At 39.1% G+C, this 72,089-nt stretch overlaps 1 protein-coding gene across 7 annotated transcripts; it reads right to left on the reverse strand.

Moving 5' to 3' along the window:
- Positions 1–9,774: 9,774 nt before the first annotated feature.
- Positions 9,775–46,286, reverse strand: REV1 (DNA-directed DNA polymerase). 7 transcript variants are annotated; one of them, XM_087677620.1, is made up of 23 exons: positions 46,029–46,286; positions 45,063–45,122; positions 44,808–44,955; positions 44,497–44,612; positions 44,335–44,411; positions 43,660–44,180; positions 26,901–27,047; positions 26,651–26,783; positions 26,461–26,549; positions 25,976–26,026; positions 25,667–25,864; positions 25,409–25,528; positions 22,345–22,437; positions 22,029–22,088; positions 21,793–21,879; positions 21,502–21,585; positions 21,342–21,414; positions 12,798–12,863; positions 12,563–12,712; positions 11,395–11,843; positions 10,586–11,196; positions 10,455–10,507; positions 9,775–10,345 (listed from the first exon to the last, which is right to left on the reverse strand). In XM_087677620.1, the coding sequence occupies exons 1-22, from the start codon at positions 46,205–46,207 to the stop codon at positions 10,504–10,506; spliced, it is 3,516 nt and encodes a 1,171-aa protein (XP_087533746.1). In that variant the 5' UTR covers positions 46,208–46,286; the 3' UTR covers positions 9,775–10,345; positions 10,455–10,503. The 7 variants fall into 7 exon arrangements, with proteins under 7 accessions (XP_087533746.1, XP_087533744.1, XP_087533745.1 ...); XM_087677618.1 differs by having other exon boundaries at positions 10,455–10,515; positions 25,409–25,524; positions 25,663–25,864; XM_087677619.1 differs by having other exon boundaries at positions 10,455–10,515; positions 44,335–44,402; positions 46,029–46,285.
- Between the last annotated feature and the right edge of the window lie 25,803 nt (positions 46,287–72,089).

Raw genomic sequence — 72,089 nt, forward strand, 5'->3', positions numbered from 1 at the left:
GATGAGTAGCTGGTATAAACCAGTAAATGTGATCGATAATGTAGATGCACAAAATGGTAATGTTGCACAGAATTCACAGCAGCAGTCACAAGATATTAGTGGACCTGGAGTGTCCTCTAGCAATGGTTCACATTCTTCGCCATGGACATGCAGATTGAGATCAAGAGAACCTTCTCAAAGCAATGCAGATAGTGGTATGCAGGTATCACGAAAAGGAAAAGAGAAGGTAGATCAGCCCATGTTTGATGTGAATGCAGGTCACTCTTATGTGGATGGTGAATCCAGTGGCTCAAAACAGAGCATTAATGATGAGTTGGGTATTCATTCTATTGTTACACCTGGAGTAAGGAAGACCAGGGATGTTTTGAGAGCACTTGGGAGTGAACCTACTTTGCGCAGATCTACCAGAGCTAGGTATCCTGTGGATAGGCTGAAATATGATGGATTTACAGCCATTCACTATGCCTATATAGTCAAAGTGATACAGGAACGAGAACCCACTTCTTTTGAGCAAGCCATGGGAAAAGAAAAATGGAAAAAAGCCATGGATGAAGAAATGGATGCTTTGGAAGCAAATGCTACATGGGAATTGGTACCTTTACCTAAAGATAAGAATGCAACTGGTTGTAAGTGGGTTTATAAGGTGAAGCACAATGCAGATGGTTCTGTGAACAGATACAAGGCAAGATTAGTAGTCAAGGGGTATGCACAAACATATGGCATTGATTATGAAGAAACATTCAGTCCGGTTGCAAGGATAGCAACCGTAAGAGCAGTCATTGCTATGGCTGCATCAAAGGGATGGTCTTTACATCAGATGGATGTAAAGAATGCCTTCTTGCATGGTGATTTGCAAGAAGAGGTCTATATGGAGCAACCACCAGGTTATGTGCATGCTATTCATCCTGAGTTTGTTTGCAGGTTGAAGAAAGCCTTGTATGGCTTGAAGCAAGCACCTAGAGCATGGTCTGACAAGATAGGACAGTATCTTGTCACTATTGGCTTTCAAATTTCCAAGGCAGGAGAAAAACAGAGAAAGGTATTATGCTACTTGTCATTTATATTGATGATTTGATTATCACAAGTGATAGTGATGAAGATATCCTTCATGTGAAAATGCTATTGAAGTAGAAGTTTGAGATGAAGGATTTGGGAGAGCTGCGTTATTTCTTGGGCATTAAGGTGATTAGATCACCAAGTGGGATATGGCTCTTGCAGATGCAGTATGGATTGGACATGCTATCCAAATATGGGATGACAGGCTATAAGCCTATGTCAGTTCCTTTGGAGCAGAATGTGAAGTTGAGCGCAGATGCAGGTGAGCTTCTCGAAGACCCTACTATGTACACACGAATAGTAGGAAGTTTGATTTATATGACTATTACCAAGCCATATTTGAGCTATGTTATTGGATTGGTAAGTCAGTTTATGCAGGCTCCAAGGAAACCGCATTTGGATGCGGCTAGACACATACTCAGGTATGTGAAGTCCACATTGCAGTATGGACTATTTTATGAGACTGGGGTTCAGATATAGTTGCATGGATACACTGATGTTGATTGGGCTGGTAGTATTTCTGATAGGCGATCTACTAATGGATATGTGTTCTCTTTTGGGAGTGCTGCAGTCACTTGGAGCAACAAGAAACAACCTACAGTTGCCTTGTCGAGCAGCACAAAGGCTGAGTACAGGGGTACAGCAATGGCTGCATGTGAGGTAGCTTGGTTGCATAAGCTACTTTATGATATGCATCAGCCTACAGATGGGCCAGTTGTCATTTATTGTGACAACATGAGCAATATACACTTGGCAAATAACCCAGTCTATCATGCTAGAACAAAGCACATTGAGGTGCATTATCACTATGTGCGGGAGAGGGTTTTACTCGGTCTTATTGATCTAGTTTATGTCAGCACAGAGGATCAGGTAGCTGACATATTTACGAAGGCATTGGGCGCAAAGAAGCTGCGCAAGTTCAGGGACCTACTTGGTGTGCAGGAATCGGGATTGAGCTCGAGGGGGAGTGTTGAGATATCGAGCTCCACTCGTGATATGCCAGGGTGACCGTTATGCATTTATGTCACCGACTTGTTAGCTCCAGATGCGGTTGGTACACCGCCCATGAATAATAGCTAGATGACAGCTATCCTTATCTACTCTAGTTCGTGGTTCAGTTAGTATGCCACCTTAGTTATTTGAGTTTGGTTTGAGACCCATATATAGGGTTCTTCTATTTCTTTGTATGAGAGTTCTTTTGGCTTACACAACTAAGAAGAGGAAAACTGTTTTCAGCCTGCACCTGTGTGTGTATTCCCCCATTGTGCAAGCAAGAAAGCTACAAGTGAGACTCCTTCCTTCTCTCCCAGAATCTTGACACAATGTTTATACTTGGTTCAAGTAAAGTGAGGTTTTTTTTCCTTGACTAGAGAAACATAATCATAACTCTATTGAAAACAAACAAGAGGAAAGAGAGGTGAAGAGGTCAAGAGCACACATACAAAACCAATGGAGACTCGAGTACATAGAGAGATAGGGCTGAAATCTTCTTCTTCTTCTTACACCCAAAAAAACAAAGTCTATAACATCATAAAAGACTAATATGAAAGTACCACAATGTATATACATGCAATCACTAAGCGTGAAACTACTAAGAAAAGAAGAGATGGCATAATAAATGTGCCATAACCAAGGATGGAGGACTACGTGGGTGTAGTCCAATTGTAGAATCACTAGTGTATCCTCATGCTGGTTACCTAACATGCAAGTGAATAATATACTACCACATCACCAAGGCATGTAGTGGATTCCACCTCATCTAAAGCTTGATATCTTAACACTCCCCCTCGAGCTCAACATGAGCTCATGAACACTAAGCATATTCGTAAAGTGTTGAAGTTTCTTAGCTCCCAAGGTCATGGTGAAAATGTGAGCAACTTGATCCTCTATGCTTGGCATAAACCAAGTCAATGTCACCTATCAGAACCCACTCTCGAATAAAAAGGTAATTGAGCTCTATGTGTTTGATCCACACATGATACACTAGGTTCCTAACCAATTAAATGCTACTAAGGTTATCACAATAGATAGTAACCTTCTTGTCCACCTGCATCCCCAAATCACCAAGTAGCTTACATAACCAAGCTACCTCAAATGCTGCAATTGCAGCACTTTTGTATTTTGCCTCTGTATTAGACAAGGCAATTATCGACTATTTCTTGCTGCTCCAAGTAACAACATCACTTTCAAAGGAAAACATAAAACCACTAGTAAACCTCTTATCTAAAATACTACCAACCCAATCTACATCTATGTAACCATGCAAGTCCATTGATATGCATGTACCATAGAATAAGCCATAATCCAATGTGGACTTGACATAGCGCATTGTGTGCCACACTAAATTCAAATGTGGCTTTCGTGGAAGTTATATAAATTGACTCTCTAATAGGTCTGGCCTAATGATCATCAAATAGATAAGTCTATCCACAATCTTCCAATACATGATGACATCCTCAATCAAGTCACCCTGATGTGCACTAAGCTTAGCATTAACATCCAACAATATAGAAATAGGCTTGTAATCAACCATGCCGTACTTCTTCAACACATCCAACACATACTATCTCTGTGAGTCTTGATCATCTCTATGCCAAGAAAATAGTGTAACTCTTCCATATCCTTTACCTTAAATTCAGTCTTGAGAAGACCCTTCACATTGTCAATCTCTGTCTCACTATCACCCACAATAATCACATCATCCACATATATAGTAATGACCACAATATCTGCATAACTCACATATACTTAGAGGGAGTGCTCAACCTATGCTCTACGAAATCCAATGTTGACAAGGTATTCAATAGTCTTGTCATGCCATGCCATTGGTGTTTGCTTCAGACCATACAAGGCCTTATGAAGCCTACATACAAGGCCTTATGAAGCAATGCCATTGGTGTTGACTTCTATGGGCCTGATCACTACAAGGTGATTTAGCATCCTCTTGTGCCTTTCACACACCATGTATTTTAATAGTCCAAATCCCAACCTTCTCATCTAAGATATGTTCAGGGACATCTAAATCAATATCAATATAAAAGAAACTTAATGATACATCTCTCATAATAGGTAAGTTTCTAAATTTCTCTTTATCTTTTCTTAACATCTATGATCTACTTGGTGGAGTGAGCTATGACCTCAATCTACCACTCCAAGGCTTATCAATATAACCATGACTAGGAGACTCTTGTGATACACTCAATGTCTATGGCTACTAAACTATTTTCTGCATAGCCACACCCATGCTCATTAGTCCCAAGTGCATTCTACACATTCCTATACCAACTACTCATTTCATAAAAACATCCGTGCTAACTCTCAACTCACATATAAGGGGGTTATAACATCTATTTCCCTTTTGCTCAAGAGAATATCCCACAAATACGTATTTTTATGCTTTGAGATCCAATTTATTGTGCAACTCATCATGAATATGTGCATAAGTAATATATCCAAATACTTTCAGATGGGACAGATTTAGCTTTCAACCTATAAACTTCTCTTCGAGTGTCATACAATGTATAGCAGCAATGGGTGTCATGTTCATAATGTATACAATAGTAGTAATTGCTTCAGCCCAATGGTAATGAGGTAAGTTTCTTTCTGATATCAATACATAAGTCACTTCCGTAATTTACCTTTGTATATCATTTTTATATAAAAAATCCAAAAACTCTTTCCCTCCATCCGATCTTAAGCATTTAATATGCAACCATATCTCCTTCTCAACCAAAGCCTTAAAGCTTTTAAAGTGAGTGAATACCTCACTTTTCTCACACATAAGGTAAACCCACACTTTGCAAGTATGATCATCAATGAAGAAAACATAATACTTACAATCACTCAAAATTGCAATCTTTGTCAAAATGCATCAATTCAAGTAAATTCTTGTATATATGCTTTTCATGTGGAAATGCATACATTGCTTACTTTTCAAATTGACATACTTCACATACTTTATACATCCCATCAACCCTAAACTTGGGCAAGCCATCCACAGTTTGTTTTGACTACATATCTTCCGATCACGTCACATTCACATTACCAATTCTCTTATACCAAATTTCAATATCAACCATAATACCTAAACCTTGTGCAAACACGACAGCATCCATTTCATCAAGACTTACATCAAGAGTAAATAATCTACTAATATATTTTTCCTTTGCAATCAACCTATAATCATTTTTTAGATCTTCTACATAATAACTATCAGATATGAAATGAACCTACAATCCCTATTCTACTATCTGACCAACAAAAACTAAGTTTTTCGTAATATTTAGTACATGCAACACATCAACCAAGTACTTAGTTTACCATCCTATATACTCAAAGGAATATTTCCAACATGAGTAATGGGATGAGCTATATTTGTCTCCACATAGCCTAGAGACTCCGAACTACGGATCTCTCTAAACCACTCTCCATGAGAAGCTATATGATTAGAGATACATGAGTCTACATACCATACATCATTCTCTTTGATGAACCATTAGCAATCATAGTATTTATAAAGTGTTGCATAACAAACAATTATTTACTTATGTCATCATTATTTCTACTATTTGATGCATAATTATCTTGCTATTTTTTTTATTCTAATTTCAGCCTTGTTTTTAAAGTAGTTTTTAAATATATGGCCTTTCTAACCACAATGCTAGCACTCCCTTGCTATTACACAAATTTTATTGCCTATTAGAATCAATAACTTGGTCTCTTTGACTCCCCCTTCCTTAGAACTGTCCTTATCTATTTTCTTATGCATCATAACTTTAACCACTAGCACCACCTTAGCCTTTGCCATAACCTCTATCTTTGCTAGTAGAGTAAAACACCTATTCAGATTTATTCTTGCTTTGAAAAGAATAGGAATCTAAACCAAGATTCTTCTTCTCAAGTATTTTCATAGAAATCAAATCTACAAAATCAAGGATAATATCCCTCGTATTCATAGATGACCTAAAGCTCTTGTATTCATCTCCAAGTTCATCTAAGCATGCACGCACAACATTATCATCATCAACAACTACCACACTGATAGATCAAAGAGCTTCCATAATACTCTTAATTTTCAAAGCATAATCATTAATGGACATGTTTTCTCTTTTCACTTGATTCAACTCTACTAACTTTAACTGTAGCTTTCTAACATTTATGTTTACTTCAAACAACCTTGTCAAATTCTTCCACGCAATAGCAAGGATATCAAATTCCTACAAATAGTTCATCATACTATCTACGACACTAAAAGACAGCCAATACATGCTATCTACAAATAGTTCATCATGCTATCTACGACACTGAAAGACAGCCAATACATGACTTTACTCTATGTTTACTCCTAATCTTTCGTAGCCTTTATCTGTTCTACAGTAGTATTTTGCATAAGAACTTCAGGTGCTACTATCATATCTCCTTCAATGTATTTCCAAACACCTTTGCCATTCAACTAAATTTGCATCTTGAACTTCCATACAATATAATTGTTCTTATCAAGCTTCTCATTAATAATCTAGTTAAAGTTGTCAAATATTTCAACAAAATAGACATCCTTGTAAAAAATTTGCAATCTATAAGGAAGTTGATACCAAGTACCTCACAACTAAATGTGTAGTCTTTTTCACTAATTGCAAAATAATAGCTGCAATCTACAATCTGTATGCAAATGCCTTCTGTGTTTACAACCCAATAAACACTTAAAACCTTACATATTCAAAATCTATAATCTCTACACCCATAAACAACCGACACTGTTGAATCTACAATATACTCAAAAAAAATTGTTGAGACCACTCCCATGTCTAAAACAGAGGCGAAAATGACCTCGCTCATCGAAGTTTTACTATAATCGAAGATTATAGCCTTACCAATCTCTAAAGCCTCTTGCAATTATAACCCAAGGCAAATCAAGCAAGGTAAAAGAGCTTATTATCCATTGCTTGCTTACTTACTTCCATACTCCAACGCCTTCATCTTAGCCTTCAATCAAGCTCTGCATAATCATGGAAGTGCTTTGATACCATGAAAACAAATAAGAGAAAAGAGAGATAAAGAGACCAAGAGTACGCATACAAAAGCAATGGAGACTTGAGCACACACAAAGATAGAACTAAAATCTTCTCCTCATTTTTTCTTTTTCCATCCAAAAGAACTAAGTCTACAACATAATAAAAGACAAATATAAAAGTATCACAAGTATGTACAATCACTAAGTGTGAACCCACTAAAGAAAGAAGATATAGCATATAAATGTTTCATAACCAAGGATGGACTACATGGGTGTAGTCCAATTGTAGAATTACTAGTGTATCCTCATGTTGATCACCTAACATATCAACAAATAATAACCTATCACATCACCAAGGCGTGTAGTAGACACCAACTCATGTAGAGCTTGATATCTCAAAATCTATTCCCCTAAAATAAAAACATTAGAGTTCTAACTCGTTGGGATTTTTGAATTGTAGCATTAGTAACGATGAAATGTTAGAACACTACCTGACTTATCAAGTCCACCATCCTTAGAAAGTGACCATCAAGATTATGATGTGCCACTCTCCATCTAAGACAATCACAAAGTTCTAAGAATTTTACATTGTATCTTCATTTTGACATAGAAAAGTGACTTTCTTATCCTTAAATGTCCTTGATTAAGAGACATAAGTAATCCTTCAAGAAAACTAATTCTCTAATTAATTGAGTTTGTATTTACAATCTCTTTTAAGAGCTAAGAAACCCTTTACCAAGGTTGTTACTATCTCTTCCTAGAATCGAGACCTACCAACCTTTCATTGTTTGAATATGAGTGGTCTCATTATTATCCCAAGTTGTAGAAGGCATTTATGTACTGAAGGCCCCCAAAGCTCCTTGATTATACATAAAGAATGGAGCACCATCATGCTAGGATAATTCACCATTAGATTAGCACCCAAGGTGCCAAGCAACATTAGTTTTCGCCTCGTGGGTTGACTTTGTTAACCAAGCATTGTTTACAATTCTTAATTAACCTAGTTACCTTGATTTTGACTTGTATTGTTCCATCGTATTGCTTTATGGGCTTGGCGTCACATCTCTTCAAAGCCATGGCAAATTGGAAGCATCACTTAGAGGGCCAAGTTATTTCCACCTCCTCCTCTCTAGTTCAACTAAAGCTCCAAAATCAAGAGAGGGATGTTTTAGGTGGAAGGGCATTGCTATCAAGAGTATAGGGTGACCAAGGTTATGGGTAGACACATGGACAAGATAGTGGAGAAATGAAGAAAGATTTTGCCTAATTACATCCATCTAGGGAGGGACGGAGAGAGGAGGAATGGAGAGAAAAGTGGGGATTATGGCTGATAAGAGATATGGACAACAAAAACACTATGAAATGAGGAATATTGTGGCAATAATATATATATAAGAGATGGACAACATAAACACTATGAAATGAGGAATATTGTGGCAATAATATATAAAAAATTGCATCATATCAACAAATGAAAAGAGATTATGGAGAGAAGTGAAGGGGGTTGAAAGGTATTCTGGAACGAGTGGTAGACCCCATCAGTAAGTATGTTTATGGTAGTGGGATGAGGGTGTAAATGGACCAAGCATTATGGCCTCTATGCTCCCTCCCTCCACTTCGTCGTCTTCCACTGTGCTGGAAGTTGGACATGGTGGGCTACAGCGATCCATGGCAATTCAATGCAATCAAGTCGATGGCAGCTCAATGTGGATTTGATGTCATTAAGACCGACAGAGACATGGCAATGGCTCGGCTGACTGTGAGCAGCCGATCAAAAAAGGTTTCGAATAAACAGTTTTTAATCTTAAGGCTTACTCTTTTTTCAAAAAATTAAAGAGGGTACGCGCACAGGGTAAAAGAAGAATCTTACCAATACTTTACATCATATGTGCAGGCTAGATAGCTCGCCAGCTGAATTAACACAGATTGATCACATTGAGATCCTCCTCAGGACCAGCCAAGTGTTCGAGTAGGTAAGAGCCCGCACCATGCAGTGAATCCACTATCTCACATTTAAGAGCCCAAGTGTTTAACCACTAGATCATCACTTCGGGACCATTTAATTGTGTCCCCTTCAGCAAAATTTCTTCCTATATCACAAACAATACCCTCCAAGTTACTCTGTTTCATAGTACACTCTCCACACAGAATACAATGAGGAATGATTTTGTCCTAACAAATGGCCTACCCTTCGAGTTATTAGCCTGTCATGAACATTACCAGTGAAGGAACGTGTAGCATGATAGCTTGCCTCTATTGCAATTTTTACTCCATGCTTGTAAAGTTTTGCTTTTTCCACAGGTCTAAGGTGTCATCTTGGCCAAGGGGTGAAGATAGCAAAAACAATGTTGTTGCTTTTCTTTTTTTTAGCAAGAATGGAGATGGGTCATTTTTTGAGAAAAGTGGGCCCATGCACCTTCATTTAATTAAAAACCAAAATTCCATACAAACAACCCACCAACTCTCCCTTGGTAGATAATTTCCTCGGCCACAAATAGAAATTTATTCTCCATACAGTGCAATTTGCCGTTGGTGCAGAAACAGTTGGAAGAAAACTCTCCCTTACAACATACCACATGGATATATACCGGTGTACACATGAAAGCCACCAGTTCTCAAGATTTTAAAGACCGGGTAATGTATTGATTAACATATGGGTCACTCTTTGAGGAGGGTACACACACCAACTCTCTTTGGTGGTGGATAATTTAACAGACCACAAATAGACATTTATTTCGTAAATATACAAATGCGGATATCTATGTACATCAGATGAATGAGCTGATACAAATCTTCCTGACTCCGTAATTTAAGCAATGTATTACTATTATTGCTAGTATACAACCTCTCTGAAATGCCTTTCAAGGATGTGCTTCAGTGAAGAGTTGCAGGGGGAGGAAAGTTGTCTGCATCTCAAAACCTTGCTTGGGCCCAAGTGACAATTAGAAATAATTAATGCTTGCATCTCAAACCCTTGCCTTGTCTGCAGCTCAAACCCTGGAGCTCCTTTTGCATGCCATCAGTCCAAGTAAGACATTCATCTTCTTAGTCTCATGCTCAGTACAATTCGTGAGAAGATCAAAGATCAAGAAGACGACCAATCCTTCGTTCAAGTCTTAGCTTGTAAAAAAACCAGTACTAGGATATGTTGAATTTCTAGAAAAAGGTTCTGATATAGTATGCTCGACTCCCTCAATAATGTATGTCCATTGTCAAAGTTCTCAATTCCACACCTCAACCCAGAGACAAGCTTCCTCCGTAGTATTCTCCTGACAAAGCCTGCTGAGCATTTTATTCTAAGCATATAGGTGCGGATTGCATGCAAATACATAATTCTTTTGGTTACAGCCTTAAAAGACATGAAATAAGCGAGAAACTTAAGACATACCTGAGCAAATGGGATAATGGCATTCGAAATCTGTAACCAAAACTTGCAATTACCTGCCAAACTGCATCAAAAGTATAAACACATGCAACAAGAAAACCAAAGGAAATCAGCATACAGTTGACTTAAGTTACCGCTTCACAATCCGCAGAACCATGAACACCTCCTCTAAATCGGAGGACATTTTCAACTGAACATACTGCCTTATCAGCTCCACACAACATTGCAATACTGCCGAATCAATGCAGTCATGAAGGTACTGCCACTGTGGAAAAAGGTGTCGCTGGCTCATAAGCAGGACACCAGAAAGATTTTGAGTGGTTCCACATTGAACATAGCATTTGGCCAAAAGATGCAGGAAATCAGCTCCCTTGCCCTGTTGTTCCTGAAAAAGAAGAACCCATCTACATGGAGATCCCACCCAAAGCTCATTGAAGTCATTCATACTTAATTTCTGGGAACCCTCTGTACAGTGTAGCTGGTTACCCCTGGTTCCAGAACGTTCTGATGCTTCCACTAAACATCCACTTGATGTTGCCAAACTCTCAGCATTACTTGATGTTGCCAAGGTCTCAGTATAATTTTTTGAATCTACACGATGTTTGGGTAGAGATTTTATTAACTCCTCCCGAATTTGAGAAGGAAGTTCCTCCAAGACGGCCATATCCACCTGTGACAAAGATAAGTGCATAGGCAGTACTTGTGAAGAACCAACTGCCCCCTGTAAGGTTCTACTGCATGTTTCCTACACAACCATTATCATCAATTACTACTAAAAGAACTGAAAATCTTCTTGCAGCATCCTCACTGATCACAAAACATCTCATTACGCACACCAGAAAATATCTTATTTCAAACAAAGAAAAAGGAGAGAGATAAAAGCAAAAGCAACCACTTAAAAAACTAGCCACTGGCCACAGCAGCTTTAAGAGAGAGACTGTACAGCTTTACGGTTTGATGTGGAGCACTTCATAATGGAAAGAACAGTTAGCTGGTCTGACATGGTAATCTTTTCATGTTGCCCTCCTGTATGAATGGAAGCTTCTGTTGAACTTCTTTCGAATTTGACTATGCTATTTCCTCTATTACAAATTTTGGCATCATTGCTATCCTCGGAGTTTTGGGACATTGATATGTATTGGACGACTGCGCCATCATATGCATCATTAATCTCAGCCATGATCTCTGGAGGCAAAGATGCGAGGACAGAAGGGTCCAACTCTGAGACGTCTGGTAACCTTAGCACACCATTTGCCTTCAGTTTTCCTTGACCCTTGCTGGAATTCTGATGCTTACGCATAGAAAATGGACCTTTCAACACCTTTCCGAGACTTTGCATTCCTTTCCCCTTCTTCCCCTGGCTCAGACTGAGGTCCCAGGATGCTGCAGGCCCTACAAAAAGTGATAAAGAACAATCAAACCTCTTTTAAAAATGCCACCTTACAGCAACATGTTTGATACGATGATTAATGACATATTCTAAAAGATAAAATGACGGCCAAACAAAAGAGATTGCAACATTTTTGAGCTTTAGTTCGACATGTGCTCCTATTAGAGAAGATAGGCGTCTCCCGCCTGGCTGCTCTGAAGGGAGAAAGTCATCCATAGCACTAGTGCAGAAAGGCCATCTTGTAAGAAGAAAAACACCACAACCTAAACCTAAAATTGCATTATTTATTTACAATGTTAACTCCACCAGATCATCAAGAGCAAGAGTGACTCGATTATGAGTAGAAGCTTCCCACAACCACACCTGCCACTCCTCGCCTTTCAAAGGAAAATCCCAAGCATCTCCCATCGGTATAAACTCAGGCTACCTATCCATAACTATATGGTGTATTGTGGACAATATCCTAACAGACCCTTGAGTAACCAAACTTTCCTTGCCGCTTAATAATAAAGTGAGCAGACAAAGAAGTTTTGTACAAAACATAGATAACACCACTACCAAAGTGAATTTGTTTCACTAAATGATGGTGGATGACTAGCAGAGGAGAAATTCACATGATTGTAGGGAGTCAATCCTCCTCTCACTTGAATACACAATGAGGCCTGCAGGCCTTAATTGGATATGGTTGAATGAACAAGAAAACAAGAATGAGCATACAGACCATTCCTCATACCACCGCTTGTCTCAATGGTAGCCCGCTCATCCATAGAATGGCCCGTGTCTTTCACTTTGGAATAATCTTCCAATAAATAATCTTTTGAAGAAACTCGCAGCCATGACTCCAATGCCTTTTGTTGTGGTACGCCTGCATCTGCAATGCAAAACAGGAAGTTTACCTGAGGGAAAAGAGCCAAAATAGAGATAAGTGTATACATTTTGAACAAGTCTATAAATACCTGATGTGAACAATGCGGTTTCCAGCTTTGTAACCTGTAGACCCATTCCCCGGATCTCATGAACATCTGATATACAAGAAACTCTCTTTGTTTTCCATGATGGGTAATTTCTCTCTCTCTCTCTCTCTCTCTCTCTCTCTCTCTCTCTCTCTCTCTCTCCACCACCACGTGTGTGTGTGTGTGTGTGTGTGTGTGTGTGTGTGTGTGTGTGTGGGCGCGCATGTGTGTTTCCCATGATAGGTTTCATGGTAACTTTAGTACCTTTGGTGGCTTCGACCAAGGACATTTGGTACTGAATGCTTGGTTATTTCTAGTGGAGATGGCCAACAATTTCTCGTCTCGTAAATGAATAGAGGCTTGACACACGGAGGCAGCCTGCAAACATTTGCAAAAGTGCTAAGAAGATGAAAGGTATAGCATATGATCATGCCAAATCAATTGAAGTGGTGAAAGAAGGGAAGGGTATACATGCAAACAAGCTAGAAGTCATGAGTGGCATGCTAAAGGAGGAAGGACATTTGAAACCAGCCTTCCTTCTTCATAAGGGGGGTATAAACTTGATTTAACTCAAATTACAGCAAGCATTAAACACACAAACAGAAATACAAATGTTACCACTTAATCTTGGATAATGGGCACACAGTTGGCCCCAAAACCAATGACCCTTGCAGTATTTCTTTATCTTTTATTGCAGTTGGAAGAAGTACACCGAGATTGCTTCAATCTCCTTCACTCTCCAATGCCTATTGCTATCATAAATGACCAGCAAGCATTCAAACCAATTTGCCTCTTCATTTGCTTGGGGATTTTCCTTCAATTTCCTCCTTGGAAGACAAATTCTACCCCAAACTTGATGTTGGCTGACTGGCCTTTCGAAATTCTCTGAAACCCCCAAATTTCAGTTGCTGAATTTCAAGTACTAGGCCCTAAATTCTAAGCACACTTCCTAAGGTGACTATCAAACCCTAATTTCTAGATTTTTCACCTCCAATGGCTGAAATTGGCTAAGAAAACTTGAGAGATGGTTAGAAGATGAGAGAGAATGTTCAAAGTGAAAGTGTTAGAACCGATTGTTGTCTACTACGAAACAGCATTAAATGCTGCTGCCCAACAGCCTAGAGATCTCAAATGGGCATCACCCATCCCCATTGAAATCTCTATTGTTGCCTTCCTTGTTGGAACTATAGCCTATAGTAAGAGCCTTCCTACCTGGTTGGAAATGGCCTGAAGTTAAAACAGCACTCTTTCCTTCTCTCCCAACCTCTGCAATCTACTAAATGGCTGGAATGAACCTCTACCAACGTCTAATAGCCTTTCCTTCATTTGCATGGAAAACTTTTGCCAAGAAGCAGCCTTCTACTCGCATTTTCCAGCATTTTTCAGCCGTAAATTAATATAATTATTAATTCTTCATCAAAAATTTAATTTTACCAACCAACAATTAAATTGGCTAGGCTAGTTTGTCATCCAAGTATTCATGAGCATTTGTTAGGCCTTGAATTGGCACTAATTAATTAACTAATGCCTAGTTTTTAATGTCACCACTAACATTAATAACTAATAAATTGATCTAGGCTAAAATCTATCAACAAGTACCACCTAGTACTTGTCAAGGTCAGTTTATTACAACTTTTGCCTTTGGCAACCATTGTCTTCTCGATGTTCTTGGCCCATCATTGTGAAATTACTAACTTGCACCTCACATTTGCACATTTGATCAACACTTGATCAAATGCTAAGCAAAGCATCAAAATTTCGCGTCTTCAAGACAACTTCATTATGGAGTGTATGACCACATGACAATATGTGACCTATGAGAACTTGAAGATCTCATTAGACACAAGAAATTCCCACTTGATAAATCTTTTTTTTTGGGCATTTTGTTGGATCTTAAGACAATCCCAACAAGAACTAGATTGAATTTATACAAGAACCTAGGATTTATTGCAGGATAACTAACTCAGAAAGTTCTATAAAAGGGCTTCTTTTGCACTGCCACTTTGATCTCTTGTACCCACTGAGCTTCGCCAACTATCCCACCTCCCTTTGCTACCACAACCTGTCACCAGAATTCTCTGTCATGTCTCATTATCACCATGCGCATCATTCTCATTCTCTGCTCTTCAGCCTGCCACCCTGCTATCTTATACCATCCAAGAGTTGTCATCTACCTTTCAGCCTTGTCTACAGCTGCATTTTGGTTTCAACATCATCAAACTTGCTGCATTGTGATCTCCAGTTGATTCTCTCACGTTCTAAGCATGGTGCCAAGTTACAGCCTGCTGCATTGTCTTCTCAGCCTTCAGACTTTTGTGTTTGACAATCACAATTTGCAGTCCTACTATCATTGGCCCTCTCAATCATCATCTCCATCCTCATTTTCTCTCGAGAAGTGTTGCATGGGATAGTTCTCTTCTCTATGTCGCTGCCAAAGTGGTCTAAATCAGATTTCTGCCTTTAGATTGATGGCTTGCTGCACTTGGGATCCGTCTCCAAGACTCCCTAAGCTTACTCCCATAAGAGATAATGGCTGTTGGACAGCCTCTGCTCTTTGAGCAGACAGTTGTATATCTACCTTGCTCATTCGCCATTTATTCTTCATTCTCTTCTTCTTCATTTGTGTTCTCGTCGGAGTTCATTGTGTTAGTCATGTCCATACACTCTAGGTGTTTTCTCCACAGACCCTAGTGTTATCCTCAGAAGTCTCTATGTGGAATTGTAATGGGAGCCTATGACTTGATGCAAGCTACTTCGAATACACATTCAAGGGCATGGATGTTGCCTTTTGCACAAAGACACCCTAACCCACAGCTAGTAGGCTCCCAATGATGGAAAGATATAGATGAAAATCCAACACAGGGTATCAAATTTTCAATAGGAGTGGCAATTTTATTTTAGACGGAGCTGGTGGATGTAGTGCAAATACTACAATGCTGTGTGCTATTTCACACCGCTGTGTCACAAGGAAAGATGCCCTATATGCCACTAGGGTGGGGGAGGCTAGTAAAATGACACGTAACTTGGTATGCATCACTTGATGCATAGATGCATTAATTTGCCCACACAACCCTATATATATATATATATATATCGATTTGATGTGTCCTTGCTTGCGAAGAAAAAAATGGTTGATATATCCTGCCTATGCTAAAGATTGAAGCCTTATTTTGGAATTAGTACAAAAAAATCGATCTTTAAAGGGTCGTGGAAGGAAGCCTTTCGAAAATTTATCAAGGGACCAGAAGTTTGACAGATTTGAACAGCCACCATTCAGCCTTTGTTTTTTGCCACATAATGCAAACCATCAAGTCAATAGCTTTATTGTGTTACCTCATTGGTCCCATGATATTATATTATGAAGCCTTAGTAGTACTCAAAAAGTGCCACCTGACTAGCACTCGTTTTTTAACTAATGCCTTTACCCTATATGATGATATCATGCACATTGCCAACATGGAGGGTGTACTCTTGGCGGATAATGCATGTGTGGACTTCTTGAAGAAATTATTATATGATATAAGAGACATTATATAGAAAGATTCCTCTAGAAGCAACACTTTTACATAGAATGTCACACAAGGCACAGGGAATATAACAATGCATGGGTATCTCTGTTAGCTCATGAGTGTGTCTGTATATTTTGTGGGTTGTGCATTTCTTCTCCAACGCTCTGATAACTAGGTGCCAAATTATTGGCCCCTGATGTGGGCCAACTGACAATTTTCACTACCATAGTTGAATGTATATGGCTTAGATGCTTGTTGGCCGATTTGGATGTATCTGTCACAAAGCCTACTCCTTTGTTCACTGAAAGTCGAAGTGCCATTGCAATGGCATGGAACCCAATGTTTCATGCGTACACGAAACACATTGAGATCCACTATCACTTTGTCAAAGAGAGGCTGTGTGCAAGTGATATCAACCTTGTCTACTATCCTACCACTAGTAATGTGGCAAATATCTTCACCAAAGCTCTTCGTCGTGACAAACTTCAAGCATTCCGCAATGCTTTAGATTTGATCTCCTTTGGTGGAGGACCCTTGTATATTGATCACTCTTCACTCCAAGGGGTTTGTTGGGTTTGACTCACACCCACCCTCACAGAGGAGTGTCGGTGATCCTCAATAGGACACTGGGACACTTTTTACTCTCCTTGTGAGAGGTTTTTTTCCCCACATTTATTTCCTTTTATTTTATATGCCTATGTTACACAGTTTGGGCACTTATCATGTTTTATACCCTTCAGGTGTGAACACCCTCTTACAACCCTAAGGTTTAAGGATTGTACTTTGTACTTGCACCTTACACTCTTCAGATTATTGCCTTGGGTGTCGTGCTATCACACTCTTCTCACTGTCAATTGTACTATCAGAGCTGAGCTTCGATCTGTCCTAACAAAGAGACAAAACGATATACCTTGTTACCATGTCCATGGTTTGCAGGGAGAAACATCAAGTATGCGGCAAACATTGTGACAAAGAAAACCCAAACACAGAAGAAGAATGATGAATGATGAATATTGAATCATGCTGATACAATAGAGCAAAGCTTAGAGATGGCTGCACTATCTTGATTGATCGGGTAATAGCACCTAGAAGGGATCTGCATTATGAAGGGAACGAAATGCAATCCTTTGGGCAAAGCTATCAATGACAACAAAAAGAGCTACTTTATGAAGGGACTAAAATGCTTTCCTCCAAGCTGTGAAATATCACACTTCACACTAAAAGATTAATGACGCAAGTAGAGAGCTAAACGCAATCCTCAAGGGCTGTCAAAGATGAAGGATATGCTGAAATCTCTCTAGGATGAGGGCTGCTGTCAATACGGCTACTAGGCAGTCAATTGGAGAAGAAAACGCAAGAATGTAGCAAACAGGTGATGCTGAGCAGCCCTCTAGGAGTGAAAAAACACAAAAATGCAAGTATCTAATGTGAGGCTGATAAAAAGCATGTTGTAGATAGCCTGAATATGTTGCAAATGTAGGCTCCATAAAGTGGCTAATGGCTTGGAACTCTTGCTCAGGTGCTAGGGCGGCAGCAAGAGCTGGAAACATACAATAACGATGAAGAAGATCTGCTGTACCTGTCCAAGAAGCAGCGAAACCAATGAACACAGCAGTGGAAATGATGAAGACAAGTGGAGAAGAAGATGATCAGCAGTTAGTGCAGAGAGAGACTAGCTGAAGAATGAGAGTCGAGTGGGTATAATGATAAATGCCCATGGCCTATTTATAGGCACATGAGCTACTAAATTGTCTGTGATAGTACCCTGACTCTCTCGAGTGGCACTCAAACATTAATGAATGATACAAATAAGGCCTTTTGGGGCTGCAAATGGAAACCAGAATAGAAATTAATGGAATACAATGAACTTAATAACTTTGGTATCTCAAGATAATCACCCAAGCATTTAGGTGTCCTGAAAGGCAAGGACAAAATGGGCTCTTCATATGCTACATGTCCAACTATGCGCCACTAAGATTCCTAGGCAATGGGTACCAAAAGGAGTAGGAACAACAAGTCCAAACCTTCATGTGTCTTGAAAGGCAAGGAGAGAGCAAGCTGTTTGTATGCTACATGTCCAATTGTGCGCCATCAAAATGCCTACGCAATGGATACCAAAAGTAGTAGGAGCAATCAGTCCAACATTTGGAAAGAACCCCCTCGCAACTGTCCTAGTGTCCAAGGGGAGTATTGCCCTTGGATTCAATGACAGCCTACCGTGAAGTTTTAGGTGGGAGACCTTGGGCCTTAGTATGGCACTCCTCATCTACAAGGCCCAACCACTAGTAGTCTATGCACAACCTATTCTTGGTTACTAGCAGATGGGTTTGGGTTCTTTAGCTCCCTCTGAGGAAGAAGAGTCGTCCTTGTTAGACACTGCCTTCCCATCTTGAGAGTTCTTGCCATCTCTAAATTTCCCCTTTGAAAAAGAGGATACCAGAGCCCACTCTGAAAGTGAGAATGGGGGAGACGTCTTTCTATGGACTTGATTGTGCAACCTTGTGTATCACAAGAACTGGCATTCAAACTCATAGAAGGTTGGCAATCATGGTAACAAAATGATTTGCTACATAAAATGGAAGTATTTAGGAAGCAACTTATCTAAGAATAGTGTGACCCAATCGTCATCAACTTTAGTGAGCCAATGGTGGCAAACTCAACGAGTAACTACCTATACTTGGACATCTTGACTTTCAAATCATCCCCTTCCTTAATGGAAAACTCTTGCAACTCATGATCAACAGCTCATGATTGAAATTGATACATCAAATTCTCTCTCTCGCCACATAGTGGTTAATGAGATGACTCCAACATGCTAGGAGAAAGTGTTGTAGCTAGGAGTGAAACTTCAAAAAGTAACCCCAACATTAACTCAACATTTAATGCAGCATTTGGAGTCCTTCGACTCATGATCGAGATAGATACGTTGAGTTCTCTCTTACGCCGCATAGTGGTCAATGAGATGACTCCAACAATCAAATGCTAGGAGAAAGTATTGTAGCTAGGAGTGAAACTCACAAAGTAACCCCTACATTAACTCCACATTTGTTGCAAAGTGAAACTCAGAAATTAGACCAAGTTGTAAAATCCAACTCGTTAAAAGCAATCTTATATGCAAAGACATTCTTGGCTATAGCAATTGGAGTAGTCGTGTTGAGTGAGGAATAGGGTGAGTATACTAGGGAATTGCCCCTAGGGCCCAAAGTGCCCACCATCATCCATGCATGCGAGATATGTGCACAATGGATCCGTATGAGTAGCCCAAGGAGAATGCATAAGCAAAGGATGAAAATCCCTATGTCATTATGGCCCATGAATTGTGTGACAATGCATCATAAGCAAAGGATGGATATCACTGCATCTAAATGATCATAGACACATGTCTTGGGAGAGTGAGGGGTATACCCAACTCAGCTATCCCAACATAGACAGATGTGCTCACTTGCAAAAGTGTGTGGATTCGGTGTATATGGGCAACATTCTCAATAATACAAAATAAGGTATTGCGCAACGTTCCCCTATGGGTAACTAACATGGGTAAATAAGCTATTCCAAGATAGACAGATGTGCTCGCTTGCAAAAGTGTGTGGATACAATGTATATGGGCAAAATTCTCAATAATACAAAATAAGGTATTGCGTGGAATTCCCCTATGGGTAACTAACATGTGGAAGTGAAAAAGACAATGTACGGACAATGTAAGCAAAAGATCCTAATCCTATTTTGTTAAGCCTAAGCTATTAAAAACAAAAGAAAGAGAGTATGATTGCACCAACAACACACTCATATGAAACAAAAGTATTATATCAAGTATACCTGTAGACATACATCTACCTCTAGAGTCTCCTCTTTTTGGATATTAACATACTCCTACCAATCATGGTCTCCATGGTGACTTAGATCTAAGTCCTACATACCGGAAAGAGTAGCAAAGAAGGGTTTAATTTCATATTACTCTAAGGATTATATGAACCGTGCACCAAGCTTGGTTATGATAAAGACAATGGTTTGCCAATTGTCCCAAATGTAGTATGTCCTCCTTGAGTGGAGAGGTGGCCATCCTTACCATTAGACTTCAACTGATGTGCATCTTCTTTTGGAAAGCAAATTAAAGAAACAGGAGTGTAATTGAAATATTTGATATGCATAAATTCTCAAAACTCCTAATGCATCATACATACTACATCTAGTAAAGAAGGTGAAGAAGATGACACGCTACCCTCCTCGTTGAGGCCATAATGTCTCCTCAAGACCTACGATAAATGTGAAGCCTAAAAAGACACCATAGCTTCCCAAGAGGAAGGAACCTCAAACATTCTCAATCATGTATCTCGCAAAAACCAATCTCCACAATAGATACTCTTTAGAGGAGCACCCAACTCTGAAACCGTGCAAAGATATGGTAGGGTTTGCACTAAGAACACAGAAATGTACCAACACAACTAAAACACGATAACTCAAATAAAAGCGCAAAAACACAAAACAAAGAAAAATAAACTAGACCTTATGGTGAACTTTATGCACACATGGCACCACCTTCTGAATGCAAGCACATGATTATCAAGGATCAATGTAAGAGAGAGTTTTTCTACTTAGAAACCCTACAAGTCATTCACTTTGAGGACAACCTCAATCAATAGGGCTTGAATAGGGCAATATCTCTTGCATTGAAACAAGAAGACAAAGAGAGGACTCGAAGCCTTGATAAACAAGACTGACTTTACAATCGCTTACAACCAAAAGCTCACTCTCTAAATGGAGGCAAACTCAAGAGAATTGCATAGCACAAATCTTGGCATTCTCCAATGCCATGCCATTAACTGATAAGCCATACTACATCTGATAAAATTTCCATCAGCTTCAAAATATAACAAGATGAGTGCATCGGAAAGCTAGAGCATTCCAAATAAACCTCGGTTTTAGAAAGATCTTACATCCAATGCCAACATTCATTGCACTTCTTTTTTCTGCCATGTTGTAGCAACTCTTAAGGATAAAGGAAATGAGAGAATGAAGAGATGTAGGAGATATTACGAACCAAGATGAAAAGACGCAAGCATTTGTCTGCTGACTCGAAAAATGATATCAATATTATTTGTGCCCAAAGGTAACTGCATCAAAGTCGAGCTCCAAAATTCAATTAATATTTTTTCTTTGATTAGAAAATGTATTGTACATAATTGGATCCTATGGCTTACAGTAACAGATTTGCTCAGATTGTCACAACTTCCACAACCCATGAATTTCTCAGGCTCTCCAGCACCTTCCCTTCTCTTTTTTATCTAAATGGAAGAGTTCAAGAGAAAGTGTAGTAATAAGATAATGGCAATTCATTTAGCTTCACGGAACAGTCAAAGAGAAATGCAATAATAGAATAATCCAATAGCAATAATTAGGTATCAGCCCTTCATTAATACCAATAAATAAACTGCTATTCCAACTCAGTTAACCAGCAGAGTGCTAAAGGTTATAAAACTTTGTTTGCTTACCTTAAGAGTGAAAGTGCGCCCACATACATCAGCATTTTGCAGCCTCTCTGAAACCTCCTTGCATAAAGTCGACAAGAAATGTTGTGCCTATTCAAATCATAAGCAAATGAGCGATTTTGCAAGTGTTTTGACACAAATGTGAATCAAAAACACCAATCAGCAATTTCGAAATGCTTTGACATAAGCTCATTAGTGCATGAAAGCAAACAGATACTTTAAAATGAGACTATACTTACATCATTAGGTGACTTGAACCGTACACCCCAATTCACTTCAGCCCCAACTGACTTGCGTTCCTATGAATGGAGACGCAATACAACATATTTTACATCATGTAAAACACATTTTGCAGCATTCAGAGAAAAAGGGGCATACTATTCTCATCCGAGCAGCAGACAGGTGCAAAGCTATATTAGAATTTCCTAATTCGTAAAATTTCCAATCAATGAACAATGTAAAAGCATATCTACTTCATATAGTAGAATTCGGGACTGTAAATGTTGCTTATCACATCAAACACTCATAGCTATTAACAATTAGCCTCTGATTTACATGGAAGTCTTCAACTTGACGATGATCAATTCCCCGTGCAAAGCTCCACAGCATATCACCAGTTCTAGAGCCAAACTCCCGTTGAAGAGCCTCCTGCACAGCACCGAATCAATTAGCTCATTAAATAAACAAGCTAAGATATTTCAACCAAAAACACAATAGACAAATTTAGATAGAAAGCAGAATTGCAAAGTGTATGTACACAAGCTTAAAAGTCAAGTGGACTAAATAGATGTGCAGCATATTGAAAAAATCAAAGAAAAAACTTTTGAAAATCATTATTTCCAACTGTCTCCCAATATATTCGTGCACACATTAGTGTCAGGAGAAAAAGTCTGATTAACTGCAAGTAGCACGTGACACCACTGTTTGCTGGCTGACTTCATAAAGACTCAGAACCAGTCTTCATTTGCAAATGGTCCAGCTTTTGCAAAGACTTTAGCCTAATTTCACACACCACAAAATAAGTTTGTGCTCTTTGAACCAGAGCTCCATACTGATCATTTAGTGATAAAGTCCTCATAGTAACCACTCAATCAGGCAAGTTCAATGATAAGGCCTTGATGTTTAAGCCTGGTGAATCTAAGACCCAATTGTTATCAAGAGGCAATCCACCTACAAGTGAGGATAGGACAGCCTTAGACTCTAAATCCTCATCCTTGGTCCAAGATGATCCCAACACAAAAGCTAAGAAATGCAAATTTGTTGTCTTTTACTCCTAGAGACAATTGGATATTAGAGGAGCAGGGTTGGATAACCAACTAGACAATCAGTGCTATTAAACCACAATATTTGCCAAGGAACAGGTCTTCACAGGAGTGATCCCTACAGCCTATGCTACTCGAGCAGATCTCTAGCTTTCAACATGATACACTTGCTGCACGGGTGCTAGGAGCAGCTCCAGGGGGACTCCTGCCACCAACAGGAGCTTTGGCAGCAGTTTCTGTTGAGCTAAAATATGCATTACTTGCTGATTAGCCTCTTAAACAGCCCCAAAACACACTAAAAATGCTCTTTTAGAGTAAAACACTAAAACGGGGAGCGGTTTGAGAGAGTTCAGTGGAAACCCTAAAACGGGGAGCAGTTCGAGAAAGTTTAGTGGAAACCCTAATTTTTGGGGCACCCTTCCACATCTATAAATAGGCAGGCTGCCCCCATTCAGCCATAATCCTTGTTTTGCAGGTTACACCAGCCCACACACCCTCTGCTGCTATTGGCGCCTAGTTTCCAACCTGCAGCCCGCCTCCATTTGCTGTCCAGCCATCATCGACTGCAGCCACATCATCTTCAGCCTGTCCATTGCTGTGGGCGACAGCTCTCAGCTGCTAGCGACTGCTCCAAACTATCCCAGACTGCTGTTCAGCCTGCTGTCCATCATCTCCAGGGTCAGCCAGCCTGCGTTTTGAACATTGCAGGCCCTGACACTCTCAGACACTGTTTCAGCCTGCTGTTTACAGCAGACTGTGCACAGTTTCCAGCCCCCGATCGATGGTACACTGCTGCGTTTACCAATTTCCAGCCTCCAGACTGCTGCGTTTTAGTGACCAGCCTACTGCCATTCACTATTCAGCACTCCTACACTCCGACTAGGTCACAGTCTTGGGATCCGTCTTCGGTGGACGTCACGCTCCGACTGCCCTTGAGCACACTGTACACTCTTACATTCATTTACAGCATTCATTCACTTCAAAGTTGTGTTCTCTCTCTCCCTTCTTCTGTTTGTGTTTGAGTTTTGAGTTTTGCGTTTAGGGTTTGAGTTTTGTCCTCTGTGTCTGTGTCTGTGTCTTTGTGTTTCGGTCGTGGTCGTACACTCTGTGTGTCCTCAGTGCAAACCCTAGCACTCTTCTTAACAATTTCTTCACAGCAGGGCCCACCACATCCTTTTCTTCACTTTATGGGACCTTCAATGTTACTATACTAGCTCCAGCTTTACTGTTGAGCCCATGCACTTCTTTGAATTTGACCGATATAATCAGGCAAACCTTTTATGCAAAACGAAACAAAAAGAAAAAGGATTTTCCAAGGAAGTCCCATCCCACTGCCCCAAACATGCACCAAGGCCGCAGACCAGTGTTCACCTATTCCCACCGCCCCACCACCGAACTATCTACTAGCTGGTCCTACAAAGCCAGCGCTACATGTGAGGTTGTCCTAGAGAATAGACCAACAGTTCGGGCAAAAGCTGCTAGCATTTTAAGCCTCAGGAGGGGCACAAAACCATTATCTTGTTTGATGTTTGCGTAAGTGAGGACCTACATAACAGAGGGGATCTGTCACGCCAGGTGACAAGTCTATGCAGTTTGTGGTGTAAGCATCATGCCTCTGCTCAGGGCCACATATCAGTTCCAAGGTTTGGTGTTCCTGATTCAGTGATATTTTTCTTTTTTATTTAAGAAAGAGAGATTAAAGAAGTACTCTTTGTGCCTTATTGTGCATACATTGTACAAGATATTGAGTCCAGTCCATTGCAAAGATTCATAAGTCCTCTTCAACAGTTTAAGGGGATAATCCCCCACAGACTCACACTTAGTTTATGTATGATATGGCAGCATTGAATTGCTCAGGCAGTATACATAATTTATTGTAGTGACTATGGTCCAACTCAGTATTTTGTAATATTGGCTGACTTCGTTTCAGGATTACTTATCCTGGCTTCCCTGATTCCAGTCTCCATTGGCCTTAGTCATTCAATTTCATCCCCTACAGTCCTTGTCATTCAACCTTTGTTTAGCACTAGCATGCTGCCTCATGGCATAGAATCTGGTCATCAGAGCTGTGTTAGACTTGCCCTACACTAGACAGAGAACAGACTCCCACATGTATCTGACATTCTCAAAGCACACTGATCTATCCAAAAATGAACAGTTATGTGATCCTAAAGCAGCTTGTCTATGGTTCAGAAAACCCCAAAAAAATTAAATGCAAGTCTTCATGCTTCCTTACCACAAATGCACAAGTAAATATGCTGCAAAAATAACACACTGGAACTGTTTGAAACAGAAACCTCTAATTACAAATGCTCTAGGACATTCCTTACAGAATCCAAAATTGCATTGTCCTTTACCTTGGACAAGCTACAAAGTTGCGCACAGTTATAAATAGATTGGCAGTGCAACTTTTCCCTCAACGACCATCCAACTCCAGGCAAATCTTCAACAGACAGGTCATAAAGAAACTTTTCTACCTGAGATGCACCAAGGAAATCTGTACTGCTTAAGTATGAGCACTAAAAAATGTGCATTACTTCATATCTCTTGCACAACCCAAGTTCAAATAAAATCGCTTCTATGTAGCAGATATTTGAGGCAGATATTTAACTTGCCTGTCCTACACCAATTTCATACTGCCCATCTGGTTTGGCCTTGCGTGTTGCCATCCTTGCCAACAAAAGGTTCCCACCAATGCCAACACTTGCGGTACACCTTGTCAGAGTAAAAATCTCTTTCCTTATTTTTGATGCCAAGATCCTTGCATCACCAATACCAGTTACATCTAGATATGCCTCATCACAGCTTATTGCCTGGAAAGAGTGTAACTATCAGTTGCTTGGGACAGATCCAAGTTTATGTCAAAAAGATGTTACTTCATCATTGTGCAAAAGTGAATTTCTAATGATGTTCAAATAACTTACTTGTACTTTTTTGCAGTGTTTATGAAGAATCTCATAAAACTGATCAGCAACCTGAAATATATGCCACTAACTTGTTTAACTCAAATAAGTCATAAAGGCTCTCTTTATCCCTAGCTAAGTGTACTCTATTTTTCTAAATTTTCTACAAAACCAGATTTCATGTAACTCTTATCTTGTCTTATAAGCCAACACTTTCTACAAAACCAGATTTCATGTAACTCTTATGTTATCTTATAAACCAATATGTACAACCCTCCCTGACCATGCACCTCTCTCTGTAAAACATCATATATGCACATATAGAGAGAGCATTCTACCTTTGCACTCAACTACTGTTATTTCAGAATTTACACATCACCAAACAATATAGAGAGGGTGATATATAAAAGATAAGATTTGATTACGAGGATTTAGTAGAGTTGTAAAGGAATTTACTTTATTAGACAGATTACTTGAAATACTAACAATGACAGGCACCCACAAACCTGATGGTAACCCTCAAAATCGTAAGGCACAATTTCTAGCCCAGGACACAAAGCCTTTGCATCTCTGATGAACATGCCAGACCTGACTCCTAATAAGAAAAGCAATTGCAGGTACTTTTAGGTAAAAAAGGAATATAATTTTTGTTTAAATAGAACACACAAGAATAAAACTGCAATCTACAAGACAAACCAAATGCTCGTGCAGCATAATTAGATGAAGATATCTCAGCTGTGCCAGTAGCTTTTCCTGAATGACATACAGCAACAGGCTTGCCAGCTAAAGCAGGCTGATTTCTTACCACAACTGAGACGAAAAAACAGTCCTAAACCAAAAAAAGAGATGTTAATGGGATGAAAGGATGTCAAAAGTTTAGCATAATGAAAAATAATCCTTCAGCAAACTGCAACAAACATGCAATAAGTCCATTCTTTAACATCACCATATCAACATGCATGATAGTCCGAGCAATAGATTCAGCTGAGGATGGAACGCTGCTCAATTGATCATGGGATTGGTTTTTGTTCATACAGCCAAATCTGCTTTGATAGCGAGTTCTCCAAGTGCCAATAAAATGAAGCCTTGAGTTCTGCAAAAGGATGTTCAGCATTGCGATGATCAGAATTGAAGTTTGATCCAAGGGTTTATTGCCATTACTTTTGCTGAACAAAACCTTCATAGAGTTCATCAAAGAAACTGGTCAGAAACCCAAAACCATCTGCAAACAATTCTAGCACTGACACATGATAATGAAGAAAATACCGTAACAACATTAACGTTACAAAATCTAGTGCAAGTTAATCCTACTTGCTGAGGGCACCTAAAGGGGACACGAGATTAAGTTGCTAATGGCATTTTTATGCACAATTCACCCTTTTTAGCATACTCAAATCTTCATCATTGTTGATTTTCACTCCCAAGATAGAAGTTGTGAGGATATACTAGGGTTTGCAAAGAGAACATGAATTGTACGAACAACCACACAACTAACAAATGAGCTCAGAAATGAAAGACGAATTAAATGACAAACAAAGTATCTGGAGGTATGTGATACAAGGAATGCTCAAGGAGTGGAGAGTTGTTCCAACAGCCATTCTCTCAAAGGAGCATGCTGAGAGATGCTGAAAGATGTCATACACCGTTCCCAATGCCAATAGCTGATGTGGAAGGCCCGGTAGCTCTATTGACAACAAACCCATCTCGAATATAGCAATCCAGGGGCAGTAGTGAACATCCAAGAGCATAGCATAAACTACAAAATGCTACAATCCTCTAACATTGGAGAGTGGGCAAGGCTGAAATGCAGCAGCAAGATTGTGCAACCAGCAACATGGTGTTGATCCACTAAATTTATGGCTTTCATAAACCCATGATTAAGTCTCTTTTTCAACCAGCCCCAAAAGGACATTAATATTTAATTACTATTATTAAAGGGATAATTTTTACCAATAGATCAAATGCACCCCAAATCCTATATAAAGAGGAGCCTATGTGGCTATGCTTATGCCTCGTTCATTATTTCCAGCCACCTATCATCAGCCCTCTCCACACCCACAATGTCTACATCCCCCTCCTAACAGACAGGAGATTCATATTTCCTGAACTTTTGTGATGAACAACAAAAGGAGAGTGTTTTGCAGCCATCTCCAGGTGTTGGACAGCCAAGAATCGATCTCTTTCTTCTCCTTTCTCTCTCTCAAGCTATGTAAACTGTGCTTTACACAAATCGAAATTAGGGTTTGCTATTTACAACAGACTATTGGATAGGGTTTGCAAAAAATCAATCATTTTGGGTGTGAAATTGCTTGTTGAAGACATTCGAAACCCCCAATTTACCCCTTGTTGGGCTTGCCAAATCATTGAAGATTCAAGCCAAACAATTGGGCAAATGTATTCAAGCATGCAAATCTACTTTTCCAGCCAGCATCCAATCTCAAGGCAAATGCATGCTAGACATTGGGGCTTATGGACAATAGGTTTACAAGTCTGAATTACTTCAAATTTAATAATGAGTTGAAGGTGCATTGGAAAGGGTAAAGCTCTAAGATTCTTGGACAATTAGGACTGAGGCCTCATTCAATGAATTGGATCAGTGTGGGACTAATATTCGTGTGAATTCCTGATTGATTACAGTGTGCCAGCAATGAGAGACCATGGATGCATTTCTCAATGTCATGTTGATCAACATCAGAGTGCACATTGGTTGGAGTCTATGATTGAGTAAGAGAAATTCAAAGCTCATTGGTCAAGGTTGGTGAGAACAACTGAGGACATAGCAATTGGAGCAAATCTAGTCCATTGAAGAGCCAAGGATGTGGGGAATCGTTAGCAAAAAGAGTGTTGATCTAAGATAGTTGTGTTGATCGCACAAGCAGGTGACAAGAGGATCATATAAAGGCTCATCTTCAATATCAAAGAAATACCATAAAGGGCGCTCATCTTGAGGGCCAATCTAATGTCATCTATTGTGCAAGAGCACTCTCGCTCTCAAGTTCTATATGTCATTTATATTCTTTCCTGAATTGAATAGTGTGTATGTCATAAGTTTATATTCACTAACCTGTAGGTCAGATCTCCAGGCTCGTTTCACAAAGACACATCGCCCAACTGTCTACCATCTGTCCTCAGCCAGGCGACCAATTTCAGCACCGATGGCTACTGTGCTTTCATCATCAGACCTGCCATCAGCTGTTTGGAACCACTCAACAGCCTGTTGCCATCACAGGCAGCCACATTTGATGCTGCTCCAAGCTTACCAGCACCTAGCAACAATCCTATAGCAGTCACCTATTAGCAAGGACCTGCATTTTGCTTTCAGAGTCGCTTTCCACTAGCTGTGCCCTGCATTTTTCTGCCAAGCAGGCTGCCCTACTGTAACCCAGTCTTCCCTTGCTGTGTTAGTGGATTGTCATCATTAGTACTTAGTCAGACCTGCAATTTCAGCAGTCTAGGCTGACTCTCAACTGTTGCCATCTTTCCAACATCATTAGAGACTGTCCCCCTGTCATGAGGACATGTATTTTGGAAACCTTACTTAACATGTGGATTAATTTTTAATCACATGATTAGGTAAATGTTGCACATGCGAGGTGCAACTGGGGTTAAAGCAAATTTACGAGTCCGGGACTCCAAGAAATCACAAGATGTCAAAGGCAAAAGTTGCTATAAGTTATGCCGCACAAGTACTTGGTGGTATCTGGTGCCAGTTGTTGGCCTAGGTCATCCATTTGGCCATAAGTGTCAATTGGTAACACTAGAGAAGTGGCGTTTAATGGTACCTAATGCCAATCTGATGGTCAAAGATAGCACAGAGACACTCGGGAATGGAAGTTGCCTAGCCAATTTAATTATTGGCTAGTCAGATTTTTTTTAGGGCATTGAAATAATTATTAGATTAATTTTCAGTATTTAAAGGCTAAAAACTAATATTCAATTATGAAAAATGCTGAAAAAACCATTTGGGAAGGCTACCACTTGTCAAAAATGCCCATGCAAGACTGAAAAACGTCTTTAGAGGTTAGAGAGAAGCATTTTTATAAATTCAGCCTGCGGAGGCTGCTAGTCTGATTTGCAGCCATTGGAAGATCTTTTGAGGCAGCCAAGGACAGGAGAAGACCAATCAACAATAGGAGACAGCATGTTAGAATTTACCGATTCTATGGGCAACGCCTAATGTAATTTGTGTGGTGTGGACACTTATTACAGTGTCAATGTAAGGTGTGTATACCTAGTGTCTTAGAAACTTAAAGTAGTGACACTAGACTCTAGAGTAAAATAAACCTAACTCTAGTTAGTTGGTGGAAGGCTGGTTAGGTCAACCCTTGACCTAAACATAAGTTGTACTTCCACTCTATCTTTCATTCTAGCAAGTACACTCTTCTCTTTTTGCTTCACCTTGCTCTCTTGATGTCATTGTCTCTTCTCTCTTTCCATAGGTAGCTACCATTTTCCAACATTTGGTATCAGAGCAGCTCGTACGTGCGGATTCTGTTTAGCCACTGTCAACCGATGCCATCCTACCCAAGGTCCTACTGCTACCAGCTTGGTTCTCAACTCGGGGAAGAGTTTTCAGCTACTGTGAGGTGCTGCTGAAGTGCAGGTGGAGCTGAAGCTGAGCCGTCTCATGTCTACTCCAAATCTATCCATCTCCTCCAAATCTATCCAATTCAGCCATCAGCTCCAAATCTGTCTATTTGCTCCAGATCTGTTCAGCTCACTCATTTGCTCCAGATCTGTTGTTTTCAGTCTGCACCCAATCCAATGCGTAGTCCCATATGCAGCCCTACATGCAGCCCAAGGAGCTCCTACTGTTTTCCGCTCTGCCCGCAAGTTTCTCGGCTCTGTCCGGCATTTTCTTAGTCCAGCCTACCAATCTCTACAAACCCTGAAAAGTGCAGAAACCCTAATTTTCAGATTTGGAGTTTTCTCAAAATTTCTAGAATTTCCAGTCTATTTTAGCCATCTCTTCTCGAATCTCAGCTCGTGTTGCCCAAAAATTTGGGGCTTTTACTAATTTTTGCTCCCGAAGTTCGAATTGACAACCAATTCGAAGAAATTTCTCAATTTCTTGAACATTCCCACCAAAAAATTTGGGGCTTTTGCTCGATTGGAGACCCTTTGTGCAAATTGTTACCAAACTCATAGACATTGCGCAATTTCTTCTACATTGGCCCAAGAAAATTTGGAGCTTTTCAATTTTTTGGATCCGACACGCATCATGAGGCAGATTTCAACTACTATTCACTGCTTACACGCATCCTGAGGCAACATTCCTGCAGAAATTCCACATGTAAGGCACAAAATTCTTCAATTTCTTTGAAATTTTAGAAAGAAAATTGGGGCTTTTGCCCGAAAAAATTTGGAGCTTTTCACTTTTTTGGATCCAACACGCATCACGATGCAAATTTCAGCTGCTGTTCACTACTGACACGCATCCTGAGGCAACATTCCTGCAGAAATTTCAACTGTAAGGTACAAAATTCTTCAATTTCTTTGAAATTTTAGAAAGAAATTTGGGGCTTTTGCTCGACACGCACTCCAAGGCAAGCAATAAGCAGCATAGCAGCATTTAATTGCTGTTACAGTCAGATTGGGCAGAGAATTTTGGAAAAATTCAATAAATTTTGATAAGAATCAGCATTAAGTTGTTGTATTTTGTACTTTTGTGGCCACACATTTCAAGGCGAGTGTGATACAGCAATATACTGCTGTAATTTACTGGCTGAGTGCTAATTTGGGTGGCATTGTGCACACTTTGGCATTTGTGTGATAGTTTGGTACTTGTTTCTTAATTCCGTGGGGGATTTTGCTATATGACAGACAATCTCATGATGCTTTAGCAATCACTACTCTTTCGCCCGCTATACAAAATGCGGAGCTATGGCATGCCTGCTATGGACACATGAGCTTTGGGAGTTGATGACCCTTCAGAGGTGTCATATGGTAGATGCATTGCCTCCAGTGGAGACTCCACCTCCTCATGCATGTAAGGGATATATTTTAGGCAAGATACAAAGGTTTGCCTTCAAAAAGGATGGTGCAATTCGTGCTGTCTGAAAAATGCAGCTTATTCACTCTGATGTTTGTGGTCCCATGAGGACACGTGCACTTGGAGGTCATCAATACTTTGTTACATTTATTGATGACTACTCTCGATATACATGGATGTATGGGCTAAAGGCAAAATCCGATGTGTTCATGCATTTCAAACATCTTGTTGCAAAGCTTGAAGCTGAAACTGACTTAAAAGTGTAGACACTTCGCACAGATAGAGGAGGGGAGTACATGTCTCGTGCTTTTGAGACACATTTGCATGATCATGGCATTACGCATCAAGCCACTATTAAAATAACTCCTCAGCAAAATGGTGTTGCTAAAAGGAAGAATCGGACTCTTATGGAGATGACTCGTTGTATGCTAAAAAGCAAGGGGCTACCTCATAAATTTTGGTTAGAAGGCCTTTAGTGTTCAAATCATGTGTTGAAGCATGCACCCACTAAGGCACTAAAGACGATCACACCATTCGAAGCTTGGCATGGCAAGAAACCCAAAGTAGACTACTTTCGGGTGTTTGGTTGAATAGCCTATGCACATGTTCTGAAATAGCTTTGTGGAAAGCTTGTTGACAAGGCTGTGAAATGCATATTTATTGGCTACAGTTCGGAGAGCAAGGGGTATCGCTTGTATGACCCATGCACGAAGAAAGTCTTTGTCAATAGGGATGTCCTATTTGTTGAAAATGTTGCATTTTCACATGATCAGTCTCAAATGCCAGCCACCCATGGCATTGGTGATGCCTTTGAGGGCCTTTTGCCACTTATTTTGGAGTATGTGCCTACTGTAAATGGCAGGACAGAGTTAATACAGCAAGCTGTTGCTGCACCATATGCTCCCGAACAGTAGGGTATCGATCATGGTTTGCCACATGCAGTGGAAGAAGTAGTACAGCATGAAAGGGCTGCTGTAAATACAGCCAAAACAGTCCCAAGATGGCTATTACAGACTCTCCAGGAGAGTAAAATGGATGCTCCTATACCTCAAAGCACTAGAAGGGCTGCCAGAAATGCAACAAATGATGCAAGGGGGACACATTTGATTGATTTTACAGAAGTAGATGATTGTGATGAGCATGTGTTTATGAGCTCACTATTGGATGATGATGAGCCTACTTCCTTGGACGAAGCTTAGCAAGATATACATTGGATGCAGGCCATGCAGGATGAGTTAGACTCTATTGCCACTAACTCTACATGGGATCTTGTGGATTTACCACTTGGTAAGAAGGCCATTGGCACAAAATGGGTTTTTAGACCCAAACGCAAGGCTGATGGTACAAAGTACGGTTGATAGCAAAAGGCTATGCACAAAAGAAGGCATAGATTACGAAGAAACTTTTGCTCCTACATCCCGTATGAGTACGGTGAGATGTGTGATTGCTATGGCTGGAAAGTATATCAGTTAGACATTAAGACAGCATTCTTGAATGGGGATTTGCATAAGGATATTTATGTGTCACAACCTCCAGGGTTTGTGGTTAAGGGAAAACTTGAAAGAGCACATGGTATGCATGCTGCATAAAGCTCTTTATGGTCTCAAACAGGCTCCTCATGCATGGTACTCCAAAATTGATGCTTATTTGGCTAGCAAAGGGTTCAAAAATAGTCCAACTGCTCCCACTCTATACATTAAGAATGAGGGAGGGGACTTGCCCATTACCATTCCTTATGTAGATGACATGCTGCTCATTGGACCTACAAAAAAAAATTTACAGATTTTAAGGCTGAATTAAAACATGCATTTGCTATGTCTGATATGGTCTGCCTACACTATTATTTGGGGATTCAATTCACCCAAAATCAGTATGGTATCATCATGTCATTGTCACAATATGTGGATAAGTTGTTACATAGGTTTAGTATGCAAGATTACAAACCTATGTGCACTCCTATGGAGCCAGGCTTAAAGCTATCTATGCATGATAGTGAAGAGATGTCTGATGTTGCAATTTACAGCCACGTTGTTGGCTGTCTTATTTATCTTTGTAACACACGCCCTGACATTCAATATGCAGTTTCTCAGGTGAGCATGTATATGCATAGCCCACGGACCATACATTGGCAAGCTGTTAAGCGGATCTTCAAGGTACTCAGTCACATGCATTATTATTTCCTAGGAGGGGAGACTTGCACTTACAAGCTTACAGTGATTTAGATTGGGCTGGTGATGCAAACACTAGGCAGACTACTAGTGGACACTATTTCTTTCTAGGCCGTTCATGCATTTCATGGATAAGCAAGAAACAACCTATAGTGGCTACCTCGTCTTGTGAGGTTGAGTACAAGGCAACCTTCACGGCAACAATGAAATATGTATGGTTGAGCAGATTGTTGGTTGATCTACATTTACCATAGGAAGGTCCTACACCCATTCTTTCTGATAGTCAGAGTGCTATTGCAGTCGCACGAAATCCTATGTTTCATGCTCGCACGAAACACAGAGGCGCATTACCATTATGCCAAAGAGAGATGCTATGCAGGAGAGACTAGCTTGATGTATGTACCCACACAAAAAAATGTTGCAAACATTTTCACCAAGGCACTACCACGTAAGAAGTTTGAGGCTTTTCGAAAGTCCTTAAACTTGTTACCCTTTGGTGATTGATCATCCTTGTACTTCATCTCATTGGCACTGCAGAAGGATGTTAGAATTTGCCGATTCTATGGGCAACGCCTAATGTAATTTGTGTGGTGTGGACACTTATTAAAGTGTCAATGTAAGGTGTGTACATCTACTGTCTTAGAAACTTAAAGTAGTGACACTAGGCTCTAGAGTAAAATAAACCTAACTCTAGTTAGTTGGTGGAAGGCTGGTTAGGTCAACCCTTGACCTAAATATAAGTTGTACTTTCACTCTATCTTTCATTCTAGCAAGTACACTCTTCTCTTTTTGCTTCAGCTCACTCTCTTGCTGTCATTGTCTCTCCTCTCTCTCTCCATAGTTGGCTGCCATTTTCCAACACAGCATCTATAGGCTGTTGAGACAAGGCACCAGCAGTAAATGACTGATTTTCTTCAATTCTTTGCATCTACAAGCTGTTTGGTAAGGCAGCAGCTCCATGTGACTGATTTTCTATCATTCTTCGTAACAAAACTCTGGATTTTCTCTCTCTACAACTTTCCCTCTCATCTCCCAACCATTTCTCAGCCTTGCTCCGAAAATCTCAGCATTTGGACCCCTCGAGGCTGAGAAATTTCAGATTTCTGTGCTGTAAACCCTATAATCTGCAACAGCAGAAATTAGGATTTAGCAACAACTTCAGGAAGCATGCCAGAAATTGGAAGCTCCAAGACTTGGATTCAACAGGGCTAAAGCTGTTTTTAGCCTGTTCAAGTGGAGGGACCAACAAATAATTGAATTTGGGGCATTTTCCATCTCCATCAAAGCGGGTGAAGGCCAATTGATTGCCCGAATCAAGGGGCAAATCAAATTAAAGACTTACTGGTGATTTTGAACAACAAGGGGAGTTGGAATACCAAAAGGGATTGGAAAAATTCCATTGTAAATCAAATTCTTTTTCAATAAAGCTAAAGAAATGCCGAAAGGGACACCAATTTTGGAACCAATCAGATGTGCATGTCCAAGATCGGTAGGTCAATTTGTATTTTCAGATTTGCATTAACTGTTTGCTTCTGTAATTAAGTTGTAATCAAGGATTTACCACCCATCCACGAAAGAAGGCTAATTTCATAGTTTCATTGCCAAGATACCACTCAATCCCTTGATTTGGTGGGCCCGAAGCACCTGATTGCAAGCCAAAGCTTTGTGCTAGTGTTAATTTTTACTCTCAGCTGAGAAATTATAGTAATATGTCTTCATACAGTGAGATGGACTCAAGCAGTGATGATACCTCTCAATATGAACGTTCACGTGGGAATGAAGGAAATGCAATGCCTGACCTTGGACAAGGCTCAAACCATGGACAGCAAGCTGAAAATGTTGCTGTTGGGCAAGATGCACGGTCTTCAGGGCATATGGAGACTGATGACCAGCAAAGTGAAGAGGAATTTGATGACCAGTTTAAGAATCGGATGAGGACAGCAGCAAATCTCTTTGCTGAATTGGCAAAGGATCCTCAATTTACCCAATTTTTGAATGCTCCAAAGAAGGACAACAAAGGCAAGAAGAAGAAGACATCTTCTACATCTTCGAGATAGCAAGATGCACCGAAGATAATGCCAAACCCTTCATTTGAAGCTCCCAAAGATGCTAATGAAATAAAACAGTTGGTAACTACAGGGCAAGGAATGAAAATGCAAGGCCATCACGAAAGTGCCAATCCAATGGATTTTGGACAGCCAAGCATGCATGCTATGATGGGGCAGCCATGATATTTTGGTGGAAGCATGATTTTTCATGCTATGGTTGGACAAGGAAAGCATCGGGGATGTATGGCACAAATCCCTATGATATGCAGCAACCAAAGCATGGAGTGCAAGGCCCAATGTATTTGGGTATGGCTGGAAATATGCAAAACCTTATGTATGCCAGCATTGGCTTGATGCCTGGGGCACAAAGTAGCATGTTTGGTACTACATCTGCACCCCCGAATGCTTATGGGGCTCAAGGAATGAATGTTGGTCATGCAAATGCTCTGTTTGGCGTTGGTTTTGATGTAAATTCAGCAAATGCACCCCTTTTGCAGCAGCCAATGTATGACAACTTGACACCCAAAGGGGCAGCAAAAGACTATGATGAGGGTGGAAAAAGAGTGAAGTTTGAGTCCTTCAACGGTGTACAAGATAAGCTGAAAGCTCGAACTTTCATTCAGCAGTTTGATGCAACCTATTCAGAGGGGAACTTCACAGAGTCCTCAAAGATTCGAAAGACGGCCACTTTCTTGAAAGGGAATGCATTACAATGGTGGTCCACGGATGCAAGGTAGAGCACCGTCAACGTGGGTACAATTCAAGCCAAATGTTTACATCGAATTGATCGACAAGTACCTTTGAGGTAAACAGCTTGAAATAAGCTGGATGCTAAGGAATGTAAGAATTTGAAGTAATATAATAAGAAGTTTTGGAATGTAAGAATTTGAAGTAATATAATAAGAAGTTTTGGGATGCTAAGGAATGTAAGAATTTGGAGCAATATTACTTCTTATCGCCCCGTACCCCTTCATGAGCAAGTGGAAAAATATGTTTGTGGGCTGCCCAAAGGAATCAAGGATTTTTACATTAAATCCACCATGTCTAGCATGTCTCAGCTTGTAGAGACTACTGCTACAGCCGATGCTTTGCCGCGTGGAAAGGATTCGGGCTTCCTAGAGAGTAGGGAGAAGCCGAATAAAAAGGTGTTTAAGGCTGAGAAAAGGAGCAGATCTGAAAATTAGCCTGAAAAGAGGCCAAAATAACAAAGAAAGGGCTCAAAAACATTGGCACAACGTAGGGAATTGATGGCTACACATAAATGTTTTATTTGTGAACAGGAGGCTCACATTGCAAGGGACTATTCCAATAGGCAACAAGCTGGAAAATCAGAAAATCACAAAGATTCTAAAGGAAAGAAGCCCAAAATATCAGTGGGATTGATGCCCGATGTTGTTACTGATCAGCTCAATGATGATGCTACTGAGTTGTGCAGAGCATGGGGCAAAATTAGAAATCAGCATACATTGATTTTCTTTGATAATGGTGCACGAGCCAAATTCATCTCAGTTGATATGGCCACTCGTCTAGGCATCAGAGAGGATGAGATGGGACCCATGGGGAAAGTTGGAATGGCATGTAAAGGCCATGTAGAGCCTGTCATACCGCTCATTGGAAAGCTTCGGTTGCACATACAAGGATATGTGGACAGCGAAGAGTTCTTCATTGCTCCACTTGAGGGTTGTGATGTATTGCTTGGTATGCCATGGTGTCACAGTATGCATGCAGTGATTGATTCTCGTGCAAAAAAGATCACTATTCAACATAAGGGAAAGGTACTCACACTTAATGTAAAGTTGAAAGGTGAATCTGTCCTTGTTGTATCTGCAACTGCCATTTCTAAACTAATGAAAAATCATCTTTCAGCGTACTTAGTTTTTACTAAGGATAAAGATGATAGTGAGAATGTTGGGAACATGTGTAAGTTAGAGAAGAATCGCATGTCATTTCTAAAAATGTATGGTGATTGCTTCTCTCAGTCACTTCCAAGGCAACTATCATCTGAATGTTGGAAACATGTTTAAGTTAGAGAAGGATCGCATGTCATTTCTGAAAATGTATGTTGATTGTTTCTCTCAGTCACTTCCAAGGCAGCTACCGCCTGAAAAGCCAAAAGATCGTGGCATAGATCTTATCCCTAGAAGTAGCCCACCTAATAAGCCACCCTACAAAGTCAGTGCAGCCCAACAGGAGGAGATTATAAGTCAGGTAAATGAGTTGTTAGAAAAAGGGTTGATTCAACCCAGCTTATCTCCTTTTTGTTCTCTAGTGCTTTTGGTGCAAAAAAAGGATGGTTTATGGTGTATGTACATTGATTATCATACTCTAAACAAGATCACAATAAAGAATCGCTTTCCTATTCCTCGGATCAATGATGTTATGGATAGATTACAAGGGACAGACATATTTAGCCGTACAGATTTGAAAAGTGAGTATCATCAGATACACATTAGACCGGAAGATGTGCCTAAGACAACTTTCAAGACATCTTTTGGATTATATGAGTTTTTTGTTATGCCTTTTGGACTTACAAATGCTCCTACCACTTTTAATTGGATGATGGATCGTATCTTCAGGCCACATAGAGGATTTGTGGGCACTTTCTTTGATGACATGATTGACATGATTGTCTATTCAAAGAACGAGGCAGAGCATAGAAAACACTTGGACATTGTGTTTAATGAACTACTGAGCATAGACCGGTTATCAATGATAAGAAAAGTGAGTTTTTCTTGCATGAAATCCACTTTTTGGGACATATTGTATCAGCTGATGGTGTTCGCATGGACCCTGCAAAGGTTGAGGCAATACGATCATGGCCACCTTTGAGAAATGTGCATGAGATCTGCAGCTTCTTGGGTTTATGTTCTTACCACAAGAAGTATGTACGCAGGTTTGCTGAAATTGCATCTCTGAAAGTCATATTCCTCCATATGCAAGACACAGAGGTATTGATGCCACGGTTAAGGCAGTGGAGCATTTCTTTTATTAGCCAGCTTTGAGGCATGATGTAGAACAGTTTGTTAAGACATGCATCATATGCCAAAAGGTAAAGCATGATAGGCAAAAGATGTCGGGTTTATTGCTGCCCTTGCCTATACTAGATAGTCCTAAGACACCTACAAGGAATGATGTGATATGGACTATCATCTGCATGTTTAGCAAACAAGCCCATTTCATTCCAGTGAGAGAAAATAAAGGGTGATCATATGAAATGATTGTTTTTGCAGCACATCTTTAAGTATCATGGCATGCCAGAGTCGATCATTAGTTATCGAGACCCCTGGATGACCAATTTATTTTGGAAGGGCTTGTTTGACAATATGGGTACCACGCTGAAATTCTCATTGTCCTTCCATCAACAGATAGATGGTCAGTCTGAGGAAGCAAATTCCACAATGTTAGATCTTTTGAGGTGCTATATTTCAGACCACAAGACACAGTGGGAGCACTATTTGCCCTTGGTTGAGTTTGCTTACAACAACACATTGTATAGTTCTATGAGCAAAGCTTAATTTAAAGTGGTTGAGGGTGGCAAGAAGATACCATCTATTCTGCAAACTAAGGATAAGATCTTTGAGGCTGATCATTATGTGAAAAACTTGGATGTAACCTATGCAAAGATAAAATATGCACTTCAAAGATCGCAATAAAAGAAAAAGAGGGCAGCTGATCGCCATAGACGTGCTTTGCAATTTGCAGAGTGTGATTATATATTGCTGCGTTTTGAAAAAGCATGGCTGAAAAAGATAAAAGGAAGAGAAAGATTATATCCGAAGTTGAGTATGAGATACTATGGTTCCTTCCAGGTGTTGGAGAAGATTAGCGATGTGGCATATTGGCTGAAATTGCCTCCACATTGGCAGATACACAATGCCTTTCATGTCAGTTTGTTGAGGCCTTTTCATGGTGATGTGCCAAAGGATATGTCTGCTAAAATTCAGCCTAAGGTTGAGGAGCTAGATGAGATTTTAATACCTGAGCAAATTTTGGCACATAATGAAAGAAAGATCAAAGCTAAGTTTTCAAGAGATACTTGGTGAAATTTCAAAATTATTCACCAATGGATGCCAAATGGATGGAAGAAGATAACTTGGCAAACCATCCTCAATTGTTGCAGCTTTACCTAGATGCCTCTCAGTTAGAGCCGACTTTAGTTTGGGCTCCATCAGATTAGTAGAGCAAGGATCCGAAGTATTGTCTAATGCTCAAGGGGAAGGTAGCACTTCTCCTCCTCCAGTTATGGACAGCTCTCGTATGTAGTGGATCTCGGATGTATTTAGCATGCATCCAAGGTACTACACTGACACTATCTTTGCCATGAGGTCACTACTTAGTGTACTAGTCACTATGAGATGTATGCAGATGAGTATGAGTTTCACCCGAGCATTGGAACTATACTTTTGCATCAGCTTATGATCAATTTAGCATGAATTTTGCCTCAATTTTGAGAGAAAAATTCTAATCAGTTTCAGATCAATTTTTGATCAACTTGAGAATCATTTATGGTCACTTTTTGGATCAATTGTGCATCAATTTTTGCATTGATTGCTGGTCAGATTTTGCAATGAGTTTGTGATCAGTTTGGGGTCGCATTTGCAGCAGTTTGTGATCAGTTCTCAGATCAGAAGGTGATTAGTTTATGATCAAATTATGCTCAATTTTCAATGGTTTACATCTAGTTCCATGGACAGCAACAGATGTTATGATGCCATTGATGTTTTGGCCATGGTTTATGCTTAGTTATGCTATGCTATGGGTTGGTTTCGCCAAATAAGTTGAGCTCATGAGAAATGGACATGTCACACGATAATTTGGCCATGTTTTTTAGATTCTTTGTGAGTCTTATGCTATGTTATTTTGGCTGGTAATTTTCAGCATATGTTAGGCATAGGAATGATTGAACAGCAGTGCGCAATGTTGTGTTGACTATGATGCCCTATGGAAATTCCAATGTAGTACTTTGCTGTTGGTGCATTTGATAGTGCAATCGAGGACGATTGCAAGGATTTCAAGGGGGAGGGCTATCATGAGGACATGTATTTTTGAAACCTCACTTGACATGTGGATTAATTTTTAATCACATGATTAAGTAAATGTTGCACAGGTGAGGTGCAACTGGGGTTAAAGTAAATTTACGAGCCTGAGACTCGAAGAAATCACAAGATGTCAAAGGCAAAAGTTGCTATAAGTTATGCCGCACAGATACTTGGTGGTTTCTTGTGCCAGTTGTTGGCCTAGGTCATCCATTTGGCCATAAGTATCAGTTGGTGACACTAGAGAAGTGGCATTTAATGGTACCTAACGTCAATCTAATGGACAAAGATGGCATAGAGACACTCAGGAATGGAAGTTGCCTAGCCAATTTAATTATTGGCCAGTCAGATTATTTTTCAAGGCACCGAAATAATTATTAGATTAATTTTCAATATTTTCAAGGCTGAAAATTAATATTAAATTATGAAAAATGCCAGAAAAACCATTTGGGAAGGCTGGCACCTGCCAAAAATGCCCATGCAAGACTTAAAAACGTCTTTAGAGGCTGGAGAGAGACATTTTTATAAATTCAGCTTGCAAGAGAGAGGAAGGGGAGGCTGCTAGTTTGATTTGCAGCCATTGGAGGACCTTCTGAGACTGCCAAGGGCATGGGAAAACCAACCAACAGCAAGAGACAACATCTACAGGCTGTTGAGACAAGGCAGCAGCAATAAATGACTGATTTTCTTCAGCTCTTTGCATCTACAAGCTATTGTGGCAGGGCAGCAGCTGCATTTAACTGATTTTCAATCATTCTTCGCGACAAAACTCTGCATTTTCTCTCTACAACTTTCCCTCTCATCTCCCAACCGTTTCTAAACCTTGCTCCGAATATCTCAGCATTTGGACCCTTGGAGGTTGAGAAATTTCAGATTTCTGTGTTATAAACCCTAATCTACAAAAATTACGATTTAGCAGCAACCTCGAGAAGTATGCCAGAAATTGAAAGCTCCGAGACTTGGATTCAACAAGGCTAAAGCTGTTTTTAGCCTATTCAAGTGGAGGGACCAACAAATAATTGAATTTGGGACATTTTCCATCTCCATCAAAGTGGGTGAAGGCCAATTGATTGCCCAAATTAAGGGGCAAATCAGATGAAAGACTTGCTGGTGATTTTGAACAGCAAAGCAAGTTAAGACCAATTAATTGCCCGAATCAAGAGGCAAATTAGATTAAAGACTTGCTAGTGATTTTAAACAGCAAGGGGAGTTGGAATACCGAAAGGGATTAGAAGAATCCCATTGTAAATCAACTTCTTTTTCAATAAAGCTAAAGAAATACCGAAAGAGGCGCCAATTTTGGGGCCAATCGGATGTGCATTGTCCAAGATTAGTAGGTAAATTTGTATTTTCAGATTTACATTAGCTGTTTGCTGCTGTAATTAAGTTGTAATCAAGGATTTACCACCCATCCACGGAAGGAAGGCTGGTTTCACCCCTACATTTTGGGACTCGTTTGAGATGCAACTCAATCTCGGGGCTGTCATCGGTGTCTCCACCTCTTCCAACTCACCCCATCCTCGGTCCAGCCATGACACAGAGGTTTGAGGCCCATTGTATCATACCACAGCACAATTTGATTAGTCATTCATTCATTCATCACACCAAGTTTTCTTCTTCTAGAGTTCTATTGCTTTCACTCTACTTGTTGTATACTTTGAGTTCTCTATCTCTATTCAAGCATATCTTTACATAGTATCAAAGCATGTTTTGTGAGGGGGATATGTCACAAGAAGTGTTATTTCATTGTTTTTAGACCTTGATCTTATTTGCTCCACATTGGGGCAACTAAGGATGTACACTTTTGACAAACGAAATATTGCATTCCACCTAAAAGATGTGTGTGTGGGTGTGTATGTGAGAGAGAGAGAGAGAGAGAGAGATATAAAGAGATTATGTCCAAACATAATGTGTGAAACAAAGGCATAACAAGAAAATGTAACAACTAACATCAAGACAAAAAAACACTATAATCCTAGTCCAAACTCCAGAGGAGCAAAGAGGAAAGAGGAAAAATCCTAGATTGGCACTGGAGGTGCAAGGGATAAGGAGACTAGTCAAAGTCAAAACAATCCATTCAATCACGCAAGAGGCATATGCAATGGGACCCACAAGATTAACCAAACTGTTTTAAGTAACTCAAGTTCATGTTGCTCACTCTAATCAACTTACAAAAGGCCCAAACCTACCAATAAAGTGGAAGTTGTCTCAAGTCGCTCTCCAAAAAAACAAACTTGATTTCTCATATCTTTCACTTAGAGCTCTCTCATTCTCACTGCTTATTGAGTTCCTTTCTTTTTTTCCTTTCTTTTTTCTTTAATTTGGCCATTGGGTACAAGATATTCCATCCACCATAAGCAATGGTTCAAAAAGCCTTCATCAATTTCATTCTTGCAGAGGAGCAGATGCACATACATAAAAATGTCACTCTATGAGATTCAAAAATGTATAAACAGAAAACCTTGAAGAAATTCTGTACAAAGTTCGCATCGCCTGACGTGCAATGTGAGCGGACATTTCCATCTGATGTAACGCCATCATCTTTACTGGCATCCGCATAGACATTTGAATTCGGATGTCGTACCAAAGATGATGGAGACTCTGACCCTGTTGTTGAATTTATGTCCTCCCCAAAAGTTGGCAACACTGCTGAGGATGACTGATGCAAAGGGCATCTGTTAGGCACTGGCACTGCATGCATGTCACTCTTGAGCCGAGTTACAATTTGAGGTGAATTTGTGTCCATTCCCTCTGCTGAATTTGATAACTCGGTCTGATGATTTTCATCCACTGTTCCATCAACATTTGGAACATTCCCAATTTGAGGAATTTGCTGAGGGATCTTGCCACCAACTGGCAATGCCATAGCATCTGATTGGTGACGCTGTACAGAAACAGTGTCTTTCTTTGAACCCAAAAATGTAGAGATAGTGTGTTGATTAGGATCATCACAAGCAAGTCGCTCCAAATAGTAAGAACCAACTTTAAATTTTGCATGCAGCAATTCATCAAGCAAAACAAAACAAAAGTCAGAATTCATGGAAACATTTTTGCAAGGAGAATTAAGAAATGCAAAACTGAACACGATGCATCTGAATAGAAGCATTCTTAGGAAAACATGTAAAAGTGCACTCACTTGGGAGCAGTTTGCCACATGCAATGGAGTCAACCACCCAAGAAGGCTTCACAACAGGCAGGCCCCTACTGAAGGATCTAAAAGTAACATGCCCTGTCAATTGTTTGTACTACTCTAAAGAGCATGGCAATACTAGGGAGTTACAACGCACTACAAATTTACCTAGAATCCTTGATTTTACTATCAGGAAGTGTGCTGCATATAACATGAGTGACATGATCTCTTCGAAAATAATTCTCAAATGAACCCCCATGCCTTATCATAAGTGAACGCAGCTCCTGCACATAACAACTTTATATCAGGAAGGGTGCTGCATATAATACAGATAGCACAATCTCTTTGAAAATAATTCTCACGTAAGCAGCCATGCTTTATCATAAGGAAACACAACTCCTGCACAGGACAAATTTCTATGTGATGATGACTAACCAGATCCTTTGCTGACCTGATATATTATACACACTGAGACTTACCTGATGTGAGGGTATGGTGAAGCCATCTACAAAAATTGAAATTCCTTCAAATAATTTAATGCGCTTACAGTCCGCCATGACCATGGTACCATTACTACCAATCTCAGGACTGCCTTCTGGCATATTTGAATTTAAACCTACAGAATCACTGAAATGGAAGGTTCAATCCAAATAGTCAAGGCAGCAAAATTTGATCACAAATAATTTTTGATATAAAACATTCTCAATGCCAGCATCTGGAAAGCCATCACCCACCTCATTCCTGCATCGGCCTGAAATTGAAGCCTTAGCTTCCGCTGCTTCTCAGCCATATACCTGAAATCATGAAACCAACATGCCCGTCTATTAAGTAGAAAGTGTTGAGGGATTTATGCCCATCATCTTTGTGTATTTCTGCTCCTTCATTGAGGGATTTATGTTTCTTTAAAGGTTTAAGAGTATGATTGAATGGCAAGATATATGAACTCAACACTAGTTCAGAAATGAACAAATTTCAATAGAAAGGACAAATTGGTACTAAAGAGAACATTCTTGATTTTCTGGCTGTTTGCGAGCTTAGGCTCCATTAGCATCACCATGAAAAGATTAAGCTTGATTTGTTGGCCGATGCATTCGTTTTTCTTTTTCTATATTGAGAATGAATTTTCTATACATTTTGTGATAATCCAAAATGGCGGTATGTTCACTGATTTATTGATGATTTGATTGTTATGGCACTTAATTTATTACTATGAAAATAAGATTATGTTTATTTGTTTTGTGGGGTTTCGTTATGATTTTCATTATTAATTTCTATTTGCCACATAGTAGTGATATATATGCATGTAGCACTGGTCGCATTGTGCAAGGCCGATAGACAAGGAATTAATTAAAATCCACAGAATAACCGATCAATATCTTGTTTTCATAGTAATAAATCAATGTCCTAGCATTGAGAAAAAAAAAATTTGGAGCTGCGAGCCCTAGTACCAAAAACATAATTTATATAGTTCTGTTCTATGATTTTCATGCTGCCCAACTGCAGTATGGAACATTTACTGGAATTCTACTCTAGTAGCAGCCCTCCTTTGCCCACTTGGAAGCAGTATGGTGCATTTACTGGAAATTCCACTCTGATTGCAACTGTCCTTTCCACACTTAGGGCTAATAATGTACAATCAAGCAAAAAGTATGATAATCATGGAAATATACAAGGTAATAGGAGAGGGGTGGAATGCGTACCTTCCGAAGTCACCAAAACCTTGTGCATCGGGGTCCCTGTGAGCAAATCTTGTGTTGTATCTGGAGAGAGAGTTAGCGCCCCAGAGCATTCCTCCCTTGTCCGAGTTGCCACCGACCCCCTCTCTTTTCCTCTTTCCGGGGCTGCGATGTCGGCTTTGAGAGGCTCCTTCCTCCTCCATGTTGGTGGGGCTCGCGCTCTCTCTCTCTCTCTCGGTCGTGCAAAGCTGAATTTTGAAACGTTTGCGCTCCTCTTTCAAAACCAAAAGTGTCGAAAGCTTTACTAGACAACACCTCACACGTAATTATGCATTTGCTACTATACAATAGTGATTTTAATTCACATTGAGTCTATCATGATATGTATATTCTCTTCACATATTAAGGTTAGAATACTATAGAAATTTGTAGCTATTGGAAATAAAATTATAGATATATTTTAAATTTGCCAATGATTATATATGATGTTTGATTACAATATCTTTGTTAACTTAGATATTTCTCCAATGAGAATGATTGAATACCATTATTGTATTTTATATAATTCAATATTTGTTCTAGTTCTAATCTTATAATTAAGAAAATCAATTATTAAGAATAATTAGTTAAAATAAAATTAATAACTACTTAAAATTTTAAAGAGAGAGAGTAAAAGAGAAAATGAACATTAGAAGATAAATGAATAGTTTATATACTTTAAAAATTTTAAATAGTATATGAAATCAAAAAACAACCACATAAACTAACTACTTAATAAATTATGAGAATGACCAAGTCCAAAATTAACTAACTTAACATGAGTTACATTAGCTAACTAATTATAAATTATATTAATAATTATAATTAAAGTATGGCAAGTCATCAACCATGTACATGCTGGGGACGGAGGTAACTACTTAATTTATCATTATTATTATATAAATATATTAAATAAAATTTATATTTTAAATAATTATTTTAGTACATACATTATATTAATTATGCCATTTATATATAATGTTAATAATATATAATTAGATAAATTGCACATAGCATACGATAAGTATATCTCATATTTATCATATATGTTAAACATAATGCACACAATATCTCGTACCCCCTCCCTGACCCAAAAAAAACATTTCAAGATATTTATTGATTTAAAATATATTAATGTTAATTAACATTAATTAAAACAATGAGTTGATTTAATGTGAATACATTAATCATACAAATTAGCACATCTATATATTGATTTTACAGTAATATACCTAAATAATTAGAGCTAATATAGTAATTATCAAATATATTATCTTGATATTTACATATTGATGATTACTAATCATAAAATATGTTAGTTATAAAATTTTAACTATTAATAACATTAAATTTATCAACATATATTAGTTTCACATTAACACATTGATTATAAAATCTATATAAATTAATATTTATTTAAATAAAATATATTTATAATTTTAAATATATTAACTTACATTTTACATATTCATGATAAAACATATAATAGCAATAGAATATTGATATATAAATATATTGAATTTATAAAAGCATATTAATTTAATATTAATTATAAAATCTATCATAATTAAATTTTATTAAAATAAAGCATATAATTTTAATTTTAATATATTTATTACTATATGTAATGTAGGTTAATGAAATTTAATAAAAATAATATATAGTATATAAATTTACCCATTAATATAATAATAATAATTAATACATCTATACACACACACACACACACGAAGTCCTCCTACAAAACCATATGTCATAGCATTCAGGACATCAACATGATTAGCATTTGGTCTATCCAATAACTTTTGGCCCACATATGCATACATCGTATAGATCAAAAGCTTAATTTCTTCACGTGTTTTGCCATCAATAGACAGATAGGAAAATTTCCTACTAGATGTTCTTTCATTGATGCATCATGTGCATCCATGCCTTTATATAACACATCTCTCATATAAATCAAAAAATGGAATGTAATGTCTCCCTACTTGTCTTTATCTCTTTCTTCTCCCTCTTCCTTTACTTTTCTCTATTTCCCCTCCCTTTTTATCATTGTATATCTCTCTTTCTCCCTCTCTCTCTTTTCTTTTCACTCACCTTCCTCTCTTTACCTTACTCTTTTTTTCTACCTCCCCCTTCTCTCTTCCTTCCTTCTCTCTCCCTCTCTATTTCTCTCCCAATCCCCCCCCTTCTCTCTCTCTCTCTCTCTCTCTCTCTCTCTCTCTCTCTCTCTCTCTCTCTCTCTCTCTCTCTCTCTCTCTCTCTCTCTCTCTCTCTCTCTCTCTCTCTCTCTCCCTCATTGTTTCTCTCACTCACCCTCCTCTCTCCCTCTCTCCCTCCCTTCATCTCTCATTTCTTTGTTCCCCTTTCTCTTTATTTCCTTTCTCCCTTTTCTCTCCCTCTTTCTCTCTTCCTCTACTTTTCTTCTTGTCCCTACCTCCCTCCCTCTTTCTCTCTTATTTCAATGCCTCTCTTCACAAACAAAAAACAAACAAAGAAAATAAGAAAACACAAAAACAAAGCAAGAAGAGGCAATGTATGAAACCCCTTCTCTTTGTGGCTTCCCTCCCTTCTCTCTTGCACCATTTCTCCTTTTTCTTCGCATAAGGCAATGGCAATGATGAGCTCTCCCTCTCCCTCTCTCTCTCCCTCTTCCACTTCTTCTCCCTCTCAAAGCGTTGAGCTCTCTCACTCTTTCTTTCATTCTCTCTCGCAAATGTTTTTGGAAAATGCCATGCTTGGATTTTTAGCGCTTTTTTTTCCTCAGAGAGGGCCGTTATAATTGCGACGCTATTGGCGTCACTAATATCATCGTTATTTTCATCACAAATGAAAATCAATGATGGTACTATTTTGTGTCGCTATGGCCCTATTCCCTTGTAGTGAACCTTATTGATTCTATTGGTCAATAACTCCCTAGCTCCACACTCCCACGCTTGAAAGCTCATGTATGAGTAGTCAACTCCTGTGTTTACATTCTCCAAAATTGAAAGCAAGTAACTTTCTCTCTCCTCTTTAACTCTCTTTCTTCTCTTTATCTCTACTCTCCCTCCCTCTCTTTTTTTGAAACTTATTTTATTTTTCTCTTCCTTTGCCTTTTATTATCTTTCTTTTCCTCTCTCTCCTCTCCTCTATCTCTTTCCATCTCGCTCTCCCTCTTTTACTACTTCTAAACCATGTGGCACTCTTTCCATCCCCCCTTTAAAAAAAATCTCCATCATTCGCCATATATATATATATATATATATATATATATCTCCTCTCTCTCTATGTCTCAATTTGCAACCCTTGATCTACAATGTAGACTGTCCTGTGGCATGAGGTGCCTTGAACTATGCTTCAGTAAAAGATGTGCAACATCTCTTTGGACCATAGACCTTCTGAATTATAGGCTTGTCTTCAAGGTTGCTATCCTTTGCTCTAAATCAACTATGGACTTTTGCTTTAATGCTTTAAGCAGATTGTGGGCGGCCATGTCTCAATTCATAACCCGAACATCCACGATAAAGAGCACACTACCATGTCATCTATAGATTATGATCTATAAATTGCATCTGTGCATGAAGCCCTATCATTAGCAAGCAACCCTTATCACACACACACACACACACACACTCTCTCTCTCTCTCTCTCTCTCTCTCTCTCTCTCTCTCTCTCTCTCTCTCTCTCTCTCTCTCTCTCTCTCTCTCTCTCTCTCTCTCTCTCTCTCTCTCTCTCTCTCATGGTAGTAGGAGGGTGCATAGGCTCGATAGTGAACGGGATGGTGAGCATCACAACATGGATTGTGGCATGCACCTAGATTAAGTGTAATAGGGATGGCGATGGGTGGGATAGGAGAGACACATGTAGGATACTAACAACAATGTCGTGTGGTAGGTGGTGATTGTGATGAAGGAAGTTTCTTTGCTCCATTCGAGACTTTGGTGGATCGCTACAAGTCACTTGGGAACTCGACTATTGTCATGGATGAAGCAAACCCGAGTGCTAAGTGGATTCTTCCCCAAATCGGAGCCGCTAATATCTATGGCGAGAATAGTTTATTCAAGTTCAAAGCTTCTACTATGTATGCAAAAGAACAAGGTATTTTGACAGTTAGAGATACTCTCCCCCATCCATGAACATGTTAATCTACTATCCTTAGTTATGCATAATTTACAAAAGCAAAAACAAAACAAAAAATTATCCATATCTTCATCTTGGCTATATAGCAATAGGTGTTATTTCTCTTTTCCTTTGTTTTTTAAGTTTCTTATTTTCTCTCTTTAATTTTGTTTGTAACGAGATGCGTTGAGTGACAGTGGGGAGGGAAGGAGAGAGAGAAATAGAGAGAAGGGAGGAGGAGGAAGAGAGAGAGAGATTGAAGAGAGAAATAGAGAGATGGAACGAGGGAGAGAAACAATAAGAGAGAGAGGGGGGAGAGAGAAACAAAGAGATGTGAAGGGAGACAAACAAGGAAAGGGAAAGAGAGAAGGAGAAAGAGGGATGGAGATAGAAATAGGGAGGGGGAGAGAAAATGAATGGAGAAAAATAGAGAGATGGAGGGAGGGAGTACAGAGAGAGAGAGAGAAAATATAAAAATAGAAAGAGGAGAAAAGTGAGATGGAGGGGGAAAAAATAGAGAGAAAGCGAGAGGAGTACCTGAGCCAATAAACCCATTGGAGGGTATGCCGCTAACTACACCCTCAATACCAAAAGAGACGTTGGACCTTCCTCCAATCTTGGAGCTTGAGATGGATGCAATGATTGATGTATTTTTGCCCATAGATGCCAAGTCATCTAATCCACTAAGAGAGGAGACGTCCATGCCATTGTATGATGGGTGGCTAGTATATCACTTAAAGACGTTATTTGTGCTCCTAAGTGTACATGCGAAGTATAGATGGAGTGTTATAAGTGTGAATGAGTTGTTTAGGCACATACTATGCTCCTTTGTTTTTGAATCCATTATAAAAACACTTTTTATGCTCTTCAAAGGTGTTTGGTTTTTTCTAGGTTGCCAAAATATCATATACTGCCATTTGGAAACATAATGCACGAGTCTTGTGATGATGCACGACACTAGTGTTACACAAGCTTGGCGTGGATTACAACAGTATCCATGCATGTATCAACGATTGTGTACTGTTTCAAGGAGACTACGAGACTATAGAGACATATCCAAAGTGTTGTGCTCACAAGTATTGATAGGACTTACAATGGCAAACCGTTCCTCATTAGAAGGTTCTCATGCACTTTTCACTTATACCACACATGTTACATGTTTCGTATGTCAGACATGATGAGCTTGACAACATGTCATGCGTAAAATGGATCCAAAAATGGAGCCCGATGAATATCAACAGATTCATGTGTATGGAGCTACATTGACTCCACCTTTCCAGCCTTTACATGAGAGCCAATAAATATTCGTCGGCTTGGTCTTGCTATGGATGGTGTGAATCCATTCGGTCTCCACTCAACTTCTTACAGTGTGTGGCTTGTAGTCCTTGTAAACTACAATAGCTCGTCATGGCTTTCTACGAAGAAAGGACACATGATTCTTATCTTGATCGTTCCTGGGTGCTACAAAGTCAAGAACATGGACGTCTACCTCCGTACATTAGTTGATAAGCTCAAGATTTTGTGGGAGAAGGGGGTCATTGTGGAAGACACAAGCAAGCATGATGATCAACAATCCACTAATATATGAGTCATTCTTATATGGACCATGCATGACTTTAAGAGATTCGGGGAGTGCTCAAGTAAGTGGGCTTCCATTTTCGTTTACTGATATCTAAGATGGCTCGTTCAAGTTGTGTTCAATAGATAGGGATATTGTAACAAGTTTGGTTATCTTAGGTAATCGTGCATATCCATTGTGTGATGGGCCTCATTTAGACTCCTGAAGGTAACGAACCACGAAGAAGATGGTATATCAAGGATACGCCGCTTTCTTGCACAAGGGTCATGAACTTAGAGAAGGTTTTCTTGGACGACCTCCAGCACGATTGAATGGCCAAAGCTAGTACGAGTTGAAAATGGTAAACAGAAACCATGATATTGCCTTTTTTCACTTCCCACAAGGAGACATTTAAGTGAAATGCAACGGTTCGCAGTTTTCTATGAGTTGTCATATTTGACCCACTTACAGATCAACCATTCGTTGGATCCCATGCATGTTTTCAAGAATACGAACAACTTATTGTGGGACCATATCACAAGAAAGAGAGACATTGTAGGGACACAAATGGATTTGAAGAAGGTAGGCAAGATGGAGGTGCTTTGCTACATTTGAGCTTTGATGGTGGTCATTTGCAACTACCTCATGCTCCTTGGGTCGTGTCCACTAAAGAAGAGCACATGATCAAGTTAATTATAAGTCTATTTGCGCACCTTGACAAGTATGATACATTCCCTCTTAGGTTTACTTTTTCTAAAGATGACCAACTAACAAGACTAAAATCCCATGATTTGCACAAGATATGCTTGGTTTTTCCCAACCTTGATAGCAAGTAACCTCAATATTTTACTATTTTGTGTCGATTTGGTGTTGATAATGCTTTAAATTTTTGACAAGTTTGTAGTATTGATTGCGATTATGGGGTGTCTCACTTCAAAAATACGCTCGGCAATTTATAAGTTATCAAAATTAGTGCAATGGATCTCACAAAAGGAGATCAAGACATCCTCTATTGAATTCTCAAGGCAAGGAGTAGTAGAGATGGTCTGTCTCTTCAAGAAGTATGTACCCATGAGCATGCTCATGATAAAACTCACCTCTTAGTACACCTCATGGATGAAGTGGAGTTGTGGGTCGTGTCTATACGTGATGGATGTTCTTCTTAGACTACTTCATGAAAACCTTGAAGGGATTTGTGCGATAATGAGCTCGACTAGAAGACAACATGGACGAGGGTTGGCTAGTATGAGAGGTATTAGTACATATTTCGGAGTGGCTGTCGATAATGGATTCAGACAACAATATGCTATGGTCGTTGAAGAATGATGATAGACTTATCGAATATGTGGTGGTTGAAAATGGGGTAGAAAAAGGAATGGATGGTGCCATGAAGGAGAAAGTGAATCATATTTTTATATTGCATCATGCATCCATGGAGAAGTGGGTCGATAAGTATGAGCAAGCCCCAAAAGAGAGCGGAAGGAAGCATAATCAAAATTTCGATGCAGTGCATGCCATCAACCGGTTTGATATCCCAAGGGCATACAAGGTGTGCCATGGTTTATGCCTATGCGATGTTTGCATGAAGCTTTAATCGTAGCTTCGCATGAAGGGGTAGAGATCTCTAGGGAGGAGTAGGAATTCTCGAGGGAATATAGTATGAAGGTGACCATATGCTTTCTTTGTTGTCATATCTAGATTTTATACTCAATAACTAATCTAATCATTTCAATGTACAATACAAAATGTACAGTGCTACATAGTTGGGAGGGCGACATTTTCGAGTTGAGCACATGAATAAAATGTGCTCCATAACGGATTGTGGTGTCATGGCAAGGTTCAAGCAAGAGAGCCAATGGCGGGTGATGGATCCGAATACTATAATAGATGAGATGGAGTATTTTGGTAACTTGCAAAGTGTTATCTCGGAGGATTACCGTAGCTTCTCCATGATCATATTTGATGTACAATGGTTTAAAGTGGTATTGGAAGGAGTTAGGGCAATCGTTCAGCGAGGTCCATCTAGATTTCTAGAGGTAGATTTCGAGAAAATATGAAACGATCCGCGTGATATATTTGTCTGGCCAGATCATTGTGAACAAGTGCATAACCTTTTTTGTTAATTTTTCCATGACACGAAACAATCACAAATGTTGATTCACTCTTTGCGATACACTTATATATAATATTAAATAGGTAAATTTCTATCCAAATCCTCGACAACCTCAATGGTGATATGTTATGCCATCAACATGTCAGAGCACATGAGTGTACGATGAAAGTAATGTCCCCAACGTGGATGAGGAGAGTATGCATATAGAGGGATCGATGTTGTGGGGGGTGGAGGGCAAAGAGGGCTTGGAGCATGTGGAGGAGATAGGCATTGGTAATGTAGACAAAGAGATAGGAGGCTAGAATTTTTTCAAGAATGAAGTGGACTCCTCTTTTCGTGAAGACCTTTGTATAGACCTTCCAGTGTACGCCGAGCTATGCCATGAGCTTAACATGGAGCCATAGGCTAGGTCGTATTTGCATGTGCTTACTCAATTTGTTAATAATTCACTTTTAAGGGTACTTTAGTATATGCATTTTAATTAACATCCTTTTTTGCAAAGTTATGTTGTTGTGCTTAACCTAAATTCTTATATTGATTATGCTAATATCATTTTTTGATTATGCAAGGTACCTTCGACGATAGTCAGAGAGCAGGATGAGTTGAGGGATGACAGATTAGGAGTTGCAAGAGATCTTTACACGTGTCTTTGGATTAGATGGCCTACTTTAGAGATATGGTAGACAAGGAGTTGTTGCGGTCATTGTCTAGCCATTCTTTACAAGGTCTACCTCAGTACTGCACTCTAATGCTTCGATCTCCAATAGGTGGAGTCAATGCTTTAAACTGGCTCCAGATGGAGGGAGTGGTTCTAGGAGGTGTTGCGGAGATGTAGATGCTATGAGCCCATGGTCGGTTGCTACTCCTTGCTCTCGTACTAGTTTGAGAGAGGGTGGCTCAGGTGGGTGTTGTGCAGACACTAATATAGTGTCCCTGTCTCGTCGATTTGGTAGACACTTGTCACCTCTAAGGTTTGTCACACCTATAGGGATGTCTACTCATGTGACTCTAGGTTTCGCTCAACCATTGTAATAGGTGGCATCCCTATGGGAGTTACTTCGAGAGATACCACCTCCATAGGTATGCCAGATGTACATGGGTCTCCTGGTTATACCTAGGAGCATGGTCGCAATTGGGAGAGGCCACATCGTAGACATGTTCTAGAAGGGTACAAATGTCTTATAAATGAGAAAACATATGTTATAATCAAGAATGATAAAGGGAGGAGGGTGATGGCTTGCGTGAGAGAGTTGTGCCAATAAGTATTTATGCATAATGTTATAGACCATTGGAAGAATATACTAGAGGGGAGCAAGGACTATGTAGTGGCCTCCTTGCATGAGGAGTTTTCAATACCTATAGCGGCAGAGAGGTTTTCCACTAGGTTGATGATGGATTAGGTATGATTGGAGGCAGGGGTCATGCATTATTTGGGGACTGGCTGCCACAATACTTATTTAGAGGACTTTGTAAGTTTTCTTTTGGTTATTCTCACTTTCTTATTTGGAATATCACTTGTACTAACAATCTTATTTCTAACAATGCTACTCTGTTTTCTTTGCAGCACTCCTTCACAAATCGTCATCTCATAGGTTTAGAAACTCGGTCTCACTACAATCTTATTTCTACAATGCTACTCTGTTTTCTTTGCAGCATAGAGACACGGTCTCACTACACTCATTGATAGATTGTATGCGTGTGGTGGCCTAATAAGTCTATCGTCTTTCTTGTTTGCAGTCATTAGTTTTTTTGTGATGGATTATGTATTGTGGATCAATGTCTGGTGATTTATTTTGCAGAGTTTATTCGATGCTCCATTGCATCGAGACAAGCTTTCAGATGGCGAGGAGTTTTAGCATGGACTTGGATCTGTGGAGCACACATCATTTTCTTTTTTAGCCTTGAATTCATGCAAGCTTCTTTCATGTAGCATTCCTTAGATATATTTCTCATCCTTTGTATAAAATTACATTTTATGATATTTATAGATACATTTCCATGTTTGTTTTGGACTCTACTCTCCATGGTTCCATGTAGTTTTATGAGTTGTCATTGTTAGTCTTGTACTTACTTGAATATTGAATCAATGACCCATTTTTTTCTAATATCTCATGATGCACCTATCTTGATGACGATTGTGTATTCAATATGTATTTACTTTTTCGAATATTATTCAACACATGGTGGTAGGGGTGGTAAGGTAGCTTTTTTTTGTTTGCAACCGTCACTATTTGTGTCCCTAATTTACCTACATGCGTCGTTATCTGAGTTGATATATGCATCGAAAAGCATCATAGTGAGTTAGCAACGAGCAAAGTCTACACTAATCGTGCTTTATAGTCAAATTCTAATTGAAATAAATTTCAATAATATTGTTCGTTTATGAAAATCTCCATAGGAAAATGTTGGTACATCAAAAGAAATGAATGTTTTGTGCCCACTAAGAAGAGTTCATGGGCATACAATTCAGAGAGTGCCTAAGCTAATAAAACCTTTAGAATATGATTCTTCTAGTGCACCCTTCGTTGGAGAAAAATGTTGGGGATCTACTAGACCTTCCTCCTTAGATACTGGAGGCGAAAATGGAAGTGAGGATTGAGGCGTTACTATCCATGGATGTGGACTCATTTGATCTATTGAGAAAGGAGACATCCATACCATTATATGATGGGTGTTAGGTATCCTACTTAAAGACACGTCTTGCACTCCTTAGTATATAGACAAAGTATAGATGGAGCAATGCAAGTGTGATTGAGTTGTTCATGTACATAGTACACTCATTATTTTATTATATAAAAAAGTTATTTGATTTCTTCCATAGTTTTGGGATATTTCAAATTGCTAAAATATCACATATTGCCATCCAAAAATACGATGCCCAAGTCTCATGAGATGATGCAAGACAAGTGTTGCAAAAGCTAGGCATAAATTACAATGGCATACATGCATGTGCCAATGATTGTGTGCTCTTTTGATGAGAATATGAATCCATATATACATGTCCAAAGTGTGATGCTTGTAGGTATTTGTAAGAGCATCAAGATCAAAGGATCCCCCAAAAGGTTCTCATATATTTTTTTGCTCATACCGCACGTTCATCATCACAAGTTTTGTACATTAGGCATGGTAAGCTTGACAACATGGCATGCATAAAATAGATCCATGGTTCCTATCCATTGTACACCATGAGACTCATAAGCATGATGCCACATCGATTCCTTCCACCTTTCTTATCTTTGCGCAAAGGTAAGGGATTTTGGATTAATCTTACTATGGATGATGTGAATCCATTCGGACATGGCCAATAGTCCTTGTTAACTAAAACATTCAGCCATGGCTTTTTTCAACAAAGGACACTTGAGCCTTAGCTTGCCTGCGCGTAGATGCTATAAAGTTAAGAATATGGATATCTATCTTCGGCCCCATTGGGTGAGGAGCTTAAAATGTTATGGAAGGAGGGATTACCATGGAAGATATAAGCAAGCATTTGGGAAGGCAATTTGCTAATATAAGAGCCATTCTTATGTGAACCATGCATGACTTTTCGGGTTTTGGAGATTGCTCAGGAAAATGAGTCTCCATTCTTGTTATTTTCTTGAATGTCATACTTTTATGTTCATGTTGATTAGATGTAGATGTTGTGGCAAGTGCGATCACCTCACGTTACCATATATGTCCCTTGTGTGGAATTAAGTTAGAGTCTCGAAGTTTGCAAATGATGAAGAATATAGTTTATCATGGGCATGTAGCATTCTTGTCAGAAAGTTGCTATGAGCGGAAGATGGTCCATGAAGAGTCACTTCCAAGTGGAATGCGATGGTTCTCAGTTTTCTATGAGTTGTCATATTAGATTCATTTACAAATCAATCATCTTTTGGATCCCATACACATTTTCAAGAATGCTAGCAACTTGTTGTGGGACCTAGAGGGTAGCGAGGGCTATGTAATAATGCCCTTGAATGAGGAGTTTCCAGTACCTATTGTGGTTGATAATTTCTCCATAGGATAGATGATGGAGCTTATGCACACCTACGTGTCCCACAATCGATCGAATGCACAAAAGGTAGTAAAGGGTGACACAAGGAAGCTTGAGTGGCTAGACCAAGAGGATTGAAGGATGCTCAGAGAGAAGACTGCAGACTCTCCAGGATGATGGTGGTAGCAACAAGAGGCAGTGAGGGTACGACTAGAGGTGGAAGTCATGCATCACCTTGGGAGTAGCAGCCACAAGACCTACCTTGAGAATTTTGTAAGTTCTCTATTAGATTGACTTTCTTAATTTATTTGTTACTCGTAGTAATAACTTAATTCTAACAACACTACGTAGTTTTTTAAAAAATACAACACTCCATTACAAATTGTGATTCTACATGCTTGAAGGCATGATATGCAAAAAGACATGGTTTACTATACTTATCAATAACCTATACTAGCGTTCTCTCTCTCTCTCTTTCTTTGCCTTCTATTTTAGATTTTTTTTCCTCTCCTAGTTCTCTCTCTCTCTCTCCTTTTTTTCTCTCCCTGCTTTTCTTCTCTCTCTCTCTTTATTCTCCCCCCTCTCTCCTCTCTTTTCATTCTCTCTCCCTCTCCCCTTTTTTCCTTTTTTTTCTTCTTCTCTCTCTCTCTTCGTTCTCTTTTTAAAAAATTATATATCTCTCTCTCTCTCTCTCTCTCTCTCTCTCTCTCCCCTTTTCTTCTCTTTGCCCTTTTCCTCTCTCTCTCTCTCTCCTCTCTTTTCCCTCTCTCTTTCTCCTCTATTTTTTATTCTCTCTCTTTTTAAATTTTATATTTTCTCTCTCTATAATTCTCTTTACATGTTCCCTCTCTCTTCTTCTTCTTCTTTCACTTTCTCCCCCCCCTTAGTCTCTCTTAAAGTATGTAAATTTTATCTTTTTCTTATACATAATTCTCTCTTTATGTTTATATTCTCTCTCTTCTCCTCTCTCTCCCTCTCTCTGTCCCCTTTTCTTCTTCTCTCCTTTCTCCTAATTTTCCTTTTTTAAATCTCTTACTCTCTCTCTTTTAAATTTTATCTATTTATTCTCTTCTTCTCTCTTTTAAATTTTAAATTCTCTCTCTTTCTCTTCCCTCCTCTCTCCTTCTCTCTCCCTTCTTCTCTCTCTCAAAAAATATTTAAATTTTAAAAGTACTTTTCTCATTTTTCTTTTTCCCCTATCTCTCTTCCTCTTTTCCTCTCTCTTCTTCTTATTCTTCTTCTTCTTCTCTCTCTCTCTCTCTCTCTCCCCTCTCTCCTCTCCTTTCATTCTCTCCTCTTTTTTCTTTTTTTTCTTCTCTTTAAAATTTTTTCTTTTCTTTTTCTTTTAAATTTTATCTTTCCTCTCTCTATAATTCTCTCTGTGTTCAAATTCTCTCTCTTCTTCTTATTTTCTCTCTCTGTGTCTGTCCCCCTCTCTCATCTTTTTTCCTTTTTTCTTTTCCTCTCTCTTAAATTTTATATTTTCTCTCTCTATAATTCTCTTTCTCTCTATTGCCTCCCTCTCCTCTTCTTTCTTTTTTGCTCTTCTCTCTCTCTCTCTCTCTCTCTCTCTCTCTCTCTCTCTCTCTCTCTCTTCCTCCTTATTTTAATTAAACAAAAAGTTTACATTAAAAAGTTTAATCACAGAGAGAGAGAGAGAGAGAGAGGGGAGGGGGAGAAGAAAAATGTTTAATAAAAAAAAGACAATTCTCTTTCCTCTTTCTCCCCCTTCTCTCTCCGTCTTCTTCTTTTTATCATTCTTCTTCTTCTCTCTCTCTCTCTCTTTTATTCTATCTCATTCTCAAAGTATGCGAAAAACTATGTTCGAAAAATTTTAAATTAAAAAAGTTTAAATTAAAAAGTTTAATCTAACAGAGAGAGAGAGAGAGAGAGAGAGAGAGAGAGAACCTAGGCCCTATACATGAGAGAGAAGGGGGGGGGAGGGGGGAGGAATTTAATTAAAAAGGGAGGTGAGGAAATGAGGCTTTAATAAAAAAAAGGGAAGAGGGAGAGAAAATGAGATATTACACGTGAGAAAGAGAGGAAGGGAGGAGGTTTTGATTAAAGAAAAGAGGTTTGGAAAAGGGGGTAGGTTCGGGAAGCCCTCTGGAGGTTCGAGGCTTTTCGAACCTATAGCTAAAATAATATAATAGTAAGATGCACACAACAATCTAGTATGGCATGCCTCTTTAATGCTTCCAAATTTTAGTTCTTGCGATGCATTGTCTACTCTAGATTGATATGTGGTTATGTTGCAAACTTCTTTTAATCATTTGTTACCTCCATACAAGTTCTTGAATGGAAACCAGAGCTTGGATTCATGGAGCACCCCTTTTTTTGTGGCCTTGTGCTTCATATATACTTTTTTTGATTGATTGTATCTAGCTTCCTTTATACACATTTTTCCTTCGTTGTATATGGCTCGCATAGAGCGACTTTTATATATAGTTTTTCCTATTATTATTTCTCTTCCTTATCATTTGGTGTAGTACCATGGAATGTGATGTTATCATTGTACTTGTTTATACATTCAATCAATGGATTCCTTGTTTTGGTAAATCATGATGTATAAATTTGGGAACTTAGTTGTATATTAGATTGGAAATGAATTATGGAAGAATGTTTAGCCCATGTGACTAGAAGGGTGGTAGGGTTATATACGCTCGTACCATTTTAATTTGTAACCTTTGCTATTTACGTTAGAAATTTACTTGATTGTTGCTATTAGCATCGCAAATTTACTATGATCATCATTATTTTCGTCGGTATTTACGTCACTATAATACTAGCACAAATATCAACATAAATAGTGATGGTAATAGTGCGATGATAGGGTTAAATTTTTCCATGACTAATTTTGTCGCTTTAAGTTTCGAAATTGGACCTATATGTTGTAGTGAAATGTGCTCACATTTTCCAAGGAGTGAGAAACTGCCACACAACACACCCCCACAAAAGCTTTTCATAATACACATAGAAGATGATTATTTAACTATATATATTAATTATGTAATTATTAATTAAATATAATGTGTATATATACTAGCCTATACACTAATTACATCATTTAATTATCATAATATATCATAATTTCTATAATATAATAATTATGATATATTACAATATACTATATATACTTATTATAATATAAAGCAATTATCATAATATTATATAGCTATTATAAGATAACATCTTACTATATATGTAAATAAATAATGATTATCATAATAACATAATTATGTTATGTTATATAATAAGCATTATGTTATGTTCTTATTTTGTTGTTTAATATACAACAATAAGCATTATTATTACTATAATACAAAAAAAGCTAAAATTATTTTATATCATGTTTATGTAAAATAATAGAGAGTGAGAGATAGATTAAATAACAACATAAAGGTAGACCAATAAACAAATAAATAAAGAGTATAGCTTCAACATGCCTTCACAAGAGGGGGGGGGGGGGGGGGGATGGATGAAACTGGCATAGAGGTAAGAGTCAGGGGTGGTAAACTACAAGTCAATGGAGATGCAATTGGAGGTGGGTAGTTGGGTAGGCCACACACACACATAGAGGTACTTGAAGTGAGGAGAAAAATGTCAGAATCCATAGGCCGTGCACCTTATTCAATGAATTCAATTCAAGGAAACTTGCTGAGAACATGAGGCTCGATGGCTACAATCCAGGGATGAGCAATTGTAAGTAAGCATAGGTAGGACTACTTTTAGGCATGTAGGTGCTTCAAAGGGCGGGTGGGTCAAAATGTTGGTAGTTGAGCACACACAAGAGCACAATTGCATTTTGCAAGGAGAATGAAGGGATGACATGCGGTCCCTCGGGTGAAACCTCTTATTAATAAAGATAGAATATAAAATATTCACATCCCTCCTAGTGTTCACAAAAATCATTTTTTGTAGTAGATACAAAACCTTCTACTCAAAAGTTTGAAGGGCTTCTTGAATCAAATATTTACCATTATTATAACCAAAAACTTTACAAAATGAAATGTTTTAAAACATCTTCTTTGAATTGTGAAGGTTTTTAGGAAAATACCATATAGTGTGCAACATCAATCCTCTAACTATATGTCAAGCTAGCTGCAAAGCATGATTCATATTTCCTAGTAGTTGAGCTCTATCAAACCACCCATGGATTCTCTTCCATAAAGGTTTTACTAATCTAGATGTGCAAAAATTATATTCATAGTATCTTGCATTATCAATGATGTCAATTTCTCATCATGACTTAGAAGTAGTGACTTGCAACCAAGCTATTGAATGGTTTTACTAATCCACATCATGTACAAAAATAACATTCACAATAACTTGGATAATCAATGGTGCCTATTTCTCCTTGTGACTTAGAAGTAGCAACTTGCAACCAAGTTATTGAATGCCACTACTACCTATCTACTTCATTTGAAACAAAATCTCCTTAACTTTTCTCAAATTTGATCCAATTTTGTTTGCCAAAGGGGAAATTGGATTCAACAAAGACTATCATTGGTTGCATGATATGTTAAACTATTATCAACTTCCTCATGATTGACAAGTTAACTTCTTTCTACCTCTTCAACTTCTCACATATCCTTTCTTCAACCAATTGAACCTTTGTCTCATACCTTTGAGGGATATAAATATATTAGCAAAATTATATGGCTTTTGCTATTTTTTTGAGAGACATATTCGACATATTATGCTTCTCTTGTCCCATTTCTTTATGGTAGGGAAGAGCAACAAGCAAGCTAGGCAAGTTTTTGTGGAGCAACCCCCTATTTTTATTCCACATAGTCCATTTTTTCTATTTTTTTCAATCACTATCACCACCACCACCACCACCATGTTCATCCCTCATTGTCTCTCTCACTCATTTCACACATACACACGTTTGTGCACATCCCCTCTCCCCCCCCCCCCCCCACACACACACACTCTCTCTCTCTCTCTCTCTCTCTCTCTCTCTCTCTCTCTCTCTTTTATGTTTCTTTCTCTCTAAAACTATTTCATGCTTCTTTGTGTGTGTGTTTGCATGCATACGTGTGTGTGCGTGTGTGACTTTTGTATTGATATCCCATTATATGTCTCTATTAACTTTAGATGCACATATGTGTCTATGTTTCCATTTGTCATTCACATCCACCCCACCTCTCTCTCTCTCTCTCTCTCTCTCTCTCTCTCTCTCTCTCTCTCTCTCTCTCTCTCTCTCTCTCTCTCTCTCTCTCTCTCTCTCTCTCTCTCTCTCTCTCTCTCTCTCTATTTCTCATTCATTTTAGTTGATCCTTGATCTAGCCTTGGACAATACAATTGTTCCACATCACATTGAGTGGAGTTTCACCACATATTTACCCTTCTCTTGGCGTTCCTTCTTCTCATCTTATTTGCCTTTGTGCCTTTCTAGCTCCTCCTTGGCTCTAGTCATGTCCTGCTTGCCTGGATGCAGTATTCAACTCCTTGCTATAGCTAAGTCATCTTCTCCTTTCTCCTTCCTATCCTATCCCTTCTTCCACAGTAGTCCCCTTCAAGTTACTATCCTTGATTGTCTCTTTTAGGCATATCATTGGAACTTGTATGCATTTAGAAACATGAGAGAGGGAAAGAGACACATTTAGGTAGAGAGGGAATTTGTATAATACTACAGCTTGAAGTTGTTGGAGAAAATTTTTACACATCATATACACTCAAACATACATAATGCTTTTACACACATGTGCATGCGTGTGTATGCACATACACGTGTGTCAAGTCTTGTTTATAGTCATTCCTTCTCCATGAGACTTATGCTAGTAATTTTGCATAGGAGTAAGTTTGCTCAAGAGTTTATGGTATGTGATATAAAAGTAAAAAACTCAATAATGCACTAATTTGATATCTAGTTGAAGGAAAGGAGTTGTATGTGGTCCTTAATGCATTGAATACACAAAGATGGCACTTTCTTAGGTCAAAAAATGGTGGTTTTGACAAAGCAATGGTCTTTGAATAACTTTTTTGAATGTTTTAACCAGGAATCCCATCATTGATGCCAAATACCTAATTTTAATGAGCTTCTCTTTGTTGAGGTCACTCCTAGGTTGTAATGTGGCACATGCATATTATTTGGAAAACTTTGGAAATAAGGAATAAAAGATCCACTCTAGTTTAGACATTTTGAATTGCATTATCAATTTCTTAAGCAAGTATTTAGAAATCATGATTTACCTTTTGATATTGTGACCAATCAAGACTTTACATTTAGAACACATTTTAGGTAGGAATATTTCAAGAAATTTGAAAATTGTTTTGACCCCATGAGTTCTTCTAAACACCTAGTCTAATGGGCAAATAGAGCATGTGAACTATGTTTTAGATGATATTGAGAGAGAGAGAGAGAGAGAGAGAGAGAGAGAGAGAGAGAGAGTGTGTGTGTGTGTGTGTGTAGGTGTGAATCAAGGCGCACTTGCATAGATACCCTCTTATGCTTTGGAGGAATTGAAAATGGTGTCACTTCTTTGGGTTGTGGTTGCTATGGTCTTTTGGGGAGTTGTCTCTCAATGAATGGCTTGGCATGCTAGATAGAATTATTGAATCCATCATTCATCCTTTGCAAGGGAGCTAAGGGATAGGGTCTTTGTCCTTGCAAGCTAGACTTGATTTGTTTCAAGGAGGCAAGCAAATGACTACTCAAGCACTCAAGATGCACTGCTAATTTAGGATCTTTCTTTATCATAAAGAGAACATATTTAGTATATGTTTTGATATCTCAAATATAGGAAATCAAGGTGTATTCTATTGTAACTATATTTTACTTGCTAAAACCATTGCTTAAAAAAACTTTTCTTTGGCACCTTGGAATGCTTGACCTACAAATTGAGATAGATATGATACACATATATATCTAGAAAATAGCACATACCATATATACTAAAGGTTTGATTGACTTACCATGATCTTGTATGTCACTATAAGTGTCGTCTAGCATATCTGCATCATTCTGTATAGGTGTAAGACTACTCTCAACAATGTTGGTAGGTTGTTCCATATTCATATTTAGAGAAGGTCCTATTTGATAAGAATTGATATTAGCATCGAATACATGTATTCACAAAAGATGGCTCATAATGTACCTTCAAAATTCTTGTAGTATATATCTATGCTCTTCGACACAATGGTGTCAATATCAAAACCTGACAATATTAAGACCATTTGATGTTTGCATATATTGCCTCCCATGGCCCAACGACAGTTGCACCAGCATGCCCACTCACAATGTGCATTGGTATTGTATACGAGAGCTTTGCATTGCTCATGCTCTTAACCTTTGCAAGACTATGATCATCTCCAATAAATTTGACAAATTGATCTAGAATTAACTTCTCTAAACATATTTAGATTTGACTCCTATATATAATTGAAATGGTTTATATACATATTGTCTTAGGACAACTACACAATGGCTCAAGAATCCCATCCTCCTCAAACTCTTCATCACTCCAAAAAGTGTGGAGGCCAAGAACCTTCGGACAAATCAACACTATCAATGGAATCTTATAGTACTCAAGCTAGAAAAGTTGTGACTCATTGGGTTATTTTCACTCAACATCTTCATATATTACCCTAATCTCTCCCCTTTCTCCTCTCGCTGTCTCTTGAAAATAGAAGCTTCCATCTCCTACTGTGCCCATCAAGTAACATTCTAAATTCATTACAAGCACACCCTTGTAGGATGGAGAATGATGACTAACAACAACAAACCTTAATGAGATTTTGTGTTGCATTAATATATATTAAATAATATCAAAATATAATTTACATATAGTAGAGCTATGAATTGATTGATAGATAATATATGACTCTGCCACCTGAAGCAAGGTAACAAATGAATCTAGGCATACGCTGCCAAGTTCACTATATTGAACAGTCTCATTGATCCAAATGTGCAGCCAAAAGATGAAATACTAAATACCCTTTATGTTCAAGAATTCAACAAACCTGTTTAGAAAGCATTCACCTCCAATGATCTATCGGATAATAGCATTGACTAGTTTTATAAGAAATCTTTTAGGTTAGAGTAGTTTCTCTCAAAAGAGAAGTTAGAAAAAGGGAAGAAATCTAGCAAGTCCATCGCAAAACACCAAAATGATGACAACAGCGAATCAACTTCCAATTTTGATCTAAAACCAGAATCAAGTAGTTCGAAGTTTGATTTTGAAGAGGAGGAAGAAAAAAAGCAACATAAGAATAAGAAGAAGGACAAGGTTAAGAAAACAACAAAAAGCATAAAGAAGAATGTCAAGTGCACATATAGTGTAACAACCTCGGGCATGTTCAGATTGAATGTGACCTAAACCAATGATGGTGCAATATTTGCAACACGACCATGCATAGAACCGAGTATTGCAAAATGTAGCACATTTAGGCAAAATGTGGCTTGAACCAATGATGGTGAAAGATTTGCAACATGGCCATGCATAACATTGAGTATTTTCGATACAATGGCAGGTACCAGATGGCTCGTCATCTTGGAGGATGGCAAGGTACAAGAGCACACACATCCGGCCAATGGACCCAACCTCTAGCCATTCTAGTTCCTCTACCTCAACCGTGGCATATACCAATCAACACTTGGTAATGGCTGTGGTGGGTGCAATATAGGTGGAAGAGACCGAGACAAATTTTGGCCCTTTGTTAACCATTACTTCTTTTGTATGCAGGAAGGATATTGGTGATTTGAGTGTCCAGATGTCCAAGCCTATGATGCACAAAAAAGACAAGGATAAGGCCTGGCGCATACGTTTGGTGCCAATACAATGGAGATCAAGGAATTTCCTAAATTAGAGGTGCATGTGATTACTTGGTTTGACAAAATGTACAAGGATGCCACTTTTGCACCCCATAGGCCCTTTGTGGGCCGAGCAAGAGAAATTTGCCACCAAGTGGTAGGATGGATTGCAGGCCCCGAGGAGGACCTCGAGTAGGCGACCATGAAACATTCGGCCTTGAGTTTTCATTTGGATGTTTGACCCAGAAATCAACCTGGTAGCTCAAAGCAACCGCAGCCTACTCAATATATCCCACCCACCTAGGGAATGCAGTAGTTTGCAAAGCCTCACTCCCACCCAGCATGGAAAAAATCCTCACTTCTTTATAAATGTGGAGCCTATGAAATTTAACCCATGACCGGACTTGGCACAACCACCAATACACCTAGCTTATGGGAAAACCAAACAAGTTGTGTGAGATGATTTGGAACCAAGTGGAGAGAAAACTCAGGGTAGTGGCCCTGGAATTCAAAAAGGGAAGTAGCCAAAAACTCTTACTGGCAAGCGAAAAAGCACAAATCTAGATGCCAACTTAAAAAAAGCTCACAAGAACAATCCAGAGGATCATCTTGAATAGAGGCAAACTAAAACCCCAAATGCTAACCCCAAAGGTAGTGGCAGTTAGCAACAGAAAGAGAGTAAACCCACAATAGCAAAAGGGAACATGCCAAGCACTTTGGCCATTCTAGACTCATCTAAGGCACAACCAAATGGGGATTTGTCAACATTATTGTTCCATTAGGTGATCTAGTAAATCTAGTCCTCTGAAAATGATTCAATCTAATTGCCTAGTATTGCTAGAACTGGAAGTAGTGGCCACCATGATAGCCCATGCTTTAAAGAAAATAGTTCAAAAGATTGTATCCCAGTAGACCCCCTACATGGTCCAACCATTCTTGTGATTCCTGTTTAGTGCAAGGACCAAATAATCAAGAACGTCCTGCTTGACAACAGATCATGAGTAAATATCATCACATTCGAGACTTGCCAACAACTAAGATTGATGGCTTGGGAACCAGCTCCCTTCTACATGAGGATAGAAAATCAACAGCAAGTACAATCTCTGGGCATTGTCAGGTTTGTACTTCTAGAAATTGCCATAATCTAATTTCTAGTTTCCCTCATAGTCTCGAATATGAAGCATGTTGGCGAAGTTCATTGCCTGCTATTGGGAAGACCTTGGCTATGCCAAAGCAAGAGTTAGTCATAACTAGGATAAGGATAAATTGACTATTCATAGGAATTGGCACAAGGTAATAGTCTTGTTGACCAATGTTGTCCCACTTGGCCCTCATTGCCAATCAGTTATAGCTGAAACAATCAATATGATTAAAGGCTTAAGTGATGATGGAAAAGAGGAGTTCCTAAAGGCTAATGCTAACTTGCAACCATGGTGTCTCATTAACAGTTTCCAAATTAGTGAGCAATACATGCAATCCCAGAGTTTGCAACCTCAAGCCCCAAACAAGCAAGATGAGGACAACGGTCCAAATAGTTCCAAAGCTCAGAAGTCAGACTACATAGAAGGCGCCACCACTACTGATCGGATTGTTGATATTGACATTAGTAAAATCCTAAATCAAGAGCATGAATTTAACATGCATATGCATAAGGTGGTCACATCATCCTTTTTGATTATGCATAAGAAATCTTTTCCTTATTACCCACACAAGATAATGGCTTAGCTAAGTCCACCAACAAGATCTTGTGTAAAATCTTAATCAAATTGGTAGATCAAAACAAAAAAGATTAGGACACTAAGCTTCTCATAGTATTATGGGTCTTCTGGACTTCCTTCAAAGTTGTAACTGGCATGATTGTATAAATTACTATTCAATCTAGAAGCCATTACTCCCCTGGAATTTCTAGTCCCAAGTTTTTGACTTGTGGTGAAAGATTGACTCATTTCGGAAGAATCCCTTCCATTTTGGATGGAAGCCATTGCCCAACTAGAAGAAGACTAGATTCCCAACACTTATATACTATCTGAGGTCCAAGCTTGGCAAAAATACCAAGTCGATCAGCTGTCAAAGAAACCATTGTTCTACTGGTCTTTAAGGCTCAGATGGGGAAGCTTCCTAGCAAGCTCAAGTTTGGGTGGATCAGTCTCTTCTAAATCTTTCATAATTAAGACACTAACTCATTCTATCTGACAAGTTTACATGGGAAGCTACTGCCACAAAGCTTGTCAATGGATTTTGACTCCATCATTATCATATTGAAGGCCTCCCGTGCCTATTTTTGATCGCACCAAATTTTCATTTTTCCACTTTACCATCATATTCTAGCATTTTTTTCCCATTAGTCGCCTACCTCCAAATCAAATGGCTCTCAGAAGTTCCCACTTGTGCTGATGTAACACTCATTTATGAAACCCACTATTAACAAATGTGGCTGATGGTGCCCTGGTATCTTGAAATATCCATCCTAATCATGTTTGCTTATGGTCTATTTTGTTGACATGGCACACATGCATTAACCAATGTCTTTTTGCCTTAAACATACCATCACTTAAGAAAGAATCTCTTTCTCAACACCCTCATTTTGCACCCAACACTTATGCACATATTTTCTTTGCCTTTTTTCACCCTCTCTATTTCTTGCACTCTTTCCCTCTCTCTGTTGTGGTGTGTTTTTAGCTTGCCATTGAGGCAGTTACACCTATCTACCCTATGGTGCTTATCGATAGCCAAGCATGGATCAAGTCCTTGCAACTCACCTCGTTTCCCAACCTCACCTCCCATGGAGTTCTACCTTAGTGCACCTTGACACACAATCCATTTTGGAGGAGTTAATTGATGGCTCCACTATTCAGATCCAAGGCAACACATATAAGCTCTCTACCAAGAGAATACAAAGGATGCTCTACTTGCCTACCCATGGCAAACAAGACCCCCCATCCCTCCCCATTGCCACCATGGAAGCCCTCTTGAGTCCCATCACCAACAAGGAGTATCGGCTAACAAACCTGGTCGACGACCATAACAACAAGCTTGATGCCCTCGAATTCCTGCAAGAGGCCCTCTACTTGTAGGCCAAGGTGTTCAACATCTTGAGAAAGGTAGTGACTATTTTCTTCTCCCCCCTTGATACTCCTATTGCTTGGGTGCATGTCCTTTTGACCACCTCTTTGTCGAGGAAAAATGCCTCTCCCACAGGCACTCCATAGTCAACACCATCAAGTTGATGTGTGGTCAACACTTGACCCTTCTCTTTTCCCCACCCGCCCTTGTTGACCTGGCCTACCAGCTTTACTTAGCAATAAAAAACACCTCTCAAGCTCATCTTGAGGTAAGAGGTGTGGTAGAGTCTAACCCCAACATTGCCAAGGACATTAGGGAGAGCATGGAGGTACTCAAACAAGAGGAGCAGCATACCTTGTAGAGTGGTGAAGACCAAGTTCTCAATAAGGATGATGACCCACCACCTAGCCCCATGGCCGAGCAACCCACTAAAAAGGGTCCCACACCATAGGAGCCCCACCAGTCCTTGATCCCCTAAGAAATCTAGCTCGACCATCACCAATATCTCTACCAAACTTGCCCTCCTCAAATTGAAGGGGCAGAAACACCCATGGGAGGAGGAGACCACATATGACACTAAGCCCCCCATCCTGATTTCTTCCCTCACTAGTCCTGATAATACATCCCCTATGGCCATCCCCCCCCTGCCAACTTGTCCTAGCAACTCATGATCATCTCACCCGAATTTAGATGGGAGATGGCCCACCGATCTTTGAACTTCATAAATCGGTTCTTGATTAGGCAGCAACATCAACAGCAGGACTTGGCGGTGCAAGGGAATTGTCTCAAGCAGGCCAATACCTATTGAGAATCATGGACCTAGAACTAGATGAGCTATGGTGGACGCAAATCAAAACACACGATACATGATTAGAATGAGAAATTGTAACTCAAGTGAATAGGTTCCAAGATAGATTAGCTTGGACTCATAAACACAATCTTGAGTGACTCAAACTGATTGTCCCATTTTTAAAAATGAGTTTCAAGTACATACCTTTATAGCTTTTTGGATAGTACCACTTTTCCTTTCTATGCTTATGGGATTTTGAACACCTCTTCCTAGAGCATGCATCATTTTTCTATCTTCTAGCCTCTTCAAGGCATACATCTAGCCTCTATGGGCAAGTATCATTTGCTATTCTCAACCCCCCCACCCCCGCCTCTATGGGCAAGTATCATTTGCTATTCTCAACCAAGAAATACATAGATTGATCTTCTGGTGATCAATAAGACTGATCTAGCAGATGCAATGGGTTACACACATATGTAGGTGTTGGAAAGCCTCAATAGACAGATGAATGATATAAAGAGAAAGGAATTGAGGTTCTATTTGGTGTTTCCATACTAGAATCAGTGTAAAAGCAAAGACATTATCAACCTCATGGGGTGTCTCTATAAAGTATAGCGATGTTATAATTGCTATAGGATGCATTGCATCAAGGCTTTCAAAATCAATTGATGGAGTTGAGCCTTACTAGGTGTCCATTACATTCATGAGGTTGTAGATGCAGATTTTGTGGTTGCTACGGAGCTGGTAGTGATTGGAGGAGGGTACATAGGAATGGAAGTTGCTATAGTAGCTACAACATGGAAATTGGATACAACAATGGTTTTTCCTGGAGCTTATGTTATGCATTGTCTGTTCATTTCATCCATTGCAAAAAACTATCATGAATTGTAGCAGAAATATGCTTTGAAATTTGTTAAGGGTGTAATAGTTAAGAAGATAACTTTTGGGGGTTCCACTAAATAGGTCTTTGGTAGGAGTTGGTGCCAAGCCTATTACCAGTCCATTTGCTAAAGTTGGCTTTTACTGCTAGTAGCTCAATGACTAGCTGCATGAAATAAAAAGCCTATCACAATTGAGTTAGGGGGAAAGAGTCCTATTCTTGTCTTTGATGTTGTTGACATTTAGAATTGTTGCTTTTGCACAAGTGGTCAAAATTGCTGTGTAACTTCATGACTTCTTGTTTAAGATACAATTCCAAACAAGTTTCTTGATGAGCTTGTGAACTAATGTCAGTGTTTGAAAAGCAGCAATTGCTTCATGTATGAACATCTCTCCTCCTAGCACCATTCATCAATTTTGATGATGCTGCATTTATTCAAACTCAAGGAGATAGAGGCAATTAAGAAGGCATTCACTTTTTGAAGCCTACCATCATGTCTGAGAATCTCAGTAGTTGAAAGTATTGGCCACATAAGCAAGAAGGTTGTGGAGATTTCTCTTTTTTTGGAGAAGTTGAAGAAGAAAAGATTTTTGGGCAATTCACAGCCTTATGACTACATGGAATGAATGCAATTCTATACTATAAGGCATGATTTTGGAGGAAATTTGGTAGTTACAGCAAGTAGTGCTAACCATGCTATTGGATAGACAATGGACCATTTTCAAATGCCTTTTAATCACATGACTTTTTATTGGACTACTCAGCTATTGCCTTCTGAGAACTGAATGTTTGCTAGAGAGTTCTAAA

This window comes from Lygodium microphyllum, chromosome 5 (genome assembly GCF_053477565.2).
Source record: "Lygodium microphyllum isolate KBCC chromosome 5, Lygodium_microphyllum_v1.1.10, whole genome shotgun sequence".
Classification (NCBI taxonomy): Eukaryota; Viridiplantae; Streptophyta; class Polypodiopsida; order Schizaeales; family Lygodiaceae; genus Lygodium; species Lygodium microphyllum.

What these genes read in the sequence shown, in the direction of transcription:
- REV1 (XM_087677618.1), bottom strand. Translation starts at nt 46,207, where the DNA reads ATGGAGGAGGAAGGAGCCTCTCAAAGCCGACATCGCAGCCCCGGAAAG. An exon ending in GGTTTTGGTGACTTCGGAAG is followed by an intron (nt 45,123 to 46,028) that starts GTACGCATTCCA and finishes TCATGATTTCAG; the next exon opens with GTATATGGCTGAGAAGCAGC. An exon ending in AACACTGCAAAAAAGTACAA is followed by an intron (nt 25,865 to 25,975) that starts GTAAGTTATTTG and finishes CACTCTTTCCAG; the next exon opens with GCAATAAGCTGTGATGAGGC.